This window comes from Sus scrofa, chromosome 7 (genome assembly GCF_054392235.1).
Source record: "Sus scrofa isolate SSC_HxYL_T2T_F1_AM1 chromosome 7, Sscrofa_HxYL_maternal_Yorkshire_Landrace_v2.0, whole genome shotgun sequence".
Lineage (NCBI taxonomy): Eukaryota > Metazoa > Chordata > Mammalia > Artiodactyla > Suidae > Sus > Sus scrofa.
The window spans coordinates 41,695,519-41,766,812 of record NC_139389.1 but is presented as its reverse complement, the minus strand read 5'-3'; the positions used below and the strand labels follow the sequence as shown (position 1 = coordinate 41,766,812).

Below are 71,294 nucleotides of genomic sequence, written 5' to 3'. Positions count from 1 at the left end.
TTGGAAGTTGTGCTGGTGCTCATCCTGTGGCCTTAGACTTGGAAGTGAGCCCAGCAGCACCTAGCACAATGCTGGGCACACAGTAGGTGCTCAATAAAGAGAGATAACTTTTACCCAGACTAGCAGTGACGACATTGCCAGGACTCCTCTGTCAGCCTGATGATCACTGGGGGCCATGAGAGAGAATACTCTCGACTATTGAGCACCTACTCTGTGCTAAGCACTTTACCACATTCTGCAAAAGGCAGGGCCTTAGAGCAGGGATCGTGTCTGTGTGTTTTATATGGATTCTGCATGTGCCCTGCACATAGTAGGGGCTCGTTACACATCTGGTGAGTCTGCAAGGTCAGCCTCACAACCCTCGTATTGTAAATGGAGAAACGGAGCCTCAGAGAATTAAAGGCTCTTGTCTAGGAGTTCCCGTCGTGGCGCAGTGGTTAACGAATCCGACTAGGAACCATAAGGTTGCGGGTTCGGTCCCTGCCCTTGCTCAGTGGGTTAATGATCCGGCGTTGCTGTGAGCTGTGGTGTAGGTTGCAGACGCAGCTCGGATCCTGAGTTGATGTGGCTCTGGCGTAGGCTGGTGGCTACAGCTCCAATTCGACCCCTAGCCTGGGAACCTCCATATGCCGCAGGAGCGGCCCAAGAAATAGCAACAACAACAACAACAACAAAAGACAGAAAAATAAATAAATAAATAAATAAAGGCTCTTGTCTAAGTTCACGTGGCTGGAATGTGACAGAATCAGGCTCTGCCGAGTTCCCAAAGCCATCTCTTCAATGAGCAAGTCCAGCTGCCTCCCCAGAGACAGGCGGGCGCCAGGCAGAGGCTGGGAGCTGGGCTCCTGCCTCCCCCACCAGACTCACCCATGACAGGTGTGTTTTGCTGTCCCTCCACATTGTTGGACCCCGCTCGGGTTCAGGCTCCTCAGACCTGGATGAAGGCCAGAGGAGAGAGGGGTCCTGCAGAGGCCCCAGTGGCCTGGCCCAGGCCGGGCACTAGCCGCTTCCCGGGGTGTCTGGGGGAGGCGGCCTTAGCAGCAGAGGCAGCCTGCTAATTAGGACACAGTCTTTATGACTCGCTACTCCGAGATGTCATTTTCTAGACGTGGGGTTGGGGGTGGGAGTGGAGAAGGCACACACAGAGCTGTTTTTAATTACATTTGGTTTGCTAATTTCTGATAGAAAATAAATATTTACCGGGAGCCATATTTCTTCATTTCACGCCGGCTGACTCCTGAGTTTATCGGGAGCCCAAACAGGCACCTCCAGCTCACCTCCCAGCCCCCACCTCCCCTCTGAGTCACACCCCCGAGCCCAGAAGAGGGCCGGGAAGGGGGAGAGATGGAGGACTTGGAGAGGCAGGGGGAGCAGGCCCTGCTTCTGTGGGCGGCAGGTCCCCATTTAGATGTGGACAGAGGGGAAGGGGGCCTGAGGATGTGGGGTGCCTCCCTCCTAATTCCCTGGGTAGCCCGGTGTGCACCTGAGGCGGGAGTCCAGCCACAAGGCTGCCCTCCCTTTCCTGGACCTGCTTCCCCCTACGATGATCTCCAAGAACCCTTCTGGCTTCCACATCCTAACATGCGGTGATGGGGCTCTCCAAGGACTGGCCTTGGACGGCTTTTTGAGCAATGGGGATGGCGGGGAGCTTTGAAAGGACACCCTGTCCACTCTTGGCCTCCAGATGGGCCCGTGGAAGGGAGTGGGGAGAGAGGGAAAGTGATGGGAAAAGAGGAAGGGGTCAGGGTGACTTCCCTAGGGAGAGATGAGCAGTCCCCTAATATAAGGACATCTGCTTTTCTGTCTGCTGAGGGTGCAGGTCTTAGAATTTGTGGGGGGCACATAAAAGAGGGGGCACCTCCTTGGTGCTGGAGAGGGGCGGGAAAACCTAAGGCCCCTTGGTTGAGGGCTGGGCAGAGGCAGGGTGGAGAGCTGGAGCAGGCGGGCTTTCTCAACCGCAGCACTGTTCACTTTTGGGGTGGGATCATTCTTGGCTGGTGGCTGGGGGGGTGGTGGTCCTGTGCCCGGTGTCCCTGATCTCTACCTACTAGGTGCCAGCAGCACTGCCCCCAACCCACTGTGACAACCCAAACTGTCTCCAGACCTTGGCAAATGTCCCTCAGTGTGCATATGTGTGCAAAGTTGCCCCTGATGGAACAGCACTGTCTAGGATACTGGGGCGGGTGGGTGCAGAGGAGCTGGGTGAAGCTAGGGCGGGGCTTGGGGACTTTTGGCCTGAGAAGTGATGGGATCCATCGAGGGATGGGGAAGAGATTAGAGGATTTGGAGGCTAGAGAGTGGAGAGGCTCCTGCCCCCAGCCTGGTTTCTAAATCCATGTTAAGCCATGATTGGTTTTTTTTTTTTTCCAATTACATTTCAATTTAGCTCAATTACTTTTCCATTATTGTTCAAGCGACTCAGTTTTAATTGAAGCTGCTGGTTCTTATCTCTCTCATTCCCCCACATGGAAGAGGGAGGGAGGAGGATGGCTGGGGTTAGAGGAAGCCCAGGTTGGTGGGGTTCTGTGAGTCCTGGGCATCTTCGACCACAGGACCAGGGCCTTGAGGGGTGGGGCTCCCCGGAGCAGCCAAACAAATTCACAAGGGGGAACAGGAGAGCTCCAAGAAAGGGAAGCTACAACAGTAACACGTACCAACTGGACGTCGCTGTGGCTAAAACCAAGAAGTTATTTATTATTCTCATATTCACTTTATAGATGGGAAATGAAGGCGCAGAGACATTAAAAAAGACTTGCCAGGAGGAGTTCCTATGGTGGCTCAGTGGGTTAAGAAGCCAACTAGTATCCATGAGGATGCAGGTTTGATCCCTGGCCTCACTCAGTGAGTTAAGGATGCAGCATTGCCATGACCTGTGGTGTAGGTCACAGTCACAGCTCAGATCCTGAGCTGCTGGGACTGTGGTATAGGCCAGCAGCTGCAGCTCACGTTCAATCCCTAGCCTGGGAAGTTCCATATGTTACAGGAGTGGCCCTAAAAAGAAAAAACAAACAAACAAACAAAAAACTTGCCCAGAGTTTTTCACCTGAGAAGTAGCAGAGCTGGAAGGCAATCCTGCTGCACACACACCCCCGCCCCGCCTTGGAGTTTAGGTTCTGAGCTTCAGGCTATACTTCCTCTCCCACAGTTAAACTCACTGAGCCCTCCCAGCCCCACCTCCCTGACACTCCCTCCCACCCAAGCTCTGAGGCTCTGACTCCATTCCCTCAAGGGTGTTTGTTTGACTTTCCACCTGTCTCTTGTTTCTTCCCAGCCTTTAAAGCCTGCTCTTTCCTATCTCTTCCAGGAAGTCTTCCCCATTGCCCCTGCCCTCCTATACTGCCCCCAGCCCTGAGCCACCCATCATGTATGTGTGTGGGGGTGGGGTGGGAAAGGCAATGATCTGGACAGATGTGAATCAAGTGAATTAAGTCACTTAAGAGCTGTGTGATTTGGGCAAGTCACTTAAGCTCAGTGAACCTGACTCCTTGTCTGTAAACAGAATATTAATAACACCCACCTCCCCAGGATGTGGATGGATTAAAGTAAAGGAGACAAAAGTACCAGTAAGGATTAAGAGGCAGGATGAGGTATTTTCTCAGCCAATCCTAATGTCAATCCTGAGACACAGGTATAGATAGCAGGGGTCAATCTCCCCACTTGACAGAGCAAATAGATGAGCCACAGAGATGTATTCAAATCCTGCCGGAAGGTGGAGCAGTGACTGGGACTAAGATCCCCCTCTTAACCTTGAATTCATCAACCCTGTGGCAGAGGAGATGAGAGTCCAGTAGAAACAGCTGTGAACCTTCTGAGCCTATGAGGGTGAAGGGTTTGGATTTTCACTCTTCCCCCACCTTCCTTGTTCTTCCCGAGAGCCCAGTGAATTCACAGAGGGGCTGCCCCTGAGACTTTGAGGGTGGGTGAGTGATGGAGGGGAGAGAAAGCAAGCCCCCAGCCATGCAATTGTGGTGTATAATTGGTTTTCTCAGTTAAGAAAGATGCCTTCCACTAGAAGAAATAGAATATTAGACACAAAATGGCTTCAAACAGTTTTTCTCAAAGAGCAAAATGTCTGGAAATAGGTGGGCAAGGACCCAACTCTTCACAGATTCCTCTGCTCTCACCTTCAGCACTTTCTTAGTATCCACCTCATGGTCACAAGATGGTTGCTAGAGCACTCTGCCACAGTTTCCCAAGACAGCATCCAGAGCTGCAGGAAGGAAGGAGAGAGAAGAGGGCTCCCCTCACGCCCTCTCTCCTGTCATTGAGGAGAAAAGTCATTCCCAGAAGTTGTCCCACAGATTTCCCCTATGTCTCATCAGCTAGAACTGAGTCGTACATACAGTTGCCCCAAGGGAATATGAAAAACCAGTCTGGCTTACCTCAAGGGCACATCCTTCGGGGCAGGGCCCCAGCTTGATGTGGGGAGTGTCTGCCGGAAGAAAACCCTGACCTAGGCCTTTGCGGACCTTGACTTCTGTGCCCCTCATCTGGAGCATCCTCTAAACTAAAGCCTAAGTGAGCAGTGTCTGCAAAGAAGCTCAGGATAAGCAGTGTTGGTACTTACCTCTCTGCTATACAATTTTATCCCCAAACTATCTTGATAGTTGTCTTTTTATCTTTTTTTGAAGACTTTAAGTTTGCTTCTTAAAATATATTTTTCCCCAGTGGTTTGTTTGTTTGTTTGTTTTCAGAAGGAGGGTTGATCTCAAAGACCTAGTGAGTCATTACTTGGACCTGGGAACGGCAGTGTCTGACTAAAGAGGAGTGGGCTGTCACACTTGGCTTAAACCAGTGACTCATCCCCCGAGGCTGGGCCCACTGCTGAGCCTCGACAAAACTGGGGTTCTCTTAGAGAAGGAAAAGGGAGAGTTGCTGCAATTTGAGCTTCCACAGCAGTGATAATTATTGCTGAAATCCCAGGGGCAGGGCTCAGGGGAAAACTGAGGAGGCATGACTGTGAAATGTGCCTTTTGGCCCATACTTTGAGATTTATTGATATTTTCCTCCAAACGTATTTTGTTTTTTATTTTGAGACAGTGACAGAATCACAAAAGAGTTAGAAGTATGGCACAAAGAACTATTTATTTTCGGAACCATTTGAGAATAAGTTGCAGACCTGATGTGCAATCACTTCCAAATACTTTAGTATTTCCTACCCACCAGGGCATCCTCCTGCATCGTTGCAACACAACCATCAAAACCAAGAAATTAAAATTGATACATTTACTACCAGCTGAGCCTCAGACTCCACACAAGTTTTGACAACTCTCCCTATAATATCTCATTATTATTATTTTGTCTTTCTGCCTTTTCTAGGGCTGCACCCACAGCATATGGAGGTTCCCAGGCTAGGGATCGAATCAGAGCTGTAGCCACTGGCCTACGCCAGAGCCACAGCAACGCGGGATCTGAGCCGCATCTGCAACCTATACCACAGCTCACGGCAACACTGGATCCTTAACCCACTGAGCAAGGCCAGGGATCGAACCCACAACCTCATGGTTCCTAGTCGGATTCGTTAACCACTGCGCCACGATGGGAACTCCTCCCTATAATATCTTTTATAGCAAAAAGATGCAGTCCAGAATCACGCATTGCATTTCATTGACGTCTCTCTCATGCGAGGCTTCCTTCATTTTGAAACAATTCTTTGATTTTTTTTCTTGACTTTTATAACTTCAACATGTTTAAAGTTTATAGGCCAGTTATTTTGTACAATGTCCCTCAATTTCAGTTCATTTCCTCATAATAATTTTCTTTCTTTCTTTTCTTTCTCTTTTTTAAGGCTATACCCATGGTATAGGAAAATTCCCGGGCTAGGGGTCAAATCGGAGCTGCAGCTGCCAGCTTACACCACACCCACAGCAACGCCAGATCTGAGCCACATCTGCAGTCTACACTACAGCTTGTGGCAGCACCAGATCCTTAACCCATGAGTGAGGCCAGTGATGAAACCCTGATCCTTAGAGACACTACGTCCGTTTCTTAACCTGCTGAGCCACAACAGGAAGTCCTCCTCATAATAGTTTTCAAGTTATGCATCTTTGGCAAAAAAAAAAAAAAAATCAAAGAAATGATTCTAGGTTCTTCTTGCATCCTATCAGATTTCAACATTTACCATTTCTGATGATGTTCACGTCTAAGAAATATCTTTGGAACGTAGCTATATAAATCATGGTCTTTGACATCTCAGTGTCCCATAGCTGCGGTCCAGACCTTCACACATAAAATGAACAGAGGCCAAGGCTTACCCCTGTGCCAAATGTTTCAGGCAATTCCATGGTTTACTCATTCAGGGGAGAGAGCAATCAGGGAGAGCTTCCAGGAAGAGATGAAGTATGGCCTCCAGGAATGGGGAGGATTTGGCAGGAACTAGAGCGAAGCATTCCAAGTTAGGAGGAAGACAGTCTGCAAAGGATCAGAGCTAAGAGGAGAAGAGCATGTGTGACAGAGACAACGCTAGGTACTGCGTGGCACACGCATGTCACAGTCCCTCAAAGCACTGCAAACGCTTTGAGAGCTAAATGGGTATCCTGGCTCATAGAAAGCAGGGCAGAACTTGCAGCCTAAACCTAACTGGGTTGATTATCTGCCAACAACAATAACAACAACAAAACCCAACCCACTTCTCAGGATTTAAACAAGACCCAAAATATCTAGGATAAAATTGAAAATGGCTTGGCATGTGAAGCATGAGGCACATCTCAGCTCACAAGGGAAAAGAAAAGCAACAAATGCCAACCCCAAGACAACACAGGTGTTGGATTATCAGAAAGAGACTTTAATTTCCTGAGGCCGATGCTCACATATAAGTCATTGGCTTGTGTGTTGCTGCTGAAGTTGAAAAGAATGAAGAGGGAGAGAACACAACGCCCATGTAAGGATCCCTATTTTTTGAAACTTTTACTTAGGTACCTACTCTGTGCTCAGACATTCCTTGAACATTCTTGTGGGGAGCCTTTGCCACAACCCTATAAGGTGGTTGTCCCCCGGGGATGGGACCTCCAGGGCCAAGGCACAAGACAATCACCCCCTCAGCTCTGGGTGTACTTTGGTCTGTGCAAGCAAAGGGCCCCCATCTTCGCTTTCTTCTCCTTTGTCCCCGACCCCAACTCTCCATCCCTCCCTGAAACCAGCATGCATTCTGATGCTCTTGGTATGTGTCCTTGAATATGGATGGATCTATCCTTGTTACATACATAGTGGTGCTTTGCCTGAGAACTTGTTTCCAATTTCCATGAATGATATTGTGCTATGGACTTTAAATTCTGTGTCTTTTTCCCCTACTCAACATTCGATGTTTACCATCTATCCCTGTGCCTGTCTATACATCCAGCATGTTGTTTTTCACCCCATCTTAGAATCCCATGGGGTCCACACCTCCCAGGGGAGGTCATCGAGGCTCAGAGAGCCTAGGCAGCCTTGCCTATGGTCACACATGGCCTCGGTTCGCAGATTCAGAGAGCGATGCTCATTGGCTCCTCTCACAGGGTCCACTGACCTCTCTGTTCCCTGCAAGGAGAAAGTCCTTAGGCAGACCTCCACTAGCCTCCAAAATTTCCCACTTACCCTGGTGCCTGGGTTCTGGAAGGCCCATCCCTTCTAAACCTTTTCAGGGACTTTCTTTTACAGTATTTAATTGAACTTACTTAGGTAATAAAACTTAATTTATTTAAATCGGTGATAAAAGCACATGTTTCAATATTCAAAAGATATAAAATGGTACAGGATGAAGTTTTGCTCTCTGCTGACCCCAGTCTCCGAGTTCCACAAGCTGGAAACACCCACTCTTAGCAGGATTTATTCGTCTTAGCAGAGGTATTTTAGTTTGATGCAGAAAGAGGTTTACATGGTGTTCCCACACCTCTATTTCATGCACATGCTAGCATGCTCTTTGCACTGTTCTACATTACTTTTGTCACTTCAGCCTTTATCTTGGGGGTGGTTCCACATCAGTATTCTAATAGCTGCTGCTTTCTTTCTGGCTGCATAGTATTCCATTGTGGGGATGTACCATCATCTTTCCAGCTAAGTCCCTATTGAGGGACATTGTTTAATCTTTGGCTAAATTGACGGCTACAATAAACATCCCCAAGCAGGTGTCACTTCTTACGCAGGCAGGTGGCATGGATATCACAATACACTGCTCAGACTCCTTTAGGATCAGGACTAGGCCCTCATTCCCCCAACCCTGGGAGCGTGGGTTGCTAATAGCTCACAGCTGCAAACCTCCTCAGGCACTGCCCTCTTCTGACCCTCACCCAGAGCGATGCCCCTGCCTGCGACATGAACATCCACTCACTGGCTCATAAGGGCCCCTTTGCCTCAATCTTATCCCTGTAGGGCCACCGCAGCCAGGAGCTCCCATGGGATCTGCATGGCAGTTCAGCTCCACCCTCTGCCCATCCGGCCTCCCTCCCCTCACCCTCCTACTGGTGTTGTCTCCAAGAATGTTCCCCCAGAAAACCTCCTGCGTGAAAATCTCTGCCTCAGAAACTGTTTCCAGGGAACCCAACTAAAGACAGAAAATCTGTTGGTAGGGTAAATTCCTAGTTAAGAAATGAGAAGACCAATGTGCTGGTAATTTGGGTAGATTTCAACATCATTTCAAAGGACCAAACAAACAACTGTGCATGCAACTGGAATCCGTAACTGTCCTGAATGGAGCCCTTCCACCTGACCCAGGTTAGCAGGTGCTCCTGTGCAGACGGTCACGGAGGGTTTTCCAGCATCCCTCTGTGGCACACAGGACAGGCAATCTGACACTTTGCAGCTGGGAGGCTGGGGAGAAGGGGCTGCTTGTCCAAGATGGGGCAGCTGGCACGGCAGAGGCAGGTCATCCTGGTGACAGCTCCTCCTTCGCAGGCCCCAGAAGGCGCCCACCCTGGTGACACTGATTTCAGACATTCAGCCTCCAGAAGGGAGAGAGGATAAATTTCTGCTGTTTAAGCCACCTCGTCGGGCGGCCCCAGGTCACGGATGCCCTCACTGAGCCCCTCGAGAGCATGAGTGAGCGCATTCCTGGGGTGGTGGCAGCCTCACTGACACTTTGGGAAACTGAGGCTTAAAGCTGGGGAAGTGGCAGAGCCAAGATGTGGACTTGGATCCTGTATTTTTTTTTTTTTTTCTTTTTTACAGCATGCCTGCAGCATGTGGAAGTTCCCAGGCTTGAGCTCACATCAGACCTGCAGCTGCCACAGCTTGTGGTAACACCAGATCCTTAACCCACTGAGCGAGGCCAAGGACCAAACCCGCCATCCTCATGGACACTATGTCAGGTCCTTAACCCGCTGAGCCACAACAGGAGCTCCAGAGCCTGGATCTTTAACCACTAGCCTGCGCGTCTTGTCGTTGTCATTATTAGTAGTAATATCGAAGGGAGAGGGACGGCATTACTCCCGGCTCTGGACTCAGGGCTGATGCCTCCCACAGCACATGATGAGGGGGAAGAGATCTGCCAGTGGCCTCAGGGGCTCGCCAGACCCCTTGTCGGTGAGAGGGCCCAGGATTTGATGTAGGGCCTTCTGTCTCCTGGAGACGCACCACAGCTCCAGGCCCACTTGCACATCAGCCTACTGGCCCGGTTGTGGGCACCTGGCAGGGTGCTGAGCACACAGCAGGTGCTCCATAAATGCGGTGGGAAGAGTGACCTACATGTGTCTCCAACTCAGCAGCCTCTTTGGGTCTCATAACATTTCATACGCTGCTCCAGGTATTGACAGAATTCTCATCTCAGCCTGCTAAATGCCTGCCTAATTTTCCACTCTATTGACAGGCTCCATTTTACTTAACTGGCCCCTATTGTGTAGCAATTGGATGGTTTCTCATCCTCTCCTAAACTAGGGGGAGGCGTCAGGGATGCCCGCGCTGGGCTGGCGGTGGCTTCTGAAGGAGCTGGCCTAGGAAGAACGTTTCTGTGCCCCTGGCAGCAGCAGCAGCCAGCTGGAGAGGCTTGGGGACAGGTCGAGTTCTGTCCTCCGTCCCAGCTCACTTTTGCTGACCCCTTCCAGGGAACGAAGGACAGAACTCCCACGTGACCTACTCTGACCCCCACTTTCTTGTCTTCTCTGTGTCTTATATCTTTCAATCCTTCTCTGAAACAGAATCCTGGAATTCTTTCAGTAACTTTTCTTCTTAAGGCCACACCCACAGCATATGGAGGTTCCCGGGCTAGAGGTTGAATTGGAGCTGCAGCTGCCAGCCTACACCACAGCCACAGCAATGCCAGGTCTGAGCCACATCTGAGACCTACACCACAGCTTGTGGTAATGCCAGATCCTTAGCCCACTGAGTGAGGCCAGGGATCCAACCCACATCCTCATGGAGACTAGTCAGGTTCTTAACCTGCTGAGCCACACGGGAACTCCCTTTCAGTAATCTTCACTGAGCACCTACTTGGTGCCCAGTGCTGATCCAGGTGCCAGGAATGTCGCTGGGAACAAAAGAGACGACATCCCTACTCACAAAGCTGACATTCCAGAGTAGAGAGATGGACACCAACCAGAGGGAGAAATGACAGTCAGGTGGTGGTAGCAAGGGGAGAGAGGCTGAGTATTTTAATGGAAGGCCTCTCTGAGAGGAGCAAGACTTGAACAAAGAGAAGGAGTGATCATGTGGACACTTGAAGGAAGAGCAGACGAGAGAACAGCATGGTGGGAGAGGCTGGCATATTCCAGAAACAGCAAAATGGGGCTGGTATGGCTGGAGTAGGTGAGCAAGAGCAGCCACCTGGGGTAGGGCTTCCAGCCCTCCCTCACAGCTTCGGCTCTTACGCTGCGCGAGATGAAAGGGTTTGCGCAGACCCAGACTTGAACTGGCTCGTTCCAAAAGATCCCCTCCTTCTAGGTGCTGTGTGGAGAGTAGATTATAGAGGGGATGCGGTGGAAGCAGATGCAATGATCCAGACAAGAGGAGCGGAAGCCTGGACCAGGGTGATAGCAAAGGAGCATGTGCAGACACACACACACACACAGTCATTCTAGATCTGTTTTGAAAGTCGGGCTGACAGCATCATCAGATCTAGAAGGAACTTCAGAGATCATTTCTCAGCCCCCATTTTATAGACTGTAGAGCTGAGGCCCAGAGAGGGAAGTGATTCACCTGGGACATGCACACGCGCACACACACACACACACACACACACACACACACGTTGGGAAAAACAGCCCTGCTCTCATGCTCTTGCCTAAACATCTCTCTCCACCTCTTGAGTGTGTGTGTCTCCTTCCTTCCTGGTCTCTCTCGGTTTCCAGCCTCTGTCTCCCTATCTCTGCAGATGCCTCCACGTTTATTTCTTCTCCTGTCAGGCCCAATTTGGAACATTAATTAGTGATGAATTAGCAACGTAAATCCCAGCAGTTGCTGTCGCCTGGTGCCCACGGGCTCTTGGAAGGGACCTTGCAAATCTGATCTTAATACCTCTCGCCTCCTCTCCCAGGGCAATTACTTCTCACATCATTTGTCTGTGGAGACTGTGCGCCCCCCCCCCAACTTCCCAGCCCGGCTGAGGACAACAAGTTCATCTTTGTCAATTAATTATTGAACGGTTTATTTCGCACTGGGAGGTGATAAGAGAAGGGAGAGCCACATGTTGTGAACTCATCACCGTAATTATACAGACACCGCTGCAGCGCCCAGCATCACCACGCCGCAGGTGCCAGTGGGGGCAGGGAGAGAATAAAGGGCAGAGGCCCATGGGTCGGCAGGAGGCCTGGCTGGGTGGCCTTGGGACAGACACTGGGCCTCTCAGGATGGTGCTCAACAGACATAGCCATGTTGAGTTTTCGGAGTCCCATTCCAAATGGGGCAGAGGATACAGGAAATGAAGCAGAGTTGTAACCAAAGATGCAGGTCCAAGCTTCTTCATCTGGGATGACCCTTATGGCCCTTCCCATCTCTGCCGAGGAGCCTCAGAGCATACACAAAATATGGTTGCGTGGTAGAGGGGTTTTGATAGTCTAGCAAAAAGCCCTTACAATGGATTGCAAGGCCCCAGAGCATCTGTCTCACCCATCCCACCCCATTACTTCTCACCTTATTTCTGACTCCTCCCTCCTTTGATCACTCCACTCCAGCCACACTGGTCTCCTTGCAAATGCCAGGCACACCCCCACCCCGGGGACCATGCCTTCTGGTCAGTCAGAGTCCTCTTTACTCGGAAATCTGTACGGCTCACTCACCTTCTGCAGATGTTAGCAAGCATCACTCTTCAGTAAGACTCCCCCGAGCTCCTTATTTGAAAATGCAACCCACCCACCCACCAACCAGCCACCCTGACACATTCTCTGTCTCTCTCTCTGCTTTATTTTTTTTTCCAGAATGTTTCATCACATTTGACTCATGATGTGTTTTACTTATTTATTTGTTTATTCCCTGTCTCTCCCAAGTATAAGCACCGCAAGGGCTGGGATTTTTGCCTGCCTCCTCCCGGTCCCCACCCCACCCGCCAATATCCTGCCTGGGTATGCAGCACTGGAACACTGCCTGGCACAAAAATAAGCCAGGTTAGTCACTGTTGAATGAATGAATGAATGAATGAGTATTTGTGTGGGATGGAGTCTGGATGTGGGAAGAATGGGGGTCACTTCCTTTTCTGTGAATAGGCTATCAAGGTCCACTGCCATACCAGGAATTTAGGGAGGTTCTTGGCAAAGAGGGGGGACCCTGCTGGAAAAGTCATTTTAAAAGCAAGTGTTCCAGTTGATTTCATGTCTGCGCACGCCTCAGGGCTGGCATGTTTGATGCTGCCCCTCCATCAGTCACACACAGATTGGTCCCCAATTCCCCCTCCCAGTTCTCCCCAGGGAGGGGACAGGAACATGAGAAGCTTCGGACACTTTGATTAACTCCCCAGCAAGAGTCCCCAAGGCTGTCATGGGGGGCAGTGCGCTGAGGCTGGGAGTTGGGGGGGGCGCATCTAACAGTGTGTGAGAAGGAGGAGCTGGGGCCCTCATGGAAGGGGAGCCCTGAGGAGCAAAGTGGGGCGGGGGATAGGGCTCTGCCCCACTGGGAAGAGATGCGGGGGGAGTGGGTGGAGAGATAATTTGAGGCTGTGTAAGGAGGCAGCCCAGTAGCTAAGAAAGGAGGCAGGCCTCCCTTTGGGGCAGAAGGAGATGCAAAAAGCAAGCCAGCACCTGCCACCCGGCTTGGGAAACCCACGGGAGCAGCGGCGGACCCGAGGGGGCACCAGCTCTTCTTCCAGGACCCTGTTGTCCTGAAGCTCCTCTCCTTTCCGCGGAGCTATGCTGCCCTCCCCGCCTGAAACGAAAATGGTGATTTTTTTTTTAAAGCCAGTTTTCCCCCAAATCTCTGGAGATGCCGGAGCTGCTGTTTCCATGGAAACCTTTCCCCGCCAACCTAGAGAAGGTGGAGCTGGGCAGCCGCCCCTGCCGCCACCGCCCCCACACCTCCCCTGCTCCAGCCCGCAGGGGGGCCCCAAGCTGAAAATAATCCCCCTCCCCCAGATTCTCCCAGCAGGGGCTCCGCTTCTTGGCTGAGGGGAAGGCAGGTGGTTTTGTCTCTAGGCTGGGGACTAGGTGGGGGATACTAAGACCTAAGCAAGAGAGGAATGGGGGGTACGAGCTTCTAAGGCAAGTTCAACCTCCCAGCCTCCCCACTCCCTGAAACGACGGCCGGGAACAGGATCTCTCCTCCCAGAAAATCCCCAAAGGTCCCCTTCTCTCTGGCCCCTACATCTCCTGGGAGTTTCCCACCCCAGACCCATCATACTAAACCCATCAGGGATCACACTGCAAACTGTAAAAAAATGAACGAACAAACAAAGCCCCCAGCCAACCAACCAAAAACTGCCCACCTCAAGTAAGGAAGGAATTTATTGGGAAGATACATCATAGCTCCTCGAATTGATGAGAAGGCTGGAGAGGCTGGTGAAGGAGAGGCAGCCAGAGTCCCTGCCAGAGGCAGCCCAGCTCAGGCAGGGGACGTGGCCTCCTGTGGACCCCAGCTCCTCTGGACAACCGCATGATGTGAATCATTTGTAATGGTCCCCACTTCTCCTGACTGGAGTACGTGACTCTATACCTGTGTTAAAATTCCTAGAATCATACCCCAAAAGAGTTAAATCAACTTTCCTGCATGTTAATGTCAAAAAGAAAATCCTGGGCAGAGAAGCCCTCTGGCCAAGATGGCTTGTGTGCCCACCACCCAGCTTTCTGGGACAGGGAGGAGGCCAGGCTGCACCCCTCTGGCTTCCAAAATGGGTGGGGGCTCTGTCTCCCAGCCGGACTTGCTCACTGGGAGGTTCCATGAAGTGGGAGGGAGTTTGGGTTCCGGGCAGTCAGCAGATGGGAGCCCTCCACTTCCCTGGAGAAGCAATGGGCACCTGGGGGCTTCCTCAAAGCCCCACTGCAGTCAGACCAGCAGCTCCCGAAGGAATGGAGAGCAGGTTTCTGACTCAGTGGACACAAGACAACCCAGTCACCCATTCGAACAAGGAATCCACCCACCCTGAGTGCAAATGCCAGAGAAAGTTCACACATTCAGGCTCCAAGACATGCTTTAAAGCCCCTATTACTAGCTTGATCATCAGAAGGCTCGGGCCCTAACTTACTGCATCACCTTGGATAAGTCACTCTCCCCTGTGGGCTAAGCCAACTCTTCTGTGGAACGGGGGCTTCTGCAAGCTGCCAGCCAGCTCTGACATGTTCAGCCAGGAGGCCAGAGGACGAATGGAGCTGCATCAAGGAAGCCCGGGCTTCTGGGGTGTCTGTTCTGCTATTGTCCTGGACTACAGGGGGATGGGGAGAATGACCTCATGTCACAGAGAGACTCCCTGAGAAGGAGCACTCTGGGGTCAAAGGAGGAGGCTCTGGTGAGAGGGAGGACCCTTCTGCTGCAGCTAATAGGAATCCTGTCCCAGGATCCGGTACACTGCAGCCTCTCTAGGCACCTGGGTGGGAGGGGCAGGCGCAGTGCTTTCCCCAGGCTGGGCCCAAGGGAGGCTGTGTCCCCTGAGACCCAGTCCTCAAGGGTAGCGGAGCTTAGAACAGGAGTTTCCACTGTAGCACAACGGGATCGATGGCGTCTCTGGAGCGCTGGGAGGCAGATCTGATCCCTGGCCCGGCACAGTGGGTTAAGGATCCAGTGTTGCAGCAGCTGTGACGTAGGTCACAACTGTGGCTCGAATCTGATCCCTGGCCCTGAGCTCCATTTGCCCAGGGATGGCCAAAAAAAACCCCCAAAAAAAACAAAAAAAAGAGGGTACTCAGGACAGCCCAACAGTGGGTCTCACACACTCCAACTCTCAGTATCTCAGAGACTCAGGGAGGGAAGCCTCCCCACTCCAATCCCTCCCCCAGTAGTGCTCCCAGTAACCTCCACCAGTTCTACCTGTGTCTGGGGCGGGAGCATATTCTGGTTTCTAATCCAGAGCTTCCTGAGGGCTTGTGGACTGTGCCATCCCTGGAAAAATGTCATTCCTGACTCTTTGAAGTTCACACATGTAGCAGCACAGAGAGGGGGGGTCCCCCATCTGCTCAGCCCTCAGCTGTCCATGGGACTTGCTCCCCCTCCTAACATCACATGGAGCCCTCTCCCCACTTCCCCCAACAACCAAGGGCTGTAGGTGGGAGTGTCTGGGGAGGTTGAAATCCAGGGCAACAGCTACAAAGTAGAGAGTCCGAGACACTGGACCAGATGGCCCAGAATCCTGATGGAGCAGGTTTGGGTGGGGGTGGGGATGGGATGAGGGGATGGAGAGGTGGGAGGCACATAGTCCGTGTAGTGCCCTCCTTCCACCCTTCATAGGATCCGGGGTCCTGCTCTCTCCCTGCCCCTGTGCCCCCACCTGGAGTCCTGCTACCTGAGCCAGGACCCCAGAGAGGAGGGCGGGCAGTGAAAGCAGCAGGGCTCTCCAAGGCACCCCGTCCTCTAGGGCAGGAGGGGTGGAGGTGAGGGGAGGTGCCACGGGGCAGCGCAGAGCTTCCCAGGAGCATGTGCGCATGTGCACAAACACAGTCTTTCCCACAATTTTATTTTATTTTCCTTTGTAGTGATTTGTATTTTTTCCTTTATAGCTGGTTTACAGCATTCTGTCAATTTTCTACTATTTAGCAAGGTGACCAGTTACACATACATGTATACATTCTTTTTTCTCACATTATCACGCTCCATCATAAGTGGGACTAGATATAGTTCCCAGTGCTACACAGCAGGATCTCATTGCTTGTCCATTCCAAAGGCAATGATTTGCGTCTATTAACCCCAAATTCCCAGCCCATCCCACTCCCTCCCCCACCTTGACAATCACAAGTCTGTTCTCCATGTCCATGATTTTCTTTTCTGTGGAAAGTTTCCTTTGTGCCGTATATTAGATTCCAGAGAGAAGTGATATCGTACGGTATTTGTCTTTCTCTTTCTGACTTACTTCACTTAGTATGAGAGTCTCTAGTTCCATCCATGTTGCTGCAAATGACCTTATTTTGTTCTTTTTTATGGCTGAGTAGTATTCCATCATGTATATGTACCACATCTTCTTAATCCATTCATCTGTTGATGGACATTTGGGTTGTTTCCATGTCCTGGCTATTGTGAATAGTGCTACAGTGAACATACAGATGTGTGTGTCTTTTTCAAGGAAAGTTTTGTCTGGATATATGCCCAAGAGTGGGATTGCTGGATCATATGGTAGTTCTATGTATAGTTTTCTAAGGCACCTCCATACTGTTTTCCATAGTGGTTGTACCAATTTACATTCCCACAAACAGTGCAGGAGGGTTCCCTTTTCTCCACACCCTCTCCAGCATCTGTTATTTGCTTTCCCACTATTTTAAAGGCCACCTGTTAACTTGTGCTGTTAAGACTGCCTGGAAAGCCCCGTGACAGACAGTAAGACCAAGAGACACAAAGCTGTCAAAGGCGGCACCTTTTTCTGGCCTGCTCCCCAGCTGCCACAGGTCACAGCCTCCTAGCTCCACCAGCTTGGGGAGGTGGTGGGTGTCCTGTGACAGGGCAGTGAAGATGAGGAGTTTGAATCTGTGGATGCCAGGGGAATGGAGAGGGGACAAGGGTTAAAACGCCACTGGGAATCAGCATTTACTGAGCTCCTTGCGGCCTCTCAGTGATGGAGATAAAAGGTATACCCCAGTTCCTTGGGATGTTCCTGGCTTGTGGGAAGGCACCCAAAGAAGCAATTCAAATCCAGTAAGTGCCGTTCGGAGGGTGAGCTCGGGATATGGGAGCATCCAGGAGGGGAGCATCCAGGAGGGCAGGAGCCAAACTAGGGAAGTCAGGGAGGCAGGCCCCTGGGAGGCTGGGCACAGCAAGTCCTCAGAATTAGGCTTGTGCCAGCCTTGCACGTGCATATCTGCAATGCTTCCACCTGCTTTGCATTAGCTGCACCTTGACACAAAGAATGATAGAACGTCCTAGATCTGCCTCTCTTGGTCTGGTAGCCACTAACCACATGTGGCTCTGGAGCCGTGGTGATGTGACTGGTGTGGCTGAAGAGCTGCATGTTGAATTCCATTCCTTTCCATTCCATTCCATTCTTTTCTTTCTTTCTTTCTTTCTTTCTTTCTTTCTTTCTCTCTCTCTCTCTCTCTCTCTCTCTCTCTCTCTCTTTCCTTCCTTCCTTCCTTCTTCCTTCCTTCCATCCTTCCATCCTTCCTTCCTTCCATCCTTCCCTTTTTTCTTTCTTTCTGTCAGTGGTTTTATTGAGGAAGATGAATTACTCGAATATTAAGGGTCTGCAGGCAAAGAGAAGAAACCTGTCAGAAGTCAGGTGTGTGGGTAAAGGGGAGGGACGGCTAACAGTTCCACCCAATGAACGTTCCGGATCCAGGGTTTCTGGGCTTCTCATAGGCCACTTTCTGGTCAAAGGATTCTGGAGACCCAGTGAGACAGGATTCCTTCAGCTGCCAACCGAGTCCTTACAAATTCTCTCAGTCAAGGCATCCAGTGGAAATACAATCTACTTTTCAGATTCCTCTGGAGGATTGGGAATTGCTGTGCTCCCTGCTCTTGTTCCTCTCCTCCATATACTCATTCTTCAATCATTTTTTCATCTCCTGATCACAATCATTGCAATGACCAAAAACTTCTGAATGCCGTGGTTTTTGTGCCATTCCTTAAGTTAATCAAGATGCTGCAGTTTTTTAGTATTCAAGTGTTCAAATGAGTCTGGATGCATCTTTAGGAGAAGGAGATGGAGCAGACCAGAGCAACGCGACTTACAGCCACACCCAGAGAGTGTAAGCCGTATTTACTGTGAAGTCCCCTCACCTGAAGGCTTTTGGCCTAGGTACACCAGAGCTGGGTCAGCTCCTAGAGTCAAAGGCTCCACTTCCTCCTGCGCTGATCTTGATCCTCCATTTCATTTTCTTTTTTTTTTTTCTTTGCTTTTTAGGGCTGTGCCTGTGGCATATGGAGGTACCCAGGCTGGGGGTCCAATCGGAGCTACAGCTGCCAGCCTACACCACAGCCACAGCAACACCAAGTCCAAGCCACATCTGCCACCTACTCCACAGCTTAGGGCAACGCCAGATCCTTAACCCACTGAGCGAGGCCAGGGCTTGAACCCGCAACCTCACGGTTCCTAGTCAGATTTGTTTCCACTGCGCCACAATGGGAACTCCCTCCATTTCATTTTAATGTAATTTAAATGTAAATGTGAATAGGCACCTGGCTGTCCTGGCTGCTAGACTGGACAGTGCACTATGGAGACACTGGGAAACATCTGTGACTTTGTGTTCCAGTTGGAGAGACCAACGTTAAAAGAATACCTGTGCGGTCTAGGTTCTGATTGACATTCTAGAGAAAAATCAAGTTGCAGGGTGATGGAGTGGGCCACTGTTCTACAAATGTGGTCTGAGAAGGCCCCTCTAAGGAGGTGACCTGTGCAGAGACCTGAGTGAAAGGGGCTGCGGGGGGCGGGGGGCGGACCGCCATGTGTCCCAGGGGAAGGGTCTGACAGCAGAGGGCTGGAAGGCAATGCACTGGGGCCTTCTCTCCGAGACCAGAGTGGCTGGAGCACCGTGGGGGGTGATGATGTGGGGACAGAAAACAAAGCTAGGGTCCCAAGCAAGTCAGGCTTTGCAGGTCACATAAAGAAGCATGGGTTTGGAGTTCCTGTCGTGGCTCAGTGGTTAACGAATCCGACTATGAACCATGAGGTCGAGGGTTCGATCCCTGGCCTTGCTCAGTGGGTTAAGGATCTGGCGTTGCCGTGAGCTGTGGTGTAAGTCACAGATGAGGCTCAGATCCCGTGTTGCTGTGGCTCTGGCGTAGGCTGGCAGCTGTAGCTCTGATTAGACCCCTAGCCTGGGAACCTCCATATGCCGCAGGAGCAGCCCTAGAAAAGGCAAAAAAAAAAAAAAGAAAAAAAGAAAAAAAGTATGGGTTTTATGCTGTGATGTGGCACACTTGTCACAGCAGAGTGTCCAGGAATTAGGAAACCAGCTGTGCACTTCCTCTCTGCCTGCAGAAGCTGCCGTGTCTGTTCTGATGAAGGAAATAGCCGAGCTCGCTGTGTGCCCCCAGCCTCTCCAGCCCCTCCTCCTGATCCTGACTCTCCCAGACTCTGCCCTCACCCTGTTTCCATCTCCCCGGCTCCTTGCCTCTGCCCACCTCTTGGGCCGGTCTCCTATAGGTCTCCCTGCAACTCTGTCCCCCAGCTTGCACACCCTCTGCATCCCCTGGTGGCTCACAAGAGACAATGAGGTGCCTTTGGGTGCCTTCATTCCACCAATCAGAGGGGCTCCACAGAGGCTGTTCTGCTGCAGCCTCTGGACTATGAGGTCCCTGAGGAGGGAAGCCTATGTTTTGTCGCTTCTGTTTCTGCCCTCCAGTTTGTGCAGGATCACAGGGCCTGGGCTCTGGAGCCACCTGGATTCATTCCTGGCTCTGCCTCTTCCTAGCAGTGATCTGGGGCAAGACAACTTAACCTCTCTGTGCTCAGTGTCTCCATCTGTAAAATGGGAATAGTAGCGGTACCAACCTCAAAAGGTCTTGTTTGTGTGTGCGTGTGTTAGCATTCAATGTCTTAATCCATATAAAGTGCAGAGAAGCTTGCCTGGTGTATTAGTAAGTGCTAGAATCAGAGCGTACAGAGCAGGCACACGGCAAGCATGTCAGCTGCCATCCTCATGCGTGTAATTCCTATCGTCGTGCCTCTGATGGGCTCCGGTCCGGGATAGGCAGGAGGGAGCTAATGAAGAAGGAAAACTGCTTGTTCTCAAAGAATTTATGATCAAATCAGGAACACAAAAGCTTACAGGAACATAGAACTTTTTTTTTTTTTTTCTGGAAGAACAACTTCCAGAAATTATTTCACAAATGTTTCTGCTGTTAAAGTTTCTTCATGATGCATCTGTGATAGTCCTTAGTGCAGTTTGCCAAGTTTTTCCAGTTCTCTGCCTTCTGGATATGTGGTTGAATTGCACTTGGAGGCTTCATTGTGGGCGGGTGGGTGGGCGAGGTTCTGGGACTGGTTCTGGCCAATGTGCTGGGGATAGAAGCATTACTTCCGGGAGTTTACCTGTGGTGCAGTGGGTTAAGGATCTAATGTTGTCACTGCAGCAGCTCAGGCTGTTTCTATGGCATGGATTCAATCCCTGGCCCGGGAACTTCCACATGCCATGGGCAGAGCCAAAAAAATAAAAAATAAAAAGGAAAAAGTGTCATTTCTAGGCTTGAGCATGCAATTACTGGTGTAAGACCCTCCAGAGTCAGCCTAACTCCCCCAGTGACTGCAATAAACAGTCTCCTGATGAACACGAAGAGCAAGTGAAAATTCAACTTGGTTGTTTTAAGCCCTTGTAATTTAAGAGGTACTGTCATCTCAATGTAACCCAGCCCCTCCTGACCGACTCAGTAACTAAACTGGTGTACAGAAAAAAAAAAATCCAGTCAGCACCACCGCACTATCGTTGATGCTCCCTGATTCAATCATGATCTCTGTGCTAACACACAGGCTACACAGTTGGGATCCACCAAGAGCATCCACCCTTTTTCTTTTTCTCCCCCCCACCCCCACAGCGTATGGATTTCCCCGGCCAGAGATCAGATCCAAGCCGACGTTGTAACCTATGCCGCAGCCACAGCAACACCAGATCCTTAACCTATTGTGCCAGGCTGGGGATGGAACCTGCACTGCCGTGCTCCAGAGACTCCGCTGACCGCATTGCACCACAGCAGGAACTCCAGAGCATTCACTCTTACGTCCTACGTTTCCACTTCATATTCATGGCAATATTCATATTCCCTACATATACGCACTGGTGGGCATTCAGTTTGGCTACTAATAACAGAAAATCCAAATTAAGAATGACTTAAATACCCAAGGTTACTTCAATCTCTCTACTCTAGTCAAAACCCTAGAGGTAGGCAGACCAGAGCTGTTATAGCATCCCCATGATAAGGAGAAATCCAGGTTCTTTTCTTGATACTCTACCATTCTCATCAGATGAGAATGGCTCCCAAATGGCTTAAAACAGCTGCTGAGACTCAAACTGTCTCCCAAATGGCTTAAAACGGCTGCTGAGACTCAAACTGTCTCCCAAATGGCTTAAAACGGCTGCTGAGACTCAAACTGTCACATCTGCATCCCAGCTAGAGGGAGGGAGGAAGGCATGGGGTCAAGGGAGGGGAGATGCTCCCTCTTTGTAATGATAGCACTTATGATTGTTCTGATGATATCCCGTTGGCTAGAACTTGGTCATAAGGTCCTATCTGGTTGCAAGGGAGGTTGGGAAATGAAATGCTTATTCTAAGTACCCAGGTACCTTGCTAAATTTTTTTTTCTAAAGTAGAAAGAGAGATGGTTCAGGGAGGCAGCTAGCTGTCACTGCCACAGTAAAGGATGGTATTCCGTCACAAATAAATTCCATGGTTTAAAGACCACTTTGGACCTTTTCTAATTTTTTCACATTCCAGATAACCATATTAGTGCAAATTGCTTTTCTCCGTTTGTGTTATTTCCTTGAGACTTATTTCCAAATGTGCGATAACCTGCCAGGCTGGAGGGTGAAACTTGTTCTCTGCGGCAGCAGCTGCCGTTACATTTTGCTGGACTGGGCTCCCGAACAACAGCCCAGACAATAGAGCCGCGGGGGAATTTATGAGCCAACGTTCCTGTTTCCTCCCAGCGCAATAGTCAGCTTCTGCACGTTTATTTTTACTGATTTAATAGGTGTGTTGTTTAAGGACGTCTTCCTTTTCATGTCATTCATTAGCAAGCCAGCTGAGGTTTGGGCCTGGGCTGATTTACCATCCATATTTTCTTAAATAGCAAGTGGGTTTTTTGGTTTGTTTACCAACTGCAAGGGAAACTTAAAAGCCCACTTTACTTTTTTCTGGTGTTGTTTTGTTTTGTTTTTGTTTTGGGCTGCAACCACAGCGTATGGAAGTTCCTGGGCCAGGGATCGAAACTGCATCACAGTTGCAACCTGCACCAAAGCCAGATCCTTAACCTGCTGCACCACAGGGGAATCTCCTAAAAGCCCATTTTAGAGCTGAGAACTCTGAGGCCCTGGGGCTGAAGCTGCACGCCAGTTATGACAGAGCCAGGACAGGACCCTAGTTCTGATTCCCAGCCCAGTGCTCCTATAAACTGGACCCATTTCTTTCTTTCTTTTTTTTTTTTTTATGTACCATACCTCTCGCACATGGAAGTTTCCAGGCTAAGGGTCAAATCAGAGCTGCCACTGTGGGCCTACACCACAGCCACAGCAACACCTGATCCAAGCTGTGTCTGGGACCTATGCTGTGCCACAGCTTGTGGCAAAACCAGATCCTTACTCCACTGAGCAAGGCCAGGGATTGACCTGCATTCTCATGGACACTCTATCCAGTCTTACCCTGCTGAGCCACAATAAGGATTTGTACCCATTTAAATAATAAAGCAGGAATGCAACAGATGCTGAATGAAACCACCACAGGGGGAATTGTGGGCCTCCCTACACGCGGTTTGGCCTGACCGACCCCCATGACTTTGTGCAAGCGGCTTGCTCTCTATGGGGCCCAGTTTCCCCACAGGCAGAGTGGAAGAGACCCCCTCGAAGGCTCCTCCCAGCTCTGATGGAAAATGCAATAAGAAATACATGGGCAGTTTAGGAAGGTGGGATGGGGTGGGGGAGGGAGGAGCGCTGACTCCTGGGGGCGCGGGGAAGGTGGGGGTCCTTTAGAGAGGGGCAGGCTGGAGGGGGTCTGGTCTCTGCTCTGTGAGCACTGAGCTGTCACTGCGTTTTCTTGTATCTCGAATATTAGCTGAGGGTGAACATGCACAAGTCGATTTTGGACTCACAGGTGTGGATGCAGCACTGCAGCTCTTTCCCTCGTTCAGGGAGGTGGGCAGGGGAGGGGGTGGAATCTGAGCTAGGAAGGGAGGCACAGACAGGCCTGTCCCTGGAGGCTGGGGGTGAGCTGGAGGCTGGGGGTGAGCTGAAAGCCGGGCTCCAGGCCTCTTGTCCAGTCAGGTTGGTAACCCGCTGAACCACAATGGGAACTCTGGACTTGAGGTCTTCAGCTGAGGGTCAGGGATGGGTGCCATTTAAGGGGGGAGTGAGAGGAAGGGAAGGAGCTTCAGCAGAGCTAATCCCCACCCAAAGGGTCTCAGATACCAGGTGGGATTTAAAGGGCAGCCGTTCTGGGGTTCCCACTGTGGCGCTCCAGGATCTTTGATGTCTCTGAAGCACCAGGACACAGGTTCGATCCCTGGCCTGGCACAGTGGGTTAAAGGATCCGGTGGCAGCATAGGTCGCACTGGGTCTTGGATCTGATCCCTGGCCCGGGAACTCCATATGCCTTGGGGTGGCCAAAAAAGGGAAAAATTTTTAAAAAAAGATTAAGATGTGGTTCATATATACAGTGAAATACTACTCAATCACAAAAACAAAATAATGCCAATTGCAGCAACATGGAGATTATCACATTAAGTGAAGTAAGTCTGAAAGAGAAAGACAAATACCATATGATACCATTATATATGTGGAATCTAAAATGTAGCACAAACAAACCTATCCTCAGAACAGAAACAGACTCACAGACATGGAGAGCAGACCTGTGGTTGCCAAGGGGGACAGGGAGGAAGTGGGATGGACTGGGAGTTTGGGGTTAGTAGGTGCAGGTGATTACATGAATTTACTTGTTTATTCATGCTTTTTGGGGCCTGCAGGAGTTCCCAGCCTAGGGGTCCAAGCGGAGCTGTAGCTGCTGGCCTACACCACAGCCACAGCAATGCAGGATCTGAGCCACATCTGCAACCTACACCACAGCTCACAGTGATGCTGGATCCCTGACCTACTGAGCGAGGGATCAAACCTGCGTCTTCATGGATACTAGTTGGATTTGTTTCAACTGAGCCACAATGGGAACTCCTCAATCTATTTCATTTCAAATGGATAAGCAATGAGGTCCTACTGTACAACACGGGGAACTATATCCAGTCTCTTGGGAGAGACTGTGATGGAAGATAATATGAAAAAAAGAATATATATATATATATATATGACTGCATCACTATGCTTGCTGTATAGTAGAAATTGACAGAACATTGTAAATCAACTATACATTAATTAAAATTTTAAAATAACTTTAATTTAATAAAAATGAAGGGAGACAGTTCTGACCTGACTCCTGGACATCCGACCAGAGAGGGGGTGAAGCCCATAGCCAATTAGGAACCCAGGGTCAGAACGGCAAGGGGCCAGCGGGTCTCAATCCCATCCCTTGGCTTCTCCTCCCACCTCCCTGAGTGCCCCTTCTGAGCCTCCTTTGGCACATGGCCCCACCTCCTGGCCCTCAGAACATTCCAGGGCTGAGGTCAGTCCTTCCCTGCTCTGCCTGCACCCACTCCCTAGGTGGCCCCAGCCATCTCCTGCAACAAATGTTTGCCACCGGCTCTTAAACTTATTTCAGTAGTGGTCTGAGGCCACTACTCAGACCTCTACTCATATGTGTGTCTGTCTCCTCAACATCTCCAAAGGATGCCTAGCAGGCATCTCAAACTCAGTGTGTCAGAAACTGAGCCCCCTGTCTTTCCTCCTCGAACCTCTTGCACCCAGAGCCTTTCCCTACCCAGTAACTGGCAACATGTCCTTCCATCACTCATTGCAAAGACTGTGAATCATCCTTGACTCTGTCTCTTACACTGGCTTCAATCCATCAGCTAATCCTACAGGCGCTCCCCTCAACACCGATCCACAGTCCACCCACTTCTCATGCCTCCCTTGCTGCCCCTGCTCCTGGCCCAGCCCCTCCACCTCTGCCCTAAAGGACTCCAGAAGCCTTCTCCCTGGTCCCCCAGCCTGTGCCCTTGACCACCTAAGGTCTACTCTCCACACAGCAGCCAGAGATATTCCTTCAAAACACATATCAGGTCATGTCCTCCCTCTACTCAGCAGGGCTGCTCATTTCACTGAGTAAAAGTAAGACAGCATGAGAAAAAGAATATGTATATATATGACTGGGTCACCATGCTGCACAGCAGCAATTGATACAATACTGTTAATCAACTATACTCATAATAATAATATAAAAAGTACAAGCCCTCACAATGGACTACAAACTATATACAATCTGGGCGCTCACCACTTCTCTGATTTTATGTTCTAATACTTCTCCCCTTGTTCATGCCACTCCAGCTTCCCCAGCCCCCCTGATGGTTCCTCAAACACACGGGCACCCTTCTACCACAGGGCCTTTGCACTGACTATTCCCTTGTGCCTAGAAAGCTTTCCCCCCATATATCTACAGACCTTGCTCCCTTACCTCCTTCCCATCTTTGCTCCATGGTACCCACTATGACCCTATTTAAAACTGTAACTCTTTTGGATGCAAACTTACATTGGAATGGATGGGCCACCAGGCCCTAATGTACAGCACAGGGAACTGTGTGTGATTGGGTCATTTCTCTGTACAACAGAAACTGAAGAAACAATGTAAATTAGCTACAATTAAAAAAATAATAGGGTGTGGCAAAAAAAATAAAAATTAAAATAATTTTTTAAATTTAAAAAATAAAATAAATAATAAATCCTGGAGTTTTAGGTATCCCAAGGAAAATAAATAAATAAATTAAGTTAAATTAAATTGTAACTCCACCCAATTCCAGAATTTCTTATGCCTCTGGCCCTGCTTTATTTCTATAGCACTCACACCCATTAATGTATGCTGTCACAGTTATTCCTTTTGTCCCTCTCAACTTTTCTTCACTAAAGTGTGAGCTCCATGATGGCAGAGATAGTTGTCCATTCTGTTCACTGATTTTTTTCAATTAATTGTTTATTTAAAAAAATTTTTTTAGGAGTTCCCATCTTGGCGCAGTGGTTAACGAATCCAACTAGGAACCATGAGGTTGCGGGTTCGATCCCTGGCCTTGCTCAGTGGGTTAAGGATCTGGCGTTGCCGTTAGCTGTGGTATAGGTTGCAGACGTGGCTCGGATCCCGCATTGCTGTGGCTCTGGTGTAGGCCGGTGGCTACGGCTCCGATTAGACCCCTAGCCTGGGAATCTCCATATGCCTTGGGAGCGGCCCTAGAAAAGGCAAAAAAAGAAAAAAAAATTTTTTTTTAACCTTTAAAATGAACTACTTACTAAATCAGGCTATTATTCTTAACAGTGATGTAAGTTACATGGTTTATGTCAGAGTGTTTCACGTGGAAATTTGTTTAAACTCTTATAAGCAAGCAAAATTGTATCACACTATATGAGTAGAAAGGAGATACTGGTAAACATTCAAATAAGGCAATTATTTAAAAACAGTAAAATAGTAATCCCACCTGCCAGAATGAAACCTGGCACACAGCAGGGGCACAGGATATAGTAGGTGAATGAATGAATCTAGTCCAGCTCTCGTTTCACAAATGAGGAGACAAACGCCTGGAGAGGCAGGCAGTGTCCCTGAGTCACACGAAGGAAATCAATGGCAGGACCCAGGAGCCACAGTCCAGGGCTCCTTCGGCCCCTCCAGGCCGGGAACAGCTGAATGTGACAGACACTCAAGTGGGGGCCCCTGTCATGATCTCCTGGGATGCCTTTAACTGGTCTGTGTTCACCTTCCAGTTTGGTGTGCAGCTAATGCCTGGCACCATGACCTACCCAAGAAGTCTCACCACCCCCCTGACTGTTGGCACCACCTCATCTGCAAGGAGAGCCGGAAGTGTAGGGGGCTTGCCTTCCTTCCCCTCCCACACAGCCAGCTGCAGACAGTGACTGGTGAGCGAATAAAAATATCAGGAACCTCACCTTGAAGCAGGACCCACCCTGGGTGGGGTTTACAGTCCAGAGTTACCCACCGGAGCAGCCTGCGGTTAGAACCTTCCTAGAAATCACCCTGTGCTTGTCTTCTTCCTTTCCTACCTTGCTTTTTCCCTTCTCTTGCCAAATCATTTTTGTTTGTTTTTTATGGCTGTACCTGCGGCATATGGAAGTTCCTGGGCTAGGGGTTGAATCGGATCCACAGCCATAGCAACACCAGATCGCAGTCACATCTGTGACCTACACCACAGCTGGGATCTTTAACCCACTGAACAAGGCCAGGGATTGAACCCACAACCTCATGGATACTAGTCAGGTTCTAAACCTGCTGAGCAACAATAGGAACTCTTCTTCCCAGATTTTTCATTGAGCATTCCCCTAATATATCACCTGGGTGGGAATCTTCTCTGCAGGGTCAGCTTTCGGAAGAGCCCAACCTAAGATAAGGGCTTCTGTGCTAATCTGGGATAGACTTGAGAACCAGTCAGATGTAGGAGAAAGACCACAAGATTTGGAGACCCTACTGCAAATCCAAGTTCAGCCCCTGACCAAATGCAAGACCTTGGGGAAATTCCTGAGCTCTCCTTCCTCCACTGGATAAATGATGTGAATTATATCTATTCATGGAGCTGCTGTGAGGATTAAATGAGTGAATAAGAGAAGGACCCTGTGCCATGGAGCTAGAGCTGAGTGCCTGATGCCATTCCATTTTATTTTATTTATTTTATTTTTGGCCACACCTGCCGCATGCCAAAGTTCCCAGGCCAGGAATTGACCTGCACCACAGCAGTGGCAATGCCGGCTCCTTAACTCGCTGAGCCACCAGGGAGGTCCCCATTCTATCTGATTTTGTCACCACAAGGATAGATGAGGGCAATGCGAGAGACACACTCATCCTGCCAGTGGCAAGGACTCTAACACCGCCTGTCATGAGGTCCCATCTACTGAGATGAGTGGGAGTGTGGACCACTCTCCATCTGCTTACAGTTTTTGCCTGGGCTGGAGGAAAACAGGAAGAAAGAGTTGGTTTTTTTTTTTTTTTTTTTTTTTTGTCTTTTTTTTTTTGTTGTTGTTGTTGTTGTTGTTGCCACTTCTTGGGCCGCTCCCGCGGCATATGGAGGTTCCCAGGCTAGGGGTCTAATCGGAGCTGTAGCCACTGGCCTACGCCAGAGCCACAGCAACGCGGGATTCGAGCCACGTCTGCAACCTACACCACAGCTCACGGCAACGCCAGATCGTTAACCCACTGAGCAAGGGCAGGGACCGAACCCGCAACCTCATGGTTCCTAGTCGGATTCGTTAACCACTGTGCCACGACGGGAACTCCGAGTTGGTTTTTTTTTTTTTTTTTTTTTTTTTTTTTGTCTTAATGTTTGTTCTTCTCTGATGCTTTGAGAGACACAGAGAAGTCACTGGGCGAGGACTCGCTATCTCGGGCGAGGAAGTCGCCCTGCACGCCTCTCGCGTTGAGCGCTCACTCGGCCTGGTGGCGTGTCACGTTCCCGCAGTAAGAGACCTTTACAAAGTGTCTGCCATGCATTGGACACTGCACACACACCAAAATATTAAAACTCCATTTTCAGTGGAGTCACCAACATACATTAAAGGTGAAATGCCAAAGTCAGATCTTATATACATAATTTACCAAGGAAATGTTTAAGAATTGGTTCCATAATTTGTAGTACCCTCGGCCAAGTTAAGGACATGTAAAGAGGACAGAGAGTAGGAAAGAGAGGATTTGGTGAAGGGATTACTTTGAAGTGAGCTCTTGCCATGCTATAGATACCTTTTTTTTTTTTTAGGGCTGCACTCACAGCCTATGGAGGTTCCCAGGCTAGGAGTCAAATCAGGACTACAGCTGCCGGCCTACGCCACAGCCACAGCAACACAAGATCCAAGACTCCTCTGCGACCTATGCCACAGCTTACCGTAATGCCGGCTCCTTAACCCACTGAGTGAGGCCAGGGATCGAACCTGCATCCTTGTGGATGCTAGTCATATTCACTTCCACTGAGCAATGATGGGAACTCCATGATGACTTTAAACAAACAAACAAAAAAAGAAGTAATAACAAGTGTTGGTGAGGATGTAGAGAAATTGAACCCTCATACACTGCTAATGCCTATATAAAATGGTTTAAATGCCTTGTAAAACAGTCTGGAATCTCCTCAGAAAGGTAGTTACCATTTGACCCAACAATTCTATTCCTAGGTATTCCCAAGAGAAATGAAAACATGTACATGCAAATATTTGTACATGAATGTTCATAGCGTTTTTATTTATAATAGCCAAAAAAGTGGAAACAGCCCAGATGTCCATCACTGATGAATGGACAAAGAATGTCGTATATTCTTACAATGGAATATTATCCAGCCAGTAAAAGGAATGAAATATTGATCATGCCACACCATGGATGAACCTTGAAATATTAGGTTAAGTGAAAGAAGACAGCCACGAAAGTCAACCTACTGTACGATTCCATTTATATGGCATGTCCAGAGTAGGCAAATCCATAAAGATATAAAGTAGATTAATGAAAGGCAGAAAGTCGCCTAGGGCAGGAGATGGGGTGGGACAAGGGGGATGGGAAGTGACTGCTAATGGGCACAGGGTTTCTTTTCGGGGTGATGAAAGTGTTCTAAAATTGATTGTGGCGATGGTTGCACAATCCTTTGAATATATGAAAAACCGTTGAATTGCACACTCTAAAAGGATGAATTTTATGATGTGTGAATTATATTTCAATAAAGCTGTCAAAAAAAGTGACTGCAGAACCATCACTTATCTAAGAGAGTAGAAAAAAAATCAAGGGCCTACTGGTGTTTTCATTTGTGTCAAGGAAAGATAGCCCCTACTGAATAAATTTGAAAGAGATTCTGGGGAGTTCCTGCTGTGGCACAGTGGATTAAGAATCCGACTGCAGGAATTCCCATCATGGCTCAGCGGTAACAAACTCAAATAGTATCCATGAGGATGAGGGTTCTATTCCTGGCCTCGCTCAGTGGGTTAAGGATCTGACGTTGCCATGAGCTATGGTGTAGCTCACAGACACTGCTTGGATTCATCATTGCTGTGTCTGTGATGTAGGCTGGCAGCTGCAGCTCCAATTTGACCCCCTAGCCTGGGAACTTCCATATGCTGTAAAAAAAATAAATAAATAGTAATAATAATAATAATAATAATAATAAAAAGAAGAAGAAGAAGAATCTGACTGCAGTGGCTTAAGTCACTGCAGAGGTGTGGGTTCGATCCCCGGCCTGGCAAAATGGGTTAAAGGATCTGGTGTTGCTGTAGCTTTACTGTGGCTCAGATTCAATTCCTGGCCCAGGAACTTCCACATGCTACGGATGCAGCCATTAAGAAAGAAAGAAAGGAAGGAAGGAAGGAAGGAAGAGAGAGAGAGAGAAAGAAAGAAAGGAGGGAGGGAAGGAATGAAGGAAGGAAGGAAGAGAGAGAAAGAAAGAGACGCTGGGATACATTTTTTAAAAGTTGCAGTATTTGTTCATTACATACTTAAATACATGCTCTCTTGTTTAAGGTGCTTGTCCAACCTGCTCAGGACTGAGAGCTGCCAGATTCCAGTTTTGAAAAGACCCTGACAGGCTGAAATGTAAAAGTTGAAAAAGACTGGGGGGAAAGTGATCTGGTGTTTAATATCTGCATAAATTCAAAAGAGGGTTAGGGTGTTAATAGAAGTTAGTGCGTGGAGTTCCCATCGTGGCTCAGTAGTTAACGAATCCTACTAGGAACCATGAGGTTGCAGGTTTGATACGTGGCCTTGCTCGGTGGGTTAAGGATCCGGCGTTGCCGTGAGCTGTGGTGTAGGTCTCAGACGCAGCTCGGATCCCGAATTGCTGTGGCTGTGGCGTAGGTGGGTGGCTACAGCTCCGATTCGACCCCTAGCCTGGGAACCTCCGTATGCCTCGGGAACGGCCCTAGAAAAGGCAAAAAGACCAAAAAACAACCAAACAAAAAATCCATGAAGTTTGTGTGCAAAAGACCTGGTTTTAGTTGACTGTAAATTTAACAGCTGCTAGCCATTTAATAAAAGCTTGCTCTATCTTGGAATATATTAAAAGAAATAAAACCACTGGGTCAAAGGAGGTGATAGTCCCAACGTGGTGAGAACCCAGCTCACCTGCTGTGTTCAGCTCTGGACAAACCAGTTAACCAGTTCCGAAGAAAGTGGCCAGAAATGTAAGCACCTGAAAACCATGTCAGGTGAGAACACCAAAAATATCTGAAAGTATTTAACCAGAACACACAGAAGGTATAGCTGGGAGCCATGTAACTGTCACATGGAAGGTTGAGTGGACTTGCACTCTGCTATACTTTTTTTTTTTTTTTTTTTTTCTTGTTAAGGCTGCACCTGCAGCATGGGGAAGTTCCCGGGCTACGGGTTGAATTGGAGCTGCAGCTGCCAGCCTAGGCCACAGCCAGAGCAACCCTGAATCTGAGCCGCATCTGAGACCTATGCTGTATCTTGTGGCAATGCCAGATCCTTAACCCACTGAGCGAGGCCAGGGATCAAACCCACATCCTCAACAACATGATGCTGGGTTCTTAACCTGCCGAGCCACAGTGGGAACTCCTGCACTCTGCCATTCTTTAGTGATGAGGAAGGATCATGCATGTGACTTATAGAAAGGTAGGTTTGGGTTTAACATAAGGAACCAAACTAGGTATCAAAATAGGCTGGCTCAAAAAGAAATTCTGCTAGCTATGCTTTATTGAAAAATAAATGAAGGCATTTATTTTTATGCTTATTTTGAACAAATAATATTCACATGGCTCAAAAGGCAAACCCAGCCAGAAAGGTATAGCAAAAAGGTTTATTCTTATCTCAAGTTATCCTCTCCAACTCCTATCATGCATATAGATTTTTATTCTTCCAAGGCTACCTATGCAAATAAAAACATGTTCTTATCGCAACACCATCAAAGGATGAATGGATAAAGAAAATGTGTGTGTGTGTGTGTGTGTGTGTGTTTGTGTGTGTGTAGGTCTCTTGGCATATGCCTACTAATTTTTACTGAATGCCAGACATTATGATGTTAAAACTTCACAGTATATCCTGAAGATCTTTCTATTGATGCATATATAGACATAGACAGTTTTTTTTTCTTTTCTTTTTAAGGCCACACCTGTGGCATATGGAAGTTCCCAGGCTAGGCATAGAATCGGAGCTACAGCTGCTGGCCTACACCACAGCCACAGCAACTCGGGATCTGAGCCATGCTTACGATCTACACCACAGCTTGTGGCAACACCAGATCCCCAACCCACCAAGAAAGGCCAGGGATCAAACCTGCATCCATGTGGATCCTAGTTGGGTTCATTAACCACTGAGCCACGAAGGGAACTCACCATATATAGATATAGATAGGTATTGATATATATATAGAGAGAGATATAGATATTTTGAAAAATTCCTCTTTTTCTAGATAGGATTTTCATAAACAGTGTCTTCAAACCATACAGCAATTCTGCAAGGTCTGTGTTTTGTAACTATCATACCAATGATGAATATGGGGTCCAGAGAGAATACATGACTTGCTAAGAGTCCCTCAACTCAAACTCAGAAAAGGATGGGATTCATGTCCAAGTCTGTCTAGCTCCAAAGTGGTGCTCTCCCTACAGCACCTGTGTCAGTTAAGAATGCTTGCGGCTATAAGAACTGCATGTTGGTGAAGATCTCAATAGGAGTGGGTAACTCACTCAGGTGAGGATAACTCCAGGAGGGCTTATTTACAAAGGGATTAATTACAAAGGTATGGGTGGGATTTAGGGAGAACAATTTTTTAGGAAAGTCAAGAAACCCAGGGTTAGCAGCCATGGAGTTGTCACCACCCCAAAACTCAAAGGGATGAGGGTTACTGGAACTCAGAGAAGAGAAAGTCACAGAGAACAGGCCATCTTCAGAGGATCTTTAGCCAGCCCAAGTTGACCTTACAGGTAAAGAGCCAAGGGGATAAACAACCCCAGGGTCACTATACTCTTCTCCCTCTTCCTGGTCTTTTGCCAGGCTCACTGTTGGCCAAACACAACCAGTGTCATCAAGTGGTTCAGTGAGTTCATTGAGGACCAGGCTCTTTACATCTCTTCACCTCACATCCTCAGGTTGGTTGATTTTTTTAAGCCTTAGGGCTATTGCCTCATGGTCACGAAATGGCTTCCATAGCTCCAGGCATCACATCTTTACTCAACCATATTCAAGACAGGAAGAAAGGGCATCTCCTCTGATCAAGGAGTAGGATCATTCCCAAAAGGCTCCCTGACCCCAGCAGTCTTCCCCCTGCATCTCATTGGCTAGAACTTGGTCACACGCTCACCCTTAAAGTGTACAGGATTACCTTGGATGGATTAGACCAACCATGTTCCATGTCATGGGAAGTGAGTCCACTTCCTTGAGCATGTTTTCCCTCCTGCAACAAAATCAGGGTTTAGAGTCTAAGGAGGAAGAGGGTGGTGGTGCCAGGCATGTGGGCCACAGGCTTTCTTGGTTTTTGTTTGTCTGTTTTTTTAACTTTCTCTCAGGAAGCTCCAGGTATCTCACAGGAGCCCAGGGGAGGCACTGCAGCTGTGCTTAGGGAACTAGAATCAGCTGAGGTTCTGGATGGGCCACAGCGCCTCCCAGCCAACCTCTCCGTCCTGCAAGGTCTCCTCTTAGCCAGATTCCTCTGCCTGTTCATGACTTCCCTCCCCGAAAATTTAGCTTCTCCAGCCCCTTCTGTTTGAGGGCAAAGTCCTATTGCAGCTAAAGCTGGGGGGTGGGATCGTGGGTCCAGGCAGCACAAGGGCAGCCAGGGCTGAGGGCGGGGACAGTTGCCCTTGCAGGCATCTGTGCAGAGGTCAGGTGAGGACAAATGAAGCTTGGACAAAGTAACAGGGTAGAATTTTACTTAGAGGTGAGCAAACACATAATGAAACTAGAGTGCATTCATGCATCTGCAAGAGGGTAATTCGGTGCAAAACTGACATTGAAACTTTCCTGACTGGTGCCTTGAAGGCGCCTCCAGAGGCTGACACCTTGGGCCGTGCCCTCTGTCCTCCCTTCTGCGTCCCTCTGGGACAGACTCAAACCGTGGCTACCTCGTATGAAGGGCATTCTGGGGGATGGAGTGGATGCTGTGGGTGCACCCAGAACCCCTTTATCAGGTCAAGTGCATCCAGCCGAGGTTGCTAACACAGCGGCCCTCTCTTCGGGAAAATTACTCTCAGCCAATGGACGGCTGGTGTTGACTCCCCTCCCCCAGCCCCATTTCCTGGAGGCCAATGATGTTGGGGGTCAGGGCGGGGCGGGGACGAGGTAATAAAAAGCTGACTCTTTGCCCCAGGCCTAGATTTGCCTTGCTGTTCATGCTCCAGAGTCTCCTGGGGGTCAGCGCTCACCCTGACCTGGCTTTTTCTCCTGGCCGAACCTGCCTCTGCTCTCTTACTCCCACAGTAAGTCCCTGCAAAGAATTCCTATCTGGGCTGTGCTGGTAGGGAGACCCGAAACAAGACGGGTCTAAGGCCCACTCACTCTGAGATTCAGGGGCCAGGGGCTGCCCAGGGTCCCCAGGAACCCCGTCTCCTCCATCCTCCCCTCCTCCAGTCACTGTACAGAAATGCTTGGAGCACCCAGAATGCGCTGTGCACGCTGCCGGGCTCTGTAAGAAGTTAAGAGGCACAAGACAGGGCCTCTGGTTTCAAAGGGTTTAAATTCTAATGAGTGAGGCAGGAAATGCCTGTAAAAAGGGAAACAGCCAGAGTGACCAGCACATGCCCACGCCCGATGGTTGTCCAGGCAGACAAGAGTCCAGCATGTGTGCAGGGAAGGGAGAGTGTGTTGTCTTCAGGAAGGGGTCCCTGGGGGAGACGCCGGTCTGATGAAAACTTCCAGAAGCAGGAACGATACCGGAGGAATAAGTGGGTTCAGGTGGTCCAAGGCATAGGCCCTCTGGCAAAGTGGAAATCTCTGCAGGAAAACAAGCAAGCAGCTGCCTGGCCGGGTGGGTGAGGAGGGGGGCAGGAGGGGCAGGATGGAGAATGTGACCAAACTTCAGAGCTGGGGTGATGGGAGGAGGAGGCTACTTGTCGTGGTCATTGTCATGCCCATTTCCTCCCTACAATGCCTAGCACCTGCTGGGCACAGAGCAGGGAGGCTGTTAAGTGCCCACTGAACTGGGTCCCCTCCCTCTTCCCCCTCCCCCCTCCCTCCCAGCTTCCTGCAAGGCCTGTGGGGTGGGAATGGGGGCTGGCAGTAGCAGGTGGACCCTTTTAGGTCAACATAACCTGGTCCCCAGAGAATGAGGGAAAGTCCTCCCCTTCCATCCCAGCAGGAATTTAATTAGGAGAACTAATTAGTGGACCCAGAGTGGGAGAGGGAGGCACTGGCCCCTGCGTGTGTGCATGGTCGTGTGTGCAGAGGATAATTTCAGGCTTGTCTTCTGCGGGGAATGAAGCCCACTGGGAACAAAGCTGCTGTGGTCGGACAAGAGCCAGGGTACCTGAGCAGGGCTGGCTCCATTCCCCTCCACCAGGGACAGCCGCCCGGGAGCGTGGGCATGCATGCAAACACCAACACACACTCACATACACCTCACACACTTACCCATTCACATACTCACACATCACACACTTTTCCACACAAATTCCCATGTGCTCATTTACACACACACAGAGGAGCAGTTTTGACCTCCAAGGCGCCACGCTTTTTTTTTTTTTTTTTTTTTGGATTTTAGGGCTACACCTGCAGCATATGGACGTTTCCAGGAAATCAGAGCTACTACAGTTATCAGCCTATGCCTGAGCCACGGCAGCTCGGGATCTTAGCTGCATCTGCCACCTACATTGGAGCTCATAGCAACACAGGATCCTTAACCCACTGAGTGAGGTCAGGGATCAAACCCGCATCCTCATGGATCCTAGTCGATTTGTTTCCACTGAGCCACAATGGGAACTTCTCCACACTCAAATCTTAACCCTGTGGGAAGGTCCACAGCTGTGCCCCAGGGCTGGCACCCTGCAAACACCAGCCCTCTGCACTCACACCCAGGCCCTCCATGAGCTGCTCTTCCCCGTAGCTTTTCTGAAAGGAAAAGAAACTTAAAGCAGGTGCCACAGTCTCCCTTGCTTGCAGCTTTGCAGCCTCCATGTCCTGCCTGTCCCAGTGTGAGGAAGTTCCTCCTCCCAGGAAGCATCAGTTGTCTACAGAATCAAGCCAGTCCAGTTCCTGGGGACCGAGAATGTTGTCACCTGGTGGCACAGTTCAGGTCGCAGGAGGGCCTGAGCCACACTCCAGGGCCATGTTGCACAAAAAAGGGAGGGGTTTGGGGTCTGGGCTCCAAGGGGTCTAAACCACTTCTGAGCGATCTTGGATGAGTGGCTAAACCTCTCTGAGCCTCAGTCTCCTTGTCCACAAATGAGGGCAACTATGGCCGTAGGGCGAGTGAGGGGTGAGTGAAATGATACACGTGACATGCTTATCACAGAGCGTGGCACGTAGTATGCGCTCGATAAATTTAACACTTCTCATCACGGTGCTCCTGGCTTCCCACTCCCTGCCCGGGGTTCACCTTGCCCTCCGGGCCTGGCTCCCTCTTGCTTCCTTTCCTTGTCTCCGAATAAGAAGACAGGTTATTAGTACAAATTTGATCAAAATGACACATGGATTAGCATGTACGCTGCAAAGTCTAATTCTGTTTACTGTTCTAGGGGAGCATGCAATTATTACAGGAGCTGGGACAGAGTGTTTTTAATAACATTTCTTGTTAAGATTTAATTACAGGAAATTGTATTTTCTTAATCACTGAAAACTCAACTGGCTAGGAAAAGAATTGTGATAATTTTGTTTGCAGTTTATTAAATCCTTAGGATATTCTTTCTCTTACATTTGCTTTTATTATGTGCTGCTGCTAAGTACTTTTTAACCCTTGGAGCTGTGAGGAGGGAGGCCTCCCCCGTGCCTCTGGGCCCCAGGCGCTCCACACCTGACAAACTTGCGTGCCAATGACCCCATCAACTAAAGCAACTCGGGAAGCTGAGGTGTTCGGTTCCCTGCTGGGTAAAAAGAACAGGGATGCTCCTGTGTGCAGGTGGTGGGCTGAGAAGCTGTTTCCAGACAATCTGGCTCTTGCACCAGCCTCCCCTGGAAACCCGGCCCAGGGTATCTCCCTGTCAGGAACACTGAACAAGATGGCAAAAGTAACAGCATCACCCATTCTTCACTCACAGGGTGTTCCTGACCATCTCAGGAGGTCCAGAGCCTGGAGAAGTGCCTTGAGGGTAAGCCGGCTGCTGGAAAACTTTGAGGGATGTTTCAGTGCTGTAACTGGCCTTGCGTGAGCTTCCTTGCCAGACTTGAGCTAGGAACTGAAGATATAGAAATGGATGTGACAGAGCCCTGCATGGATGTCCACAGGGCCCTCCCACTTCCCTTTCTGCAGTTTCTGGGTGTGCGTGAGAGGGCACAGGGAGGCCAGGGTCACAGGAGAGAGGTTTACACTGAGAATGTGTGAAAACCAGAGGCACAAAGGAGCCACAGTCTATACCAGTTCCTCTAGGAAACCAGGCTTGGGGAAAACATGCAGTATTACCAGCAACATAAGGAGTGATGCTTATAAAACCAATGTGAGACGTTGGCCCCTCAGGGATTTGTGCTGCCGTGGTTAAGTAAGAATTCGCCAGCTAAAGGATTTTCCAGCATCTCTAACTGAAAAATCTTGTGATCCCAGAAGTGTGTGTGCACGCATGTGCACGTGTGTGTGAGTGTGTGTGTTGGTGGGGATCCTGTGCACCTGCACCATAGTTCCATCTCCACCTGACCCCATGACTTGCCAAGACTGGATCATCTCCACTAAGCCTTTCTTTCCTCCAGGCAGCTCCACCCTTTCTGTAGCAAGTGCACCTGTGTCTAGCCTAGGGCTCTCCTGCTGCAAATCAGACCCATGTCCCCTTGATCTTTTGGGAGGTAGGAGAGAGGGACATTGAGACAATGAATGGAATTCCCAGCAGAACAGCCTCATCTGCTGCATCTCCCCTTCTTTCCGCTCCCCTCTAAACTCTGAGCCCCCAGCTCTCTTAACCAGCCCCCAGTGGCCTCTCTGTTTTCCCCACATCCCTTTGTTCTCTGGGGCTGGAGAAAGCAGGTCTGACAAGGTTAACCCCTGATGGTGGAATGTACGACATCAAAGAGGCGGCAAGAGAGGTGATGGATAATAGATGGCTGGAAGCATGAATGATACATATGCAGATAAATGATGGATAATGGGGTCTGCATGATGTATAGGCGGATGCCGGAGTAATAGATGTGTAGATACACATAGATTGATAGAGACAGTTTCAGAGACAAAATACAAGGGGGCAGCCAGGGAACCTTTCCAGGATCTGTGGTAGATGCCTTGACCCTAGAAAGCCAGGGAAATAAGAGGCAGGACCAGTACCTAGTGAGACAAGGCAGAGAGATATACATAGAGAAGGGCTTCCTGAACAGAGGGGACTAGAGAAAAGACATCCAGCAAGGGATGGACACCTTACATCCACAGATGGATGTAAGGTGTCCAGCTGCTGCGCAGGTATCCGTGGGAGGTCACAGGATACAGGGGGTGAGCTGGAGGAGCTTGGCCGCACAGACGGGTGATGGATGGCCAAGAGATGAGGAACAGATGGGAGGGCCCAAAGATCAGGACGCTCGCCACTTCTCCCCTTGGCCTCCCTCTGCGCCCGGCTGGGCTCTCAGGGGAGCCTGGGTGCGGGCTCCACGGTGAGGTGCTGCTCCCCTAGTGGCCGCGCGGGGGCGCCCACGGCCGGGGTACTCGCGCGGAGGGGCAGGGAGGGGCCGCGGGCGGCTGTGGATCCCGCGTTCCCCGCGTTCATTTCCAGGCCGTCTGGGCCCACGTGACCCCCTCCCCGCCTCCCTGCCTTCATACACAATATCTCTGGTTGAAAACCCCTCCTGAAGGAAGGGCGAGAGAAAGGCTGCTTGCTGGGCTGCTTTGCCCAGAATCGGAGCAAGTCTTTGAAGCCCGCCTGCCTCCCAGGGCTGCCGGAATCGGGTTTGCTCCTTTACCCTGTCACTCCCTCTGCTTGTCCCTCTTGGCCTGTTTTAAACCCTTTCCCTCCCGCCTCCCCTCAACACTCAGAGTCTTCCCTACCCCAGCTCCTCTGGAGCCAGCTGGTACAGAGTGGAGAGACAGTGAGGGAAGCTATTGTTCTGGAAAAGGCAAGGCCAGCTCCTGAGAGAATGGGGGCCTGGAGGGTGGGCTGGAGCAGATAAGAGCCTCTATCTGCTGAAGCTGGGGTGGGGGTGGGGGGTCTGTCACAGCCAGAAGCCAGCTCAGCAGCCACTCCCTCCTCCCCCCAGACACACAGATGGGGAATAGATGCATCCAGGATGGACAGCTGTGGACAGCCCTCCCTCAGGTCTGTTTGCAGCCTGGTTGGTCCAAAACTGTAGAAGAAGAGATAGGAGGAGCCTAGCTCCCAGCGGAGCCGCCCCCCCCTCCCCATAGCAGTGCCCTCAGGGATGGTTAGGGGCCTGGAGGTGGAGCTGCCCCTGCTGAACAAAAGACTCCTTGCCTAAACCCCTGCTTTCACGGTGTCCACTGGAAGCAGGAAGTGTGGCCTGGAGCCCTCCAGAGGAGGGACGCGGCTACACAGTTCTTTTCAGCGACTGCTTGTTACCCTACCCCAGGGCCACTGGGAACAGAGAACCATGGAGAACCTTTTGCAGAGAGGCCAACCAGGCAGGCACAGAGAGGTTAAAGGACTGGCTCAGTGCACTACCGCCTGGGAGCGGCAGGGTGGTGGCCACCATCAAACCCAGAGAATTCTCAGTCCTGAAAAGTTACGGAAAGCATCAAAGTAGGAAGAAGGCAAAGAAAGGGACCAACATGTAGGATATTTTTCATGTACTGGTTCCCCCACCTCCAAACAACGGTCAGGTCCTCACCTTGCTTCACATATTGACCCACCCAGCCCCAGGTCATTGCCATTGAGATTTTTTAAAAATCTGGTTACTTTTCTGCTCCCTGAGGGGACATCAGTCTGTAACAAGCAGTGGGGTGGGGGGGGGGGTTGTCCTGGACTGGCCAGAGTTAGAGCGAGAGAAAGGGCTTCCCAGAGAAAAGGCAGAGGATGGAGGGTGGCGGGGTGGAGACAGCTCAGTGTCCTGGGGTGGGGACAGTTCAGCAGGAGCAGAAAGAGATTTCAGGATAAAGAAGCAGGGCTCAGATCCCAGAGGTCTTATTTAAGAAGCTCAAGGTAGGGAAACCCTGTAGGGTTTTGAGCAAAGGAAGTGACAAGTAACAAGATTTGTAATGTGGAGGGTGGGTTGGCGGCGGTTGAGTCTAGACATAGACTGATCGGCCCATTAGGAGGCCACTGCAGTGGTCCAGGGGGAATGATGGGGAGTCTCATCAGGATTGGGTTGGGGAGAAGAGAGAGTCAAAAAATATTTTGGAGGAGTTTCTGTCATGGCTTAGCAGGTTAAGAACCCAACTAGTATCCATGAGGATGTGGGCTGGATCCCTGGCCTCAATCCATCAGTTAAGGATCTGGGGTTGCTGTGAGCTGTGGTGCAGGTCACATAAGTGGCTCGGATCCCATGTCGCTGTGGCTGTGGCCAGCAGCTGCACCTCTGTCCAACTTGACCCCTAGCTTGGGAACTTCTATATGCTGCAAGTGGAGACATAAAAAGAAAAAAAAAAAAAACAATATTTTGGAGGTCAGAGCATCAGAATCTAAGAGGATGGAGACAGAGTGAACGAGGTTGAAGTCAGGGCTGCTTCCTGGGTGTCTGGCCTGGGTGGGGGTGGACAGTCTGACGGCCCTCTGAAAAGTCAGGCCCAGGGAAGAGCAGACTCAGGAAGCTCCCCAGTTTGGAGCGTGTTGAGTTGGAGGTCTCTTAGGGCGCCTAGACCCACTCTCCAGGGATGGTTAGATTTTCTGAGCCCCATGGACACAGGCTGGACCAGCAATGTTTGTGATGGTTGACATCCCAAGGGGAAATAGAGGTGATTGCCCAGGAGAGAGAGAAGAGCAAGGGCCAAGGTCAGAAGGAGCCTAGAAGGACTCTCGGAGAGAGAAGGAAGTCGCTAGAATGCTGGGTGAGGGAGGGAGGGAGGGAGGGAGTGGTGCCAGGTCAGGTGCAGCAGAAAGACCTGGTGAGGAAAACAGACAGTGCCCCGTGGACTTGGCACTGGGCATTTTATTCATCATCAGGGACTAGCTAGAAACGGAGGGAACTGCCAACCTGAGCGATTCAGAGAGCGTTTAATGAAGATGTGGACAAGGGGCAAGGTGGAGGGGAGTCTGGGGTTGTGAGGGGGAGGGAGGCGGTGAAGCTCCAGGGCTGCTGACAGGCCAGCCAGGCCTGAGGAGGGCTGAAGGGGGCGCCGCTGGACAGGAGCTGCGGTCTGGTGTGGAGGGACGTGGCCAGCCTGCAGCTCACAGGAAGCAGGTCAGGAAGTTAAAGACCAGCCTCATTCTCCTCCCCTCCTCCATCTCCCATGTGCCTCCCCAGTGGAGGGGCCCAGCCCAGAGCTAGAGGGCATGGAGCTTGGGCCAGGCAGCCCACAGAGGCCAGCGCTGGAGCCCACCCACTACCTACCAGGCTGAGGGAGCAAGCAGATAAGAACTCTGACCTGTGTCAGCAGTAACACAGGGCACACTGGACTCAGGCCCCTCTTGCTTCTTTCCTTCAGCTCTGCTGCTGCTGCTTCCCTTTTTTTTAAGGGCCACACCTGCAGCATAACCAGCCTACGAGTTATGTTGTTGCTACAGCTGCCTGCACCACAGCCACAGCAACGCCGGTTCCATGCTGAGTCTGTGACCTACACCACAGCTTATAGCAATGCTGGATCCTTAACCCACTGAGGGGGGCCAGGGATCAAACCCACATCCTCATGGATACTAGTAGGGTTCGTAACTCAGAACAGGAATGCCCTCAGTTCTGCTTTATGCCTGACCAACCATTCCTTCTGGGCACACGTAACCCCACACCCAGCCCCTTCCTGTGTCTCTCACCCCAAAGGGAAGAGCCATCTTCCCTAGAGACGTTGTTGGTCGCCTGCCATCCCAGAGCCAGACATTCTGCCAGGGGCGGGGGCAGGACACCGGTGCTGGGCAGTAGCCGTCTAGGAGTCTCGGGGAAGGAAGTGGCAGCTTCTGGGCAAAGGAGGGACTGACTAAAGCCAGGAGTGTGATAAGGAGGCAAGCTGGGACCAAGAAACAGCCCTTTGTGTTTCTAGATGAAACAGGCGGTGAGAAGACAGCAGAGGGAAACTTTCCTTCTTTGCCTGCTGCTGGGCATGTACCAAAAAATACGGAGCTTTATACTCGCGTACGCCCATAAACACACACGCTTGCATATATATATATATATGCACACAAAGCGATGGAGGCACATACACTTGCTTAAACAAACATGCTCGCTCACTTTCCGCTCATGTTCAGACATGCCTACTGAATCAGGGTAGGCAAGGTGATGCTTCATTAACTAACCACTCTCAAATCTCAGTGGCTTAAAAATGCAGAGGGCTCCTCCCTGCACACACTCCCTGTCCATCGCAGCCTCTGCTCATCGGAGTCACTCCAGGACCCTGGCGGATGGACCCTCACTGGTCCCTGTGCCAGAGAGAAAGAAGACTTCTGCAAGGTCCCGCCCCAGCAGTTAAATCCTTCTGCCCAGAAGTCACGCTTGCTGTTCTGTTCATTGGTCAGAACTGGTCATATGGTTCCACCCGAGGAAGCCAGAGACCCAGAACTTTATAGCAAATAGCACTTATGTAAAATACAACGTCACACAGGTAGGTGCTCACACACACTCGCTGCTCTTTCCACGGCTTTCTTTTTTTATCCTTTTGTAGCTCTGACTCCTAACGACTCTCCACTTCCCAGCAATCTGAGTCAAAGTCCACTGCCAGGAGCCGGGATCATGGAAACTTCCAACCCCTTTTACTTCAGGCCCTGTCATCCATCTCCCCAGCAGGCCCACCCTCCCTCGCCTCCCCTGCCCGTGCTGCTTCCCTCTGCCAAGGAGAGAGAAGCGGTCTGCACATTCCCCCAGCACTGCTTGCTTCCATCTCCTCGCTCCCTCCCTCCCTCCCTTCTTGCTGAGATTGCCTGGGGGGCTTGCTGAGTGTGAGCTAGTGGCTTACAGAGAGACTACTAGGAGCACAGGAGGGAAAAGCCCGCAGACACAAAGACCCCAGGATGCAGAGGAACAGACATGGACAGGGGCAGAAGAGAGATGTGAGATGGGGCAGAGAGAGAAGCAGAGGCGGATGACAGAGACAAAAACAGATGACAGAAATAGATGGAAACAGACATAGAGTCTGGGCCAGAGAGGTAAACACAGAAAAGAGCAAAGAGGAGCTCCCTGGTGGCCGAGGGGTTAAGGATCTGGCATTGTCCCTGCTGTGGCTGGGGTTCAGTGCCCGGCCCAGGAACTTCTACATGCCGCAGGCACAGCTGAAAAAAGCACAGAGGAGGAAGAAGAAAAGAACAAAGACAGAAAAGATAGTTGAGCTCCTGGGTGGGATTCGAGCTGTGCCCGGGGTGAGAGCGTGTGTGTATAACCACATGTGGTTCTGAAGCCACGTTTTCTTTCACTGAAGTGGATACAGGAAAGTGAGCACCGAGATAAGGATTAGAAGAAAATGTGTTCTTCTCCTAGCAAGTGGCGGGGAGTTGAGGCCAGGCAGTAAGCCCAGGAGACTGGCAGCGTTTCCTTGGAGATTTTTTTTTTTTTTTTTTTTTTTTTGTATTTCTAGGGCTGCACCCATGGCATATGGAGGTTCCCAGGCTAGGGGTCCAGTCGGAGCTGTAGCCACCGGCCTACGCCAGAGCCACAGCAACGTGGGATCCAAGCCTCCTCTGCAACCTACACCACAGCTCACAACAGCACCGGATCCTTAACCCACTGAGCGAGGCCAGGGCTTGAACCTTTGTCCTCATGGATGCTAGTCAGATTCATTTCCACTGAGCCATGACAGAAACTCCATCCTTGGAGATTTCTTGTGTGAATGTTCACCTTGGCTCTGTCGGTTGGAGGAGCCTGGAGGTCTGGCTGTGAGCACCTCCCCGGCGGCCTCCCCCCCATGTCACACACTCCAACGCTGACCCTGGAGGGAGGACCGAGGATGCCAAACAGCCCCTCCTCTGAGCAGGGTCGAGGGTTCCCAGGCTGAAAAGAGAGACAAACTCCTGCCTGGGTTTAAACCTCATTCATTTCTTCACCAAATAGTTATGGAACTGGTGCTGGGCTCCTTGCCAGGCCCCAGAGACAAGGTAGAAGACAAAAGCCACATGCTCCCCACGTGGGTTTTTGTCTAGTAGAGGGGACAGACCTCAAACAGACTGCAATTACAGAGTGACCAGGCGGGTTAAATGCTCCAAAGGAAAGGACTGTCCTGCAAGTATGAAGGATGGTGGTGGGGGGGGGGGGGTCCCTCCGACTGTGAGCTCAGGAAATCTCTCCAAGTGTGGGATATTGTGGCCAAGACCTTCCTGATGAGGAGCCCACCAAGCACAAGAGTGGGTGCAGCATGGGGTGGGGAACAGGGAAACAGGGCCCGGGGGAAGGACTGGCCCCAGCGAAGGCTGCAAGGCATCTCCAAGCCTGGGCTCTGTACCAAGTCCTAAGGAGGGGCCCAGTGGCAGAAGCATCGAGCTGTGGCGGGGGAGAGTGTGGGGAGTAAGAGCAGCCAAGTGGGCAGGAGCCTGCAGGGCAAGCCCTCCATGTGTGGATCTAATTCCTTTTTGGGGGGAGGACTGCACCTGCAGCCTATGAAAGTTTCTGGGCTAGGGGTTGAATTGGAGCTGCAGGTGCTGGCCTACACCACAGCCACAGCAATGTCAGGATCCAAGCTGCATCTGTGACCTACACAGCAGCTTGCAGCAACACTGGAATCTTAGCCCACTGAGCGAGGCCAGGAATCGAACCCACATTTTCACGGATGCTCTGTTGGGTTCTTCACTTACTGAGTCACGATGGGAACTCCAAAAAAAAAATTTTTTTTTTGTCTTTTTAGGGTCGCATCCACAGCATATGGAGGATCCCAGGCTAGGGGTCGAATCAGAGCTGCAGCTGCCAGCCTACACCATAGCCACAACAACACAGGATCTCAGCCACATCTGCGACCTACACCATAGTTTAGGCAACGCTGGATCCTTAACCCACTGAGCAAGGCCAGGGATTGAACCCACATCTTCATGGATATTAGCCAGGTTCATTAACTACTGAGCCACCATGGGAACCCCCCCCCCAAGTTTTTAAAATTAAAATTATTTTGAGGAAATGAAGGTAGATCAGAGTTCAGAAGAAGGGCCAGTCCTGGTTTGGCAGTAGGGGCAAGGGGGTCCCAGCAGGCCTGAAGTGGGGGGCATGGAACCACCTGGCCTGGAAGGACGTGGCAGCCTCATTCCAGACCATGAGGTCGAGGCAGAAGAATGCACAGGGATAGAGACCAGAGCTGGGGGATGGGGGATTAGAGGAAAAAAGAAGCCGTGGTAGCTGCTGTAACAGGCAAACCCAGTGACCTGACCTGTAAAGTCACTGCTCCCCAGGTCACAGTCTAATGCAAGCATTACTGTTGGGGCGCCCTGCTTTATGGCCAGCTAGAGCAACAAGATGGGGGGCCCCTGGGACGCTGCAGCATCATGAAGCTGGCTTGGGGGGCAGGGAGGATGGAAAGAACGCATCTAAAAACCACAGTGTCTCCCAGCTGCCCCGTCAGGAGAGCCTTCCTGACAGGAAGGGTGACTGGTGAGATGAAAAGTGATCAGGTCGCTAAAATGCTTTGCTTCCCCGGCTGTGTCATCGCGGCTGGCGTGGGGGTCTAAGGAGCGCCCTCGAATCCCTCGACCCTCCTGCCCCAGCAGATAATAGCTGCTGAGTCTCCCCCCTCGCAGGCCCCAGAACAACCCACATCAGCACGGCTCGTAAATTGTTATGGCCCATTGAAGAGCTCGCCCTTAAATGTCACTTACCCGGGAATTAAGGTGAAGGCAAGCAGAGGGACCTGCCATCGGCACAGGCCAAGGAGGGGGCAAATGGGTTGGGGGTCAGCCTTTTGGGGAAAGGCAGTCGGACACTAGGTATGGAGTTAAGAAGTGCCTCGTGTCCCCTGGGATCATTATCTCAACGTGATCCCTGCTCGTGGGTGGGGGCTTGGGTAGGGACAGGCTTGGAAAACCATCGTTTGCGTGGACTGGCTAAGAATATAGACCTGGCACCGCGGGGTTGGGGCCCTCACCCTCAGCTGCCTCCTCTCCCTCCCCCTGCTCCATCCCCCCATCTCCCCCACCTCTTCCTTCCAGTCTTTTCTCACACCCCAGCTGTCTGCCTGGTTCACAGGTTTCTCTTTGCCCCACTGGACCCTAAGGGCAGAATTGAGGAGGATCTTAACTCAGAGGGCCGGGTGGCTTCGCTTTCTAGCTTCACTCTCTGACTTTGAGGCCGAAGGGAGGTCAGCCTCCCGCTGCCCTCCTGGAAGGTAGACAGTGAGAGTCCAGTCCCTCCCAGCAGTGACCCTTCACACCTCCTCTCTCTCCTGTCACCTTTTTTTTTTTTTCTCACAGCGAAACAAATCTCACATCCAGAAAAGGGTACAAGACAAATGTTCCAGTTCACAAATTATTTTAAAGCAAACTCAGGGTAGCTGTCCCCTCAGCCAGGGACCAGAATATCGCCAGTGTCCAGTGACCCCAAGGACCCTTCCCCATCCACCTGCCTCTGCCCCTGGGTCCCAGGCAATCACTTCCCAATTCTTTTTTTTTTTTTTTTTAATAGGGCCACACCTGCAGCATATGGAAGTTCCCAGGCTAGGGTTCAAATTGGAGCTACAGCTGCTGACCTATATCACAGCCACAGCAATGCCAGATCCAAGCTGCATCTTTGACCATAAATGCTGGATCCTTAACCCACTGGGCGAGGCCAGGGATCAAACCTGCATCCTCATGGATATTAGGTTCTTAACCCACTGAACCACAACGGGAGCGCCCCCACTTCTCTTTATAGGGCTTGAGCTCCCTCAGCCACATGGGGTCGTTTCACCTGTTACTGAACTTTACATAAATAGAATCATATGTTATGTATTCTTCACGGCTGGCTTCTTCCAGCCAACCTGGTGCTGTTTGTGTGTCGCATCCGTGTGGTTGGCGTCGTCACAGTTCACTGGTTCTCATTGTCGTGAGGAGATTGTTGTCTGTGTGCTCCAGCCCAGGTGTCCCCAGCTGCAGCACCTTAGAGCTTTGGGGACGAGGCTCTGATGAGCCTCACAACAGCCTGAGTCCTGGCCGGACAGGGTCCTCTGCAGAGATCACGCAGTGAGAAATGCTGAGGCCAAACTGAACCCTCCCCCGGGTCCCTCGCCCCCACTCTCACACCCTCCTGGGGGTGCTGCGTGCTAACAGGGAGCCTGGGGAGACGTTGGCACCTGCAGAGAGACGTTCTAATGTCATTGGTGCCAGTAGATGTGGAGAGAATTTGAATTAGCATTTGGTGCCTAATTGTTGCCTGGTAGATGTTTGCTGAGTGAATGAATGACAGCCCTCCCAGGAGCTGTCAAACCAGGCTTCTTGGTGGCCAGCGCTTCTTCCCTTGCTCCCAGCTGCCAGTTCTTGGCACTTGCATCTCTTTTGGAAACTCCACAGGCCAGCAGACCCCTCCCAGACTCATTCCCCTCTACCTTCCCTGGAGGTGAGGTTAATTGCTCTGACCTGACTAACTGCCTGCTCCTGGGGCCCAGCAAGGAACTATATGGATGCCACCTGTCACCTGTTGCAGTCTCCACCCCCTTCTACCTGGAAGTTCCTCTTAGGTTTCACCTCCGTCCTTCCACCCAACTTTGCTGCTTTGCTTGCTCTGATGAAGTTGAGGGAGAAGGGAGGTGTAGCAAAAATAACACCTCAATTGCGTTCGCAAGGCATTTTTCAAGGTAAAAAGCACTTCCTAATCCACTAATTGAGTGTTGATGGTTATTATCATCCCGTTCTAAGTATTTTACATTTTTTAGTCATTTAACCCTCAGAAACACCCCTGCAGTAGCTACTATTAGTATCCCCACTTTATAGAGAAGGGAGCCGAGAAGTTTAAGGAGCTTGTCCGAGGTAGAGTGGCCAGATAAAATACAGAATGAGCAGTTAAATTTGAATTTCAGATAAACAAGGAATTTTTTTAAGTATAAATGCATCCTGAATGTTGCCTATTAAATTCACATGGGCGTTCTCTATTTTTGATTTGCTAAATCTGGGCCACCCTCGTCCAAGGTCACGGAGCAAGTAATAGTGGAGTCAGGATTCAAACCCCAGCTTGCCCCTGCCCTCTGCTTCAGTGGGATCTGCATCAGGGCCCTGATAGCCAGCAAGAGAAGCAGATGGATTTGAAACCATTTAGTAAATCAAACCAGCAGGGCTAGGAAACAGATTTGATACGGAGGCTGAAAAAAGCCCAGTTTCTGGCTCCTATAGATAAGAGACAGAGAGGATGCTTCTTGCTGAGGCTCACTCAGCTCAGAGGAGTCAGAGCCTCCAGAGGCCACAGCCAGGGTCCCTGGTGGGGTCTAGGTTACCTGGGGTGAGGAGGACAATGGCCACCCCCCTAATCCTTGTTCTCTACCTTGTCACTAAGAGAATGGCTCTGCCCTGCCTGGCTCAAACCGGACACCTTGGCCCTTCCAGCTCCCCAATGACCCCCAAACGCATACGCATACCACCTCCTCTAACTGCCAGGAGGTCCCCAGGGCCTGCCCCTTTGTCTTCCATCCTGCCCTCCCCCCATCCCAGGGCTAATGGCCTCATTTAGATCTGCTGTAGCCACAAGACCTCCCAACCCTCAAAACTGCAAAAAAGGAATGTGGCAGTGTCTGAGGCCACCGATGCAGATAGATGCTTTTATTTCGCACCAAATAATGCATTTAATTACTTCTTGGAGGGGAAGCCTGTATGGCAGATAGCGAAGGCAATGCTAATAATAGCACTTTGCACCAAGGGCGGAACACAGAGGAAGAGCCATGAAAGGGTCCCATTTCTGTTCTAGACAACTTGAAAGCTCTGCGAACACTCAAGCCTCCTTCCTCAAGAGCAGAGGGAATTGTGAAGAAAATGCTGTGTGTTTTTTTGCTTTTAACTCACTGTTTTGATCCTTTTCAGCCATCAGCATGTAGCCCCCTTGGAGAGACTAGGATGGTGGATTGTTTGGTGGAGAGTGTGGGGGTGGGGGCACACCCCCCGCTTCTCCCTCTTCTACCCCATCTCAAAAAGCAGGGCCAGAGGGAGCCCCCCAAAATAATGCCTGCCCTGGCTGGGGCACAGTTTTGGGCAAAAGAGCATAGACGAGTGAATCAAGAGAATCTGTTTTGCCAGTTTGGGCAGATTGTGCTCGATGCCTGGGCCATGTGTTATTCATCCGTAAATGGGGCTGATGATACCTGCAGTACAGGGAAGTCACAAAGGTTCCCTAGGGTTCCTTCTACTATTAAACATCTCTATGATTTAGGAGGCTGACTGGGGTCACCACCACCCACAGGCCATGTTTCTGGTGTGTCCGACTTCTTGGCTGCTCAGGGCTGTTCCCCAGGCGGGCCTGTCTCAGGGATGCTGGGAAGCGTGGCTGCAGGCCTTGCTACAGCACACAGCCAACAGGCTCCAGTGGCATTGTCTCCCTCCCAGCAGGGGGTCAGCTGGAGCTTGAGGAGATGCTGGTCCCCAGGAAGAGGTCCATGGGCCTCCTGGAGACCTGGCTGACTGCCCACTACCTCCTGCCCAGGCTGGATGCTGAGGCCCCAGGAACTGTGTCTCCAGCCCAGCTCTGGGAGTGTCCACCTAGCTGATGAAGGAAGAAGGCCTGAGTAGGGAGGAAGGGGGGGTCTGGGATGCACCCCAGATTTGGTGCAAAAATTTACTAAAGATCCACCAGTGGGGAGTTCCCACTGTGGCATGGGGGTTTAGGATCAGGAGATGTCTCTGTGGTAGCAGGGGTTCCATATGCCACCTGTGTGGGGAAAAAAAAAACCCACCCTTGGAAGATGAATCATCTCAAATCATCTTCCTACGCCCCTCTCACACGCACGCAATCTTCATGATTTAGATTTAGCCTCTACCACTTAAACAATGAACTAGAAGTTGCCTTAGAGCCCATCGTGTCTGACTCTTACTTCACCCATTTTGCAGATGAGGAACTGCAGCCCAGAGACAGGAAGTGCCTTGTGAGTTGACCCAAACCAGGCTGTCACCGATTCAAGGCAGGTTCTCACATGTCCCTTGGCTTGTTGCCGCATGTTCTCGGGGAAGTTGCTGCACCTCTCCAGGCTCGATTTTTCCTTTCCTGTAGGATGAAGGCTTTGGATTGGATGCCCAAACAGTGTAGGGGAATGCGCTGGAGAGGCCCGGGCATAAATCCTGGCTGTGTGATCTAGGAGAGTCATGTCAGCCTCGAAACCTCAAGCAGCATCCCCCTCACCACCGCCATCACCGCGAGTCCCCCACGGGCTTGCTGTGCGGAAACCCCATCATTCTTAGTTGTGTTACTTGGACAGACTCATCTGTTCCTGAGGACAACCCTGGGAAGCGAGTCCTATCCTTCTCCCCAGTTTATAGAGGAGGCAGCTGGAGGCCCGCAGAACTCAAGAAACTTATCCAAGGTCATGAACTTTTTAGGGATGTCCCAGGGAAGGATTCAATGTCCACCGTGTCCCCAGGCGGCTGGCAGATAGTGGGCCAGGCGCTCCGTAAACGTCAGTCCCCCACCTCCAATCTAGTCTGTACCTTCCAGGAGTCTGTCACCACAGCCAAGGCTCACAGGAATCAGGAGACTTTTACACACCATATGGCTATAGAATTAATAAAGTGTTGTAATCAAAGATTGGAAAAGAGATTAGGGGACTCAGCTCCTGGAGCAGAACTATGAAAAAAGGAAGAAGCCGCTCAGCTCTGCAATAGAGGAGTGGGAATGGGGCCCAGGCCTCCTCTTAGATGCTGGGCAAACACCAGGCAAGGGAGCATCCCTAACCAGCTCAATGTGTCTGCTGTCGGCAGTAAAGACGAGGCTTATTGGCGCTATGGTAACGGGAGAACGGAGGAGGAACAAAAGGACCTCTTTGGAGGGAGGTAAGGAGGCAGGTTTATTACCTCAGCAAAGAGGGCTTCTTGGAGACCCCCGTCCTGATAACAGAAGACAGAGCCCCCCTCACCTAGCCTCGGGGTTGCCATCCTCCCCAACCTCTGGCCTTTGCTCCTCATCCCTGAACTTCTGGTGACACATCTACCCCCTGTCCCATCAGCAGAGATCAGAATGGGCTTCCTGACTTCGCTGTCCTCCAGTGCAACCTAGAGACCGGCGCTTCAGTGAGGGGGAGGGGTCCTAGAATGTTCCTCAGCCGGCTGCAAGTCAAGGAGCTAGTGGTCACGGACACTGGCTCTGCAGTTTGCAGGGACTGTGTGACCTTGAGCAAGTGACTTGGCATCTCCGAACCTACAGAAAAATTGGGATGACCGTGATCCCACTACACAGAGCAGTTACGAAGATTAGTGAGCTAATGCACACGTCCTAGCATCAGGGAGGGCCTGGGTCAGTGGCAGCTTAGCCTCCTACATACTGAGCTGTAAGTGACCCGCTGGTGTAGGCTGTGTACACAACCTAGAAACTGCCTGAGGAGGGGTGATCCACTCCTCCTGGGCCACCTTAAAACCAGTGTGACTTACCTTCTTCTCCAGAAGGAGCAGAAAGGAGGCTGGCCCTGGCTCCAGATGCAGCCAATCCAGAACTGCTAATAGAGTTTCTTGCCCCCGCCCTGGGCTGCCCTCTGTGCAGGGCTGGCTGGACCTGCCAGCCTCGGGTCGGGGGGGGTGTGTTAATTTAGGATCATTCCTGCTCCCCATCTACACCCACCTGGAGGAGTCCAAAGCCCCAAATCTCAGCCTCTCAGTAGGAGAAGGAGGGGAGACAGAATCTGAACAAGTTCCAGCTTGAATTCCTTCCTCTCCAGGGACAGTTGGCCAAAGGGACAGGGGTGAGGCCTGCTTCCTGTAACTCCACCTACCAAAGCCTTGGTCTCACATCTACACCTCATTAATCCCTGTACTTTACCAAGAGGTGGGAGGACAAACCAGCAAGAGCAGGGCCTCTGCAGCCAGGCTGCCTGGGCTTACCAGTGCTTACCAGTGCTTACCAGCTCCGCAACCTTGGACAAATTGCTTACCCTCTCTGTGCCTCTGTTTCCTCATCTATAAATTGGAGATGATAATAGAAGTCAGTTCCCAGTGTGCTGTTGTAAGGATTAGATACTAATAGGGACAAAGATTTCAAACAATTCCGGGCACATGGTAAATGTCAATTGTCATGATCAGCTGCTGGTCCATCTGGTGTCACTGTGGGCCCTGGCGATGGTGGGATGTCTAGATATTAAAAATGGGGCAGGAGCTCCCATCATGGCTCAGTGGTTAATGAATCCGATTAGGAACCATGAGGTTGCAGGTTCGATCTCTGGCCTTGCTCAGTGGGTTAAGGATCTGGCATTGCCGTGACCTGTGGTGTAAGTTGCAGACAAAGCTTAGATCTGACGTTGCTGTGGCTCTGGTGTAGGCCAGCAGCTACAGTTCCAATTCGACCCCTAGCTGGGAACCTCCATATGCCACAGCAATAGCCCAAGAAATGGCAAAAAGACCAAAAATAAAATAAAAAATAAAACTGGGGCAGATGTGCGTCAAGGCCTCCCTGGGGAAGGGGAGGGATCTGAGGTGGAGGAGCTCAGGACACGGGAGCACCTCACCGTGGTGAAGGGGAGGGGCAAGGGTGTCGGGAAGGAGGGCAGCAGAGGTGGGAGGATGGGCCTTCCCGGGAGCGGGGTCTGGGCTGAGGCTTCCCAGCCTGGCTCCCTCCTTTCTCTCCTTCATTCTCCACTTCCTTCCCCTTCTGCTCCATTCCTGGCAGATAAGCAGGCACAGAGAGATCATCTGCCCACGGGTGTCTCCCCCTGCTAGGCTGGCCTCGGGCCACCAACCACTCCCTTAGGGTCTCTGCACCCTGGGTGGATGGCCTAGGGCTCCATCAGGATGGGGTGGTTGCCGCTGCTGGGGAAAGTGGAGGGATCCAAAGGCAGCAGAAGGCTCTGCTGACTTTAGGGACAGCTCTGCAGGGGCCTCCATCAGAAGGTATCTTGTCCTAACTGTGCATGGGAGTGAGGCTTCCTCGCCCGTGAAGTCCCCCCACTCAGACTTCCAGCCTGAAGAAATGGTCACTATTCTGCCCCCTCAGACTGGGGTCCCTGAGGGCGGGGCTGTGTCCCCCCTCCTCAGTCTCCTTCTGGGGTGTCACCTCCCTTATCTCCTGGAACAAGACTTTGGCTTCATAGCTGTTCGGGGGCGGGGGCGGGGGGCGGGAATGAGAATGATGGATGGTTCATTTACTCAAAAATTCCTTTCATCCTGTCTGGGTAGGTTGGCAGCAAGATCAAGAATTAAAGTTCTGGGAAGGAGGGGAAAAAATGGGTTTGAACCACAGAGTCTGGGTTTTGGCGGTAGGGGCTGATGGAAGTCGTGTAGAGGACACACCCTTTTTCCTGGTCCCGCCTCAGCTCCAAATGGCAGCTTTAGAAGATTTGTCACTGGCTTCAGTAGCAGAGAGGGTTGTGCGTGGCTCCCTGACACCGAGCCATTTCCAGAGCCCCAGAGAGAAGCCAGAAGGTCCATCTCTGCACGTGAACTACACTGATTGCTTGGGTTTGAGTTTCTGCCCAACTAGTGTTTGTTGAATGAATAGCAAATCATGCTGGCCAATTATTTCCCACCCTAGAGCATTCACTTCTACTAGCATCCATCTTTCCATATCCTCAAAGTCAGCCCACATTCCCAACCCGTTCAGCCACAAATTCTCTCAACCTTCTCTGACCCCCTGTGGCACTCAAGCATGGCCCCTGAGTCCAGGCTCCAACTTTGGCACTTATTAGACTGACTAGGGGAATTTTCTTTCTTTCATTTCGGCTGCACCCATGGCCCATGGAAATTCCAGGGCCAGGGACTGAATTCAAGCCACAGCGGCAGCAGCATTGGATCCTTTAACCTACTGCACTAGGCCACAGATTAAAGCCGCAGGAACCCAAGCCACTGCATTCGGATTCTTAACCCACTGGGCCACAGTGGGAATACCTCTAGGGGAATTTTCTAAAACACTAATGCTCCACCACCAGAGATTCTGATTTAATTGGCTGAGGGTGGAGCAGCAGGGCATTGATTCTGTTTAATTCCCTGGGTGGTGCTAACATGCCACCATGGTTGAGAACCAGGGAACCAGGCTGCAGTCTCCTCCATAGAAAGAAGGAGACTGTTGCTTATTGCTAAACCCCAGTGCCTAGCCCTGGGCCTGGCTCTTACTAGGTGCTCCGTAAGTGTTTATTAATAAAAGAGTTCAAGACAGCGTGTACCTGTTGTGGCGCAGTGAAAACAATCCGACTAGTATCCATGAGGATGTGAGTTCGATCCTTGGCCTTGCTCATTGGGTTAAAGATCTGGCATTGCTGTGAGCTGTGGTGTAGGTTATATACGTGGCTAGGATCTGATGTGGCTGTGGTGTAGGCTGGGAGCTGCAACTCCAATTCAACCCCCTAGCCTAGAAACTTCCATATGCCGCAAATGTGGCCCTAAAAAGAGAAAAAAAAAATTTTATTAAAGAAAGTTTATCTCTGTTCACTGATAGGCTGGATTCAAATTCTGCCACCTCTTTGGCTGTGGGCAAGCTGAAGAATCCGTAAACGGGGCTAATAACAGCCCCTACCTCACAGAGCTGGTTTAAGGAAGATGAAGAGGGTTTCCAAAAAGCTTAGCTCAGGGCAGAAGATCTAAACAGATAGTTCTCTAAAGAAGACAGACACATGGCCAAAAAACACATGAAAAGATGTTCAGCATTGCTAATTATTTGAGAAATGCAAATCAAAACTGCTATGAGGTACCGCCTTACACCAGCCAGAATGACCATCATCAAAAAGTCTACAAACAGTAGGTGCTGGACAGGGTGTGGAGAAAAAGGAACCCTATTACACTGTTGGTGAGAGTGTAAACTGGTGCAACCACTGTGGAAAACAGTGTGGAGATTCCTCAGAAAACTAAAAATAGAACTACCATTTGATCCCGCAATCCCACTCCTGGGCATCCATCTAAAGAAAACAATGACTCAAAAAGATATATGTGCTCCAGTGTTCACTGCAGCATTTTGTACAATAACCATGACATGGAAACAACCTAAATGTCCATCAATAGAGGAATGGATAAAGAAGATGTGATACATATACGCAATGGAATATTACTCAGCCATTAAAAGGAAAGAAAGATTGGCAGTTGCAGCAACATGAATGGACCTAGAAATTATCATGCCAAGTGAAGTTAGTCAGACAGTGAGACACCAATGTCATCTGCGATCACTTACATGTGGAATCTAAAAAAAGGACACAAAAAGGCTTAGCTCAGGCTGTTTGTGTTTACCTGGGTCCTGGCAGGAAACAAATGGTTTATTCAGACCACTGAGGAAAGTTTGCCAAGGGGGGTGCTTACAAAGATACGGGCAGGGTTGAGGAAGGCAGCAAGGGATGATGCAGCACCCCAGGTCCAGCAACACTGGGGTGCTGTTAGCACCTCTAGGCCTAGAGGGGCCCAAGGAGGAAGCGAAACCCAGAGACAGAGCTATGCTATAGGAGAGGGGCCGAGACAGGCACCATGAGCCCTGAAGAAGCCACCCCTGCCTCCTGAAATGCCCACATTAGCCCTATCCCCTCCATCATCTCCCAGGGGCAGTGCCAACCAGAGGACTTCACTTCACAGGGGCCCGGGGCATGCAATCCACAGGGGCAGCCTCCTTGGGGCACAGGGTGGATGGAAGAGGGCAGAGAGGGGATTTGAAGGCGCAGACAGAAGATTTCCAACACCCTGACATATGATCAATGCTGATGAAATATTACTATTCTTATTACTGTTCATGTAGCTCATGTGGACGGTCTTGTGACCCCTGGCCTTGCTACTTAACAGAATTGTAAGCAAGTTCCCGTTGTGGCTCAGCAGGTTACAAACCTGACTGGTATCCCTGAGGATGCGAGTTCAATCCCAGGCCCCGCCCGGTGGGTTAAGGATCCAACATTGCCATGAGCTGTGGTGTAGATGGCAGACACGGCTCAAATCCCCCATTGCTGTGGCTAGCTCCAATTTCGACACCTAGCCTGGGAACTTCCATATGCCTCAGGTGCGGCCCTAAAAAGCAACAAAAAAAAAAAAAAAAAGAAAGAAAGAAAGAAAAGAAAAAACGAATTGTGGTTTTTCTAAGTAGAGCAGATTCCCGGGTCCCAGCCCAGCTCCTCAGCACACAGCAGGTGACCCTACATCCTGGAGGGAGGAAGAAGGGGCAGCCCCATCGCCCCATCTCCAGGTTCGGCTTCGGGCTTCAGCTTGGTTGACAAGCCATCAAAATGGCTTTGCAAAAGCAAGCTTCATTAAAATAGAAGCATGGAGCTCTTGTATGCAGATGGGGCCACTTTATTACTTTTTAATTTGTTTACAGAAAACCCATATTTGGTGTATACCATCTTTGCAAATAGTAACAAATGGGCACGTTTGGGGCCTCCAAAGTTGTGGTGTCTCTGGATAAATAGGCTGAAACTGTTTGAACACTGTGCTTGGTTAGTCTTAATGGAATCTGACACTCTCATAAAGTGTGGGAGGCTGGAGGGAGGAGGACCCGAAGTGGTGTGTATGTGTGTGTGTGGTGTGTGTCTTTGGACGACTCACCCTCTCTCTGGACTCACTCTCTTGATCTACACAAGAAGGGACCTGAGCCCGACGCTCTCCACCGCCCTTGCAGCTTCCTACGCCGAGGCTTTGCGATTTCTCTCCCACCCCGAGCAACTACAAACCTCTGAACCACCAGCTTCCCAGTTAACTCCTAAGAGAGCTCTCTTGCTCTCCTCACTAAAATAAAATAAAACCTGCAAATTACCAAATGCACTTTGAAAATGGGTCAAATTGATTAAAGACTACTTAATGGAGTGTATCTATTACAGTGACAGTTCAAATACTTATACAGTAGCCCCCAAAAGCAACGATATTTATAAATCCATCAGGACTCTCACATTCCAGATTCTCTCCTTATTAGCTGTGCAATGTTGGGAAAGTTACTTAACCTCTCTGTGCCTCGATGTCCTCATTTGTATAGAAGGGTAACAATACCCTCCTCATGGGGCTGTTGGAGAGATTAGATGATTCTTGTAAACTGTTCAAGACAGGATGTGGCACCAGCAAGTGCTCGGTCTCTGTTAACAATAGTCTCTTTTTTTTTTTTTGCTTCTTTTTTGCTTTTTTAGGGCCACACCAGCAGCATATGGAGGTTCCCAGGCTAGGGGTCCAATCAGAGCTACAGCTGCCGGTCCTCACCACAGCCACAGCAATATGGGATCCAGGTCATGGCTGTGACCTACACCACAGCTCATGACAATGCCGGATCCTCAACCCACTGAGCAAGGCCAGGGATCGAAACCTCAGCCTCATGGTTCCTAGTCAGATTCGTTTCCACTGCGCCATGGGACGGGAATTCCGCACTCTTATTTTTATTATGCCTGGTTGTCTATCCCTCTCTTTTTTCTTTTTTGGCCACCCCATGGCATATGGAGTTCCTCAGGCCAGGAATCAAATCTGAGCCTGAGTTGCTACCTATGCCACAGCTGTGGCAACACTGGGTCCTTGACCACTGTTCCAGGCCAGGGAGTGAACCTGTGTCCCTGCCACTGCAGAGACACTGCCAATCCCGTTGTGCCACAGTGGGAACTCCATGTATTCCTATTAAAGAGAAAGAATTTAGGACAATCTCTGTTATACAAAGTTGCCTGCTCAGCAGAATCTGTCGTGCGCCGAGTCAGGGCCTTGCCATCGCAGCTCCATGGTTTATTCACCTCACAGCCCTCATCACACCCTAAACTCCCCCTCTTTTTTTTAATTAATTATTTATTTATTTATTTGTCCTTTTAGGGCTGCACCCGAGGCACATGGAGTTTCCCAGGCTAGGGGTCCAGTCAGAGCTACAGCTGCTGGCCTACACCACAGCCACAGCAACTCGGGATCCGAGCCTTGTCTGTGACCTACATCCCAGCTCACAGCAATGCCGGATCCTTAACCCACTGAGCGAGGCCAGGGATCCAACCTGTGTCTTCATGGATGCTTGTCAGATTTATTTCCGCTCAGTCATGAAAGGAACTCCAAACTCGCCTTCTTATTTATCTCTCTGTTTATTATCAGTCTCTCCCCACTTGGTTGTGGTGTCCACAGGGCACAGACCTTGTCGGTCTTATTCATGGCTGTCTCCCCAGCGTCTAGAATAGCATCTGGCTGGTTCTCCATAAATTCTTGTCCAGTGAATGAATAACTCCATCGTCAAAGTGTGCGGTATTGACTAGACGTGAGGATAAACTCTGGAAACTTTGGTCAAGGTTGAACACCATATACATGCACTGCATGTTTGAACACATGCATCTAGCCTCTAAAGACTTAGTTCATGGAACTGTCCATCAACTGGATTTTTGTTTTGACTTTAGGCTAAAGCAAGATTGGAAAAAGGAGTTCCCATGGTGGCACAGTGGAACGAATCCAACTAGGAACCGTGAGGTTGTGGATTTGATCCTTGGCCTCGCTCTGTGGGGTAAGCATCTGGCGTGGCTGTGGCTGTGACATAGGTCGGCAGCAACAGCTCCGATTAGACCTCTAGCTTAGGAACCTCCATATGCCACGAGAGCAGCCCAAGAAATAGCAAAAAGACAAAAGACAAAAAAAAAAAGATTGGAAAAGAATACACAAAAAAGGAGTGAAACAACCTCCTGTCCCTTGGGGCCAGCACACTTAGGCCATATCCCTGGTCTTGTTTTGGAAATGGGGTCCCAGGAAGTAGAGTCGCCCTGGTGAGGATGAGGCACCTTTGGGTGTCAGGGCTTTAGACTTTACAAATCTCTCTTGGAGCCCTCATCTCAGATGCTATCTGCTTGTGAGAAGGGAAAGCCCCAACTCCCTCAGGGTCTCCTGACCCCCATTTCACAGAAGCCGGGGTTGGAGGCAGGACAGACTTGCCAATCTGCCCACAGCCCAGCTGGGGCTCCTTCCCGTGCTACCTTGAGGCCTCCACCGACAGGAATATTAATTACCCTACTGACTAGAGCGAGGAAAGGAGTTTGTGCATTTCAAATAAATTTTCAACTACAAAGAGAATGAAGCTAAAAGGAACGGGCTACTCCCAGTTAACCAGTTAACAGGAACACACACCCCACTCCCAACACTCTAGCTGGAAGCAGACTTTAGAGATGATCCCGATTGGTGCTTCTCAAGATTTTAGAAGTAACGTTTCTAATTGCTCATTCTAGCAAAGATTCAGGACCCAGCATGATAAAAACAAAGTGCTTACCTTTCCTGAGAAGTGTCTAAAGGCATTCGGTTATTACAGTAATAATATGCAGCACTTACTACATATGCCCTTATTATGCTCCAGACACTGTGCTAAGCCCTTCAGATCACAACCTATGATGTATCATGTTCTCCACTTTATAGATGAGGAAACTGAGGCACAGAGAGGTTAAGGACAATGCTCAAGGTCACCCAGCTGGTAAGTGGCTGAGCCAAGATTCACGTCCAAGTAGTCAGGCTCCAGAACTCAAACTCTTCACCATTTATACTCCAAGGTGGGAAAAAAAAAAAAAAAAAAAACTTAGTAAATGTTAAAGTAAAAAGATACAACAATATTGATAGGAATTGGTTTTTATTGACAAAGTTTTAAATCACAAAGATAATAGTAGTGAAAATTCAGGATTGTCCTATTGGGTGTAAAACTTGCCTTTGACCTTATGAGTGTGAGGGGCAGCATACTGCACGTCCCTTTGTCTGGTGGGCATGGCAGAAAGCGTGTTTGTGTCACAGTGTGAACCTGTGATTAGTTCTGCATCCCAGGAATGGCACACCCATCTCCCCAATGTTCTTTTATATATTTAAAAAATAGAAGCCCAGAGAGGTTAGGTGACTTGCCAGAGGTCACACAGCAAATTAGCAGGACAACCTAACCTACTCCATTCAATGAACATTTATATAAGGTCTGCCACATGACTGAGTCCTGTTCTTTGCACCAGAAACCAGAGAGGGGAAGCCAGAGGCCAGATCATGGTGTGCCAACTTGTTAGGCAGCCAAGGGCTAGAACCAGCACCTTCCATTGCTCCAACCACAGCCAGAGTCTATTTTCCGCCCAAGTGCAGCTGCTGCTGTGGTGTAGTCACTTAAGGGTTTTAGCCCTTGGTTCTCCTCAGGAGCAAAGCAAAAGAAAGGCCAAACGCCTACGGATCCTTTTATTTGGGGGCCAATGAATCCTTTTCGCTTCTCAGAAACTTCCAAATAACCCTCTCCCTTCCAGTAATTCTAGGAAAATGAAAATTGATTTCCACCTGCTTTTCCTACCACCTTTCAAGCTAATCACTCAGGGAGAGGCCAGGGATGGCTTCTTTGTGGGCCTGGGGACTCCCCCTCCCCATCCCTCCCCACCCCCCAGGTCCCAGGGATACAGATACTCCCTGTCTGTGACCTCCCAGGACTGGGAGGGGAGGGAGTCACTGTCCTGCAGGGGGAGTGAAGACCAAGACCTGCCGACAGGTGGCCGGGGAAGCAGAACAAAGGGGGCCAGGAGCCCTTCTGAGGGTCTGCGGTGGAAGCTTTCGAGTCAGGCGGCGGCTTATTACAGCTAATTTCCTTCCCCTTGCTAGAGCCGCAAATCCACAGGGTGTTCACAGCATATTTGTGTATCTGGCGTTCTCAGCTCGCCTCCCCTCGGGGACCATAAGAGACGCCAAGGAAAGAAACAACATGGTCCTCCATAATTTCAAAGTCAGTTCCAGAGTTAATAATAAATTAAGAGCTGCGGGCGGTGGAGGAGGAGGAGGAGGTGCGGAGGGTGCGCTCCCGGAGCAGACCGGCCCCTCCAGGAACATCCAGGAATCAGGAGAAATCACGGAACGCTGGGGTCTCAGATGCCGCGGAGGCTTCCCCAAGGGCACAGGCGCACCGGGCCCAGATATTTGTGGCACCAAAGCCGATGGATCCCCACCTTTCCCCCTACGATGGTTGGGTGGGGGAGGGGAGACGTGAAGCGACTTCTCTCGCCTGTCTCTTTCCTCCCTCCCCTGGAGGGTAGGGGCCCTGCAGCAGGCCCTCTTGGAAAAAGGCAGGGCAGCTGTTTTATTTTATTTATTTTTATTTTATAAGGACAGCTGTTTTAGAATTAAAAAATTCTTCTCTCTGGTCGGCTTGACTAAACCCACTCACCTCTGAGGACATTTCTAGACCAGCAAGTGTGCCAGCTGGACATCCAACAGTCCCAAATGCCCGTGCAATTTTGCTATTCATTGTTTTGGTTGTCAGAAGACTATCTCCCAGACTCGGAACTCCCTGGAAACCAGGGGCGCTGCCATCAGACCGGAAGCGTAATCAATTCTTGTCAGAGCTGAGGTTGTGTGGGGACTCTAAAGCGGCAGCGTAAGGAGGCCTGGCAGGTGTAGCCCCAAGATGATAAGGTGGGGTGTGGACAAGGTGACTGCCCTGAAAGAGCAGAAGGGCTGTCCTGGGAGTCCTGTAGGATTCACTCCTTCTACCTGCTGTTCCCAAGAAGAGCTAGAATTCAGGAGACTGGACTCTGGTCCCAGAAAATGATGAACCTGTTTGGAGAGTGGATGGATGAGAGAGAGAGTGAGCCTCCTACTACAAGAAGTGGAGCCCTTTCTCCTGCCCTTGGCACCCCCACCCCCCAACACCATCTGCTCCTGCAGCAGCTGGGATTCCTTTTAAAAATATGTTCATGTCAGGCAGGTCCCAAAGTGGACAGGGAGGAAATGCATGTGCTTTGTGGGCTGAGGAAGAGCAGGTGGAATGAGCTCCTGGCATTTCCGGGATAGTCTTTGGTCTTCATGTTTCCTCCTCTCCCAAGCAAGTGGGAGATATGCTTTTTGTTGTTGTTGTTATTGTTGTTTTGCTTTGATTTTTAGGGGCCCACCTGAAGCATATGGAGGTTCCCAGGCTAGGGATCCAATCAGAGCTACAGCTGCCGGCCTACACCACAGGAGCAGCAACATCCGATCCGAGCCGCGTCTTCAACCTACACCACAGCTCACAGCAACACCAGATCCTTAACCCACTAAGCGAGGCCAGGGATCAAACCTGCAACTTTATGGTTCCTAGTTGGATTCGTTTCCACTGCGCCACGATGGGAACTCCCGGGAGGTACGGGCATTTGAACTCCTTCTCCTTCCTCTGCTCCTGTGCTTCCTTCCAGAAGCCCCTCCACAGCCAGGTGCTCCAGGTGCTCCTGCAGGGCTGCCGGACTCCTCCACTAGAAGACAGCACAGATTCAAAGTGTTGCCCCTCCCAGGAGAATTTGCATTTTATGCTGGGCTCTGCAAGAGGGGGAGGCTTAATCTGGAGTCTAGAACATCCACATCAGGGACTTTTTCAGGGTGCTGGGGAGATGTGGGGTCAGAGATGCCTTCCTAGGGCTCCTCGGCTACTCCCTGTTGGAAAAAGAAGGCCAGAATGGAAGTGGGGGTTACAATCCAGGAAAGGGAGGCAGATAACAAGGATTCTGGACACACTTCATAGGGTTGGGGGCACCCCCCTCCGCCAGGCATGTCCTGTGGGGACCAATTTGTTGGTTTGTTGGTAAATCCTGAAGAACAGGAACTAGGATGTTAACAGGGATCCACATCTGGACAGACCACCCACCATGACCCGCTGCAGACCATCCTCCTTCACCCTCCAAAACAGACACCCAAAGCTCACCGACGCTGGTCCTTTCTTCGGACTCATTAACCACACACTGTCTGGATGCCACACTGGATGCAAGAACCTCTGGGGGCCCCTGCAGGAGGTTTCTGGCTCCATCAATCCTGGGGAGCAGGAGGAAGAGCACAGCAAATTCTCTATAGGGGACTCTTAAGGATACCAACCAACGGGAGCTTATTCATAAGCTCCAGAGCAGGGCTGAGAGGGCTCCTGTTCCCCCCCGCCCACCCGCCCACCCTCAGACCCCAGGCAATTTCCCCAGAAGTGTGCTCAAGCTGCGCCCTGCCAGCCCCGGCATCAATTGACTGGATTTCAATCAGAAATCCATCTCCCTTAAGGACCGCTTTGGATAAAAGCAGAAGTAACCTGCAATCTAGATGCTGATGCCAAGCCATAATGGGGGAACCGCAGAGAGGCCGGCTGTCCAACTCCAGCCCTCAGCCCCCAGCCAGAATGAAACCAGGCCTTGGCTGCAGCGGCTTCAGCTTCCAGAGACCTAGGGGAGGGACGTAGCCGGATCTCCCTTGTCTTCGCCAACCGGAGGGCACAGGCCCAGTGGAGACTGGTCCAGGGTTAACTGGCTGCTGCGGTTAGCCAGTCTCCGCGAGCTTTGCGCTCTGGACGCGCCCTCCTCTCGCTCGGGTCCCAGGACGTGCCCGACAGGGGCTCCTAGGACAGGTAAGGGGGACCAGAGGTGTCCTTCAGAGCAGGAGGAGCCGGAGCTCAGCGCCTCTCCCTACCCACCCACCCCCAACTTCATTGGCAGCTGCCACTTCTGTTGCTCGTTCCTCTCCTGGCCTATATCGCGGTCAGGAAAGGGTCACTCGGAGAAAGGGTGGCTGCTCCTGTCCTCTCCCCGCCAAGACCCCGCATTGTGTCAGCGTGGGCTGGGCTGCAGGGACAGGAAAGACCCTGCCGAGCGCTGGCGGTTCTGGTGCGCAGCGCGGGCAGCCTCCCTGGTAAATAATGCACGCCTCCAAGTGCCGGCTACAGCAGGTAGTGTATCAAAGTAATATCGCGCCGCGAATTGCAGTGTAATCGCCGTAATTTAGGGCCCCGTGGGTGAGCCGGTTTCGGAAAGGCTGCGCGCCCGGACGGGCAAGGTGACTGGAGCGTCTGCGCCGGCTTTGACCTCTGGATTTCCTCCAAGCTAAGTGAGGCCATAAAAAATTCAGAAGCCCAGGCTGTCTCCTAGCAAATGGGGTGTGGGCAGAGAGATTGCGTTATCTATCTAGACCCAGCGAGACGGATGCACCAGCCGGGAAGAAAGCGAGGTCGCTGGCTGTTCACGCCTAACCCGGCCGGTAGTGTGGCCGCACGCTGCGCCCACCCTCTTCCGGGTGGCCGAGCGAGGCCTGGGAGGTGGGGGCACCCTGCCCGGAACGAGCAGACGTTTTCATTAGGACTTGGGAGACCACTGCCGTGAGCCGACGGATTGTCCCTCCCCGGGGCTGCTCAGCCACCAGACCCTCCCAGGACTTGCTGGGCCGCGGTCTCTCCTCCCGCTGCGCTGGGAAGTCGTTCCAGCATTAATATTCCTGCCCAGGTCCTCCTGAGGGGCCTGTGCCCGCCTCCCCTCCCCCAGCCCCGCCAGGGAAAGTCATTCTAGGGTGGAGAGATGATAACAGGAAATGCATTTGCAGGCTCCCTTCTAACTTCTTGATGGGAGCCAGCTGGAAGCGCACAAGCCGAGCTGTCCCTCTGTGCTCCACTCCTGGTGACCTAGAAGGTGATAATCATGAGCTTCTCTCAGGAAAGACAAAGAAATGGAAAAACTTATCAGGCCCTGCCGCCCTGTCACATTGCATTAGCAGAGAGCCTTGTGTCTGTGGCCCCAAGCCTGTGCCAAAAAGACCGTTTTGTGTATTTTCAGAAGCCCTCCGTCCTCCACGTTATTGTTGGGACCCCAGTGCTCTGTTTCTTCCTCACCCTTCTCCAAATCATTTTCATCTCTTAGTGAAGAAATGTGACAGACACCAAGCTTTCGTGGCCTGACATTCTGCTGATAATCCCCAGCCTCATCCCACCCCTGGCTCTTTCTCTTGCCTGGGCAGTAAACTTGGGAGCCAAACTGGCAGGGCCCTAGCAACCAGCAGTTCTGGCTAAACAAGCCATGGTGCATCCTGACAATAGAACATTCTACAGCTGGCAGGAATGAAGGAGATGTATGTGTGCAGAAAGTTGTGCAGGATATATTGTTAAATAGAAAAGGCAAGTTGCGCAATAGCACGCAGAGAAAGATCTCATTTGTGTTACATTTTAAATAAAGGCTATATATACCCGCTTGCTTGCATATGCAGAGAAAATGTCTGAGAAGATAAAAAAGAGACTGTTAACAGTTGTCCCATGGGATAATGAGGAGAAAGGGACTTTAACCTCTCACTCTTAAATTTTTGTTCTATTACTTTTTCATGGACTTCCCATTGTGGCTCAGTGGGTTAAGAACCCAACTAGCATCCATGAGGATGGGCATTAAATCCCTCCGTCAGTGGGTTAAGGAGCCAGGGTTGCCAGGAGCTCCAGTGTAGGTCAAAGACTGGGCTCAGATCCGGCGTGGCTGTGGCTGTGGCGTAGGCTGGTGGCTACAGCTCCAATTTGGTCCCCTAGCCTGGGAACTTCCATATGCCACAGGTGCTGCCTTTAACCCCCCCACCCCAAATTGCATTACTTTCATAAGTTCAACATAAATCTTCTTCCCCCCAACCAAAAAAAAAAAAAAAAAAAGAAAAGAAAAAGAGACGACGTTCAGTCTAACTCCTTCATCTGAAACAGGACCAAGTGAGGGAAAGGGACTTTCCCAGGTTGCACAGCGCTCACAGCCTGGCCTCAGGCCTCATCCTAAGTGTCCCTAAGCCAGGTTCCTTCCCAGGCACCCAGCCCTTGCCAGTGACCTTGTCCTCATCCAGCCCCCACAGGCCCAGTCTTCCTTTTTGTTTTTTTGGGGTTTTTGGGGTTTTTTTTTTTGTCTTTTTGCCTTTTCTAGGGCTGCTCCCTCGGCATGTGGAGATTCCCAGGCTAGGGGTCTAATCAGAGCTATAGCCACCAGCCTATGCCAGAGCCATAGCAAGTTGGGATCTGAGCTGTGTCTGTGACCTACACCACAGCTCACGGCAGCACCAGATCTTTAACCCACTGAGCGAGGCCAGGGATCGAACCCGCAACCTCACGGTTCCTAGTCGGATTCGTTGACCTCTGAGCCATGACAGGAACTCCCAGGCCCAGTCTTCTGATGCAGATGGCTTTTCTTGGTCAGGCCTGAGCAGGGGTGGGGATTGAAGGGCCATGTCTAAGGTAGCCAACCATTGTGATGTGTCCAGAACTGAGAGTGTTCCCAGGATATGGCACTGCCGGTGCTAAAATTGGGACAGTCCTAGGCAAATTGGGACACGGTTACCCTTGTCATGCTCACCATGTCCGCAGCCATCCACTGACAAGGACACCTCTTGGCAACTCAAGGGTGAAGATTCTAGAATGTTGTCTCTAGGCAAGGACAGCCGGTCTCTGCTCTGACTTTTCTGAGAAGCATGAAGCTGCAAGAGTTAATTTACATCTTGTCAGTTATGATTTCCCTTCAGTCCAAGCACGTGCAAGTGCGCACACACACACACCCCTCCTTACCTCTCTTAGTCTGTCTAAAGGCACATCAGCCAGGGCCCAGCAATGCCACCCAGAGCCCCCTGTGTCTCTTTGAGCAACATAATCCTCAAGAAATTCTAGAACCTTTAATTATACACGGGGCTCATCGCAATTTCTCATCTCTCCCTCCCCACCTCAGGAGACAAAAAGGAAATTTCACACCCTAGTGAGCCCAGCTCATCTTTTTCTCTTTGATGCCAGCCTGGGGTTAAAAAGCAGGGACAAGCGACACACGCCTCCTCTGGGTCCTGATTCCTTTGCTGATTTTTAGATTCCGAGCATGCATCTTAAAGATCATAATCTGATTTCGCCATGCCCGCCTTACCAGCCGATTAATGGCCCCCAAGCTTCCGCACTGCAGCACCCAGCATTCTGCAGAATGCCACACTCCACACCCCTTGCACCTGCTTCTGGCCCCGTCTGAGACTGGTAACCCAGAGGAGAAAAGGCTAAGGTTAAGAAAGTGATGGTGGGGGCTGGTGTCAGAGAAGGAACAAGAGATGCAAATTCAAGTTTTGGTTCTGGCAGTAGCTGGCTGTGTGACTTTGGACAAATTGCTTCTCCTCTCTGGTTTCCTCATCCATAAAATGAAGAGGCTGACCTAAGTGCTCTCGAAGGTTCCTTTAGACCCAATAAGCAAGACTTCCTCAGCTCCCATCCTGGCTACCCCTTCTCGCTGGGTGAACTTGGGCAAGTTATTTAACCTTTCTCTGCCTTGGTGTCTTCATCTACTTCACGGAGTTGCAGGAAGGATTAAACGAGTTAATATTTGTGAAGTGCTTAAAACAGTGTCAAGCAAGTGCTAAACCACTTGTGACAGAGATAGTGGTGCCCCTACCACACGCCCTTGGCACTCTGCAGTTCCAGGCGTAGCACTTGGACTTGCTCCAGCTCCAAGCACCTGTGTTTCTCTGCCTGACGGCTTTCTCCAGCCACCCACCCACTCCCCGCCTGCTTGCCCTGAGCTCCAGGCAGGCTGGGACTGCAAGGAGTTTAAGTGCCCAGAGAAGCCTTCAACCAATGATGTAGGGAGTTAGTGTACAAATACCCCAGCAACCTGGCCTCTCGCTGAGACAACTGGGCTTGTTCTAAACAGTCTCCCAGAAGCCCGGCAGGACGGGGCCCAGGATCCAGGCTGGTAACTGCTCTTCAAGGCACCCTTTTTGGGATTTCCTCCTTCTCTCCCTCCCTCACCCAGTGCTTTCCAAAATCACCCTCCAGATAAATTACTTGCACTCAAATCCTGGCCTTGTTTTCTACTCTGTGCTACTGCACTTTTAAAGACATTGCCTTCACTCATGGCAACCGCCCTACGAAGTGAGTGTGATCATTGCATGTCACTGATAGGGAAACTGAGGCCCACAGAGGCTCAGTGCCTGCCCAAGATCACACAGTAAGCAAGTGGCCCAGCCGGGGCTTGAACCCTAGTGGCCTTGACTCCATGGGCTCTGCATTTGCCTCCCCCTCCCTCTTCTCCCTCTGAGAGGCGGAATCCTCCTTCAGGGTGGCACCTCCTTCCTTCAGCAAAGGAACCGCAGCTCCTTGGCTTCAAGCAAGGAACAGGGGTGCAGAAGCCAGGCACTATGTGATAGACTCTCCCTGGAAAACCTGAGAGGCCACCCGAGGATTCCTTTTCCAATCCCATCAGCGCCCAGGGAGCCCTTGGGTGGCGCAGTTCTGGGCAGAGCAATCAGGCTCTTAGCACCACAATCTCAGTTAAAAAGTGCAAACATGTGGGGGCCCTCAGGAGAAAGCGGCCTCCCATGGGGCGGGGGATGTACCCAGATGTTGCCTCCTCCAAGGGGGCACCATGCTTCTGGGCTCCCAGCTGAGCCCCCGTCTTGGTCTCTAGAAGCATGTGCTGCTGGCAAGAGCGATGGGCCATATGCCTGAGACTGGAGGAGCTGAGGCTCATGGTCACCCCCAGCAGAGGACCTCACTTCAGACTTGGGCTCATTACTGTCCTCATGCTTTAAGTCAGGTTTTATACTTATCAATAGCTTTTATAAGCATGTAGTTCCACATTCACAGAAGTCTTCCTCCCTTCTCTGCACCCTTCTCCTCCCTGAAGACAATAGCTGCTGCTGCTAATTTGCTCTAGATCTTTTAGGAGATATTCTGTGGATGGACAAGCACACAAATGTAGGCGTTACAGCACCCTGTTCTTTTTTTCTCCAGAACAATGTATCTTGGAGATCCTTCTAAAGGAGTATATAATGAAATTCATCATTCCTTTTTATAGCTGTATAGTATTCTGGTGCATTAGGTTCCATAATTAATTTAACCAATCCCCAAATGGGTGGCCGTCTTGAGTTATCCCCAATCTTTGCTGATACAAACCTTGTACATGCGTTATTTTACAAACTCAGAAGTATACTTACAGAAAAAGAGCTAGAGTTGGAGTTGCTGGGGAAAAAGGTACATGCATTTGTCATTTTGAAAGATGCTGCCCAACTGCCCTCCAAAGAGGGCAAATCATCTCCCACCAGCTGTGTGTCCTGCAGAGGGACAACTGTGCCAGGCATATACTTGCGTTGCTGACTTTGATGTCACAACAGCCTGGGAGAGTGGCATTCCTATCCTTGTTGAATGAGAAAATTGAGAGAAATTTAATCTGGTCCAAGATCACCCAATAAACCTTTTATTGAGCACTAATTACTTGCCAGGGTCTGTGGTAAGTGCCTCACATGCAGTGTCTCTTATTTAACCCTTCCAATAACACTATGAGGTGGTTGCTCTTACTACCATCCTTCATTTTACCGATGAACCAGCTCAGAGAGGTTGAGAAGCTTTCCTAGCATCACACAGGCGGTAAGTAGCAGAGCCAGACTCGAAATTTCCCATTGTGGCTCCAAAGCCTGGGCTGTAGCTGCTGCTCCCAGGACACTCTCACTGACACCATGTTTACTGCCTTATCTTGAACTTTCAGCCCCTCTAGGCACTGGGGGTGGTGCACAAGCAGGGTCCCCTCGAGGCATGAGACATATCATTGAGTTAGAGACTGATAGAAGAATCAGCGCTGGAAAGGACTACAAAATGGTTTTCAAAAAGGTGGTCACTGCCCCAGGGGCTGGAAGGAGGGGTTGGAAACATGAGGGGGTGGTTCTGGTGGCTTCTATACCTGGGAGCACTACTGATGCTATACTGTCCTGCATTGCATGGGAGGGTCTCACAAAGAGTTGACCCCTGAAAACGCCCACAGTGCTCGTATTGAAAAACCCTGGGACCTTTCATTCTTCGGAAATTGAAAGGAAGGTCCACTTGGGACAGAAACAAGAGTTAAGGCCAAGCTGCCCAGAGGCAAAGTCAGGACTAGAAATTTCTCTGCTGAATCCCAGGCCAGGGCTCAGCACGCTGGATGCTGCAGGGTGCTACCTCCTGCACACACTTAAACAAAGAGAAGCTGATAGAGAAACTTAGTGTGTGTAGGGGTAGGGAGGATCATTGATTAAGCACCTGCTGCATACACATAATCATTGTGTTCCGTGATAATTCTATCATCCTACAGTCCCCAGCTGAAGGGGAGTGGAGGGGGTGGGGGGCTGGAGAGCCTGAAGGTAAGTGGAGTCAGATTTGGGAGAAGCAGGAAACCCGAGCAGAGGGCTTCACATCCACTACCGTGTGGACCACAGTGAGTTAACAGAACTGGTTGTAGTTTCTGAACAAGGACATGACGTGATCAAATTTGGGTTTTAGGATACTAACTCTGGTGGCAACATTTTGTTCATGCTGCTCCCCTGGCTGGCATGCCTTTCCCAGGCAAAGCTCTCTGAGAAGCATTCCCTGACCCCTGGGAATTTGACTAGGTGCATCCACACCCCCTTGTTGGATGGGAAACACACAAAGGCAGTAGCTGGATCTTATCTTTGAGTCCCCAGGCTCCGGTCCAGTGTCAGTTACATGGTGGGCTCCAAAAATGCTTATGGAACAAATGAATGGATGGAGTGATGAAGCCCTGAGTGGGACAGTGACAGCAGGAAGAACAGGGAACTGTGAAGCCAAGTTGAGGGAGAAGGGACAGAGCGTCTTGACTAGTTAGTTATAATAAGAGCATACACTTATGGAGCTCTGAGTGGATATCAGGCCCCATAAGAGAGGTACTTTATTTTTATCCCCATTTGACAGGCGAGGAAACTAAGGCTCAGTGAAAGGATGCAGCCGGGAAGTGCTTGAGGTCACAACTAGTAAGTGGAGGAACCAAGCTTTAAACCCAAACAGGCTGGCTGAGGGTCCATGCTCTTACCTTCTCATCTAGTTTATATGACTTCCAAGGGTTGAAACAGGCAAGTAAAATCGAAAACCTTCTCTTCTGGAAAACTGGCCTAATGATGCTCAGAGACCCCAGGTCTTCTGACCTCCTCAGCTGCATTCTCACAGTCTGTTCACCTCCCTCCCATTCACCACCTCGAACATTCTGACAGAACCCAAGCTTCAGGCCCTAGAAAATGTACAGGCTGGACAGAAGGGGCAGAGTCCCCTCCTTTTCGAGGCCCAGTGTGCAGAAATGGGGGCTGGGGAACCTGCTGCAGGAGTGCCAGCAGGAATCAGAGCCCCACCCTGCAGCTCTCTGCCTGCCCCAGTGGGCTCTGGGCGGACAGCCAGTCCAGCCTGCAGTGCCATCTCTCAGCTGC

At 50.6% G+C, this 71,294-nt stretch overlaps 1 non-coding gene across 6 annotated transcripts; it reads left to right on the top strand.

Moving 5' to 3' along the window:
* The first annotated feature begins 34,556 nt into the window (after positions 1-34,556).
* LOC102165560 (uncharacterized) lies at positions 34,557-65,311 on the top strand. 6 transcript variants are annotated; one of them, XR_014809200.1, is made up of 5 exons: positions 34,557-34,661; positions 37,434-37,484; positions 58,763-58,866; positions 59,763-59,817; positions 62,522-65,311. It is a non-coding gene; the product is annotated as an uncharacterized LOC102165560 (transcript). The 6 variants fall into 6 exon arrangements; XR_014809201.1 differs by lacking the exon at positions 59,763-59,817 and having other exon boundaries at positions 62,525-65,311; XR_014809199.1 differs by lacking the exon at positions 59,763-59,817.
* Positions 65,312-71,294: the final 5,983 nt, after the last annotated feature.